Source organism: Pan paniscus, chromosome 8, assembly GCF_029289425.2.
Source record: "Pan paniscus chromosome 8, NHGRI_mPanPan1-v2.0_pri, whole genome shotgun sequence".
Taxonomy (NCBI): Eukaryota; Metazoa; Chordata; class Mammalia; order Primates; family Hominidae; genus Pan; species Pan paniscus.
This window is the reverse complement of record NC_073257.2, coordinates 57,545,477-57,617,565: the sequence shown is the minus strand read 5'-3', so window position 1 is coordinate 57,617,565 and position 72,089 is coordinate 57,545,477.

Below are 72,089 nucleotides of genomic sequence, written 5' to 3'. Positions count from 1 at the left end.
TCTTAGCACCCTTCCACTGCCCATTCTTTTCTGTGCCCGTTGTTTTCTGAGCTGCCCTTTGAATGACAGGACCTGCTTGTGTTGGGACAGAAGAGTGGCGAGAAAGACCTCCTCAGAGGCCTGGGGCATGTGTGATGCTCCAGTGAAAACAACAGAATCAGGGTGTGAGCAGGCATCTCCGTGGATTTGCCAGATGCAATTTACCAATCTTCTCAGCACAGACTCTTACAAAGACTGCATTCCTGACTATGTCACAGAGCCCAGGAGGGCAGGCAGAAAGCATAAACCACCCGTGTGAGCAGAGGAAGGTGGCGTGGAGAAGTTGTGTAAGGACCCTTTAATGGATATGTAAATGGCATCAGTGAGGGAGACTAAATGGCAGTGGAGTGTTGCTTAGAGGCGTTTTATGCATTTTATGATGTTTTGTGCATTTGAAAATACTGGTAACAGGAAGAGAGGGACCCTATCACAATTCTGGTCTCTCATTATTTGTACATAATAAGCATATCCATTATCGTTATTTAGACCACTTGCTAGTCTGAATTTTTCCAGAAATGATGTTTTCCCAGAATGTCTAGGACTTCCTCTCTCATACTGAGTTGCTGAGCTTGGAGTCTGCTGCAGGTTAGAGTCTGAAGCCAACTTTGTCACGAGGTGTCTCAGCCAGAATACTGAGCTGCTCAGGGTCACCTGCCCAGGAAAGCAGCCAGGGAATTCCTGGGCATTGAGACCACACGGGAACATGAGCATCTATTGCTAGAGAGCTGTGCAGTGTGGGACAGGCAGTCCGAAGATTTTTAAAAGAAGCAGCTGCACACATTGTCTGTTTCACCACTCATGGGCAGGTGGAAAGCTGATCCTGGAGAGGTAAAGTTGTTGGCTGGCCACAGGCAGGGGAGGGGGAACCCGCTCCCTTAGGCCTTTGTTGCTGTGCTGGGTGAAGGTTGTGGAGAAGCCTTGCCTCTAGAAAGAGAGGACAGGAAGAGAGCAGTGATGCCTTAGGAAAAGAAAAAACTGCAAGTTACTGAGCACTGACCACGGGCCAACACCTGTCAGTGCTTGATGTCAGCCACAGCCCTGAGGGACAAGGGCATGGAGCCTGGGTCCGTGAAGTGAGCTCTCTAATGTCGGAGGTGAAGCGAGGGGGGCATGTGCAGTGTGAACTGGAGGCTCTGACTTCAAGTGCTGTCCACCATTGGATCCAGGTGGCTGGGCATACTCTCACTGTCCAGACGATGACTGGATTCGGGGGTCTTTTCTGGTGCCAGTGTTCCAGTGTTTGTCAGCAGCTCTGGTTTTTGTTGGTCCCTTATCACCAAAGACCACTTCCCCTTTGCCCTTGTGGGGGATGTGAAGGGTGGCCCTGAATCACACACTTCCACTTCCTCTGGTCTTCGCTGGAGCTCTGAAAAGGGGTGAACACCAAACACTACTATTCTGGGCTGATGGCGTTCAATCTGGCCTTCTGTGCACCTGGAGCTTGGGCAGCTCATCTTGGTCTTGCTGATGGCACTGTTTTCCAGTGGCTGAAGGAGCAGGTGATGCTCTGTTTTGTTGCATGTTCTGTGCTTTCTGCAGACTCCCCTGGTCACACTTGGGCCTGGGAGCTGCATGGTCACCCAGACAGGGCATGTCTCAGCCTGCCAGCCTTGGAAGGAAACATCCCCAACTCATCAGTGAGTCCTTGCCGCATCCTATGACCTTCCGGGTCCCAGGGCCCAGAGCACACCTGCCCCTCATGAGACTTTCCTCAGCTGGGATTTAAGTCTGAATTTCTTAAGAGGAAAGGAGCAGGTCCACAAGGACTCAGAGGCTACAGCAAGTGTCCAGTGAAGCTGTCACATATGATTAAGAAGAGAAAGAAGCCTGTCCCATGTTCCGGGATGGACTGGTCTGGCTGCTTAAGGCAGCTACGCTGAATAAAATGATATGACAATGCCCCATGTCTTGAAACTTCAGCTTCCTCCTCTTCATCCAGGAGCCTTCACCCTGGTCTGAAGCTGTCCCTTCTATCCTAAGGCCTTCCTTGCCTTCAGAACCCATGGTCTGTCAGGCCTACCGGTTCCTCATTCCCCCAGATAGAGGTGTGAGGGAGGAGCTCTTCCCACCTTCTGCAGACAGGCAGACTGAGGCCTGAGCATCTGTGGCTTGCTTTTGAGGACACAAGGGAGGTGGGGGGCCTAGCTGGAGCCAGGTCTTTAGATCACGGCTCTGGGCTTTCCGCCCACCTCACCCTGACTCCTCGTCTAGCCTCATCCCCGATTTCCCCATTAGACACCTGCTGTCTACCAGGAGACCAAGCAGGAAGGTTTCCTTAGCACCCTTGGAAAATCTTCTGTTCTTGGGGTACATTTGGAGTGATTTCCAGAACGACACCATCCCCCACCTCCTGATGTCCTCACCCAGGTGTCCCACAGGCATGTCTGTCCTTCCTTGCCCAAAAGGGACCCCACCATCTCCCCCATCAACAGCTCTTCCCTTTATTAGACCCCCACCTCTAACCCAACACCCTGATCAGAGCCTGCTGCTGAGCTTATCCACACACCTGCCTTCCAGTGGCCTCTCCTTCCTCCCAGCTCTCATCCCTCCCTTCTCTTCACTTTTGCCACGCCTCAGGCACTGATCGTTTCTTACCATGACCGTTGAAACTATCTCGGACGGGTCCCCCGCTGTGGCATCCCCGCTCCACGTGGCCCTGGGTGCCTTGCCCTCTCTCACTCACAGTCTTAGGAACCTATTCTGGTAACGTGAGCGATGGGAGTGCACCGGAGTGTGTGAGTTTGCCGGTGGATTTGCAGAGGGCTGGCGAGCCAGGCCTGGAGCTGGCAGGTGTGAGGGGCTCCCTGGAAAAGACGAACCCATCTCCCTCACTTCGCCGTGTCACACCAGGTGTCCACTAGAGTTGCCAACTGCGACAGTGTCCGGAGGTAAGGAGGTGGAGCCTGCCCCAGGGTATGACCTCCCAGGATCCAGGGCAAAGGATCTGAGAGGAGAACCAGGCAATGGACAGGGTCTTTGCTCGTAAGACACAATCAGAGCTAGGAAGGTCCTGCTCATGAGTGAGTGTTCAACTGGGAGAGGGAAGGCCGGGTTGGAGGGGAAGTAAGGTAAATAAAAAAGGAAAGAAGGAAAAGAGAGAGGGAGGGAGGAAAGAAAGAAGGGAGTAAAATGGAGAAAAGGGGAGACTTTAGATTTGAGGTCGTGGCTAGACCCCAGGAAACCCAGCAGGCATGAGAAAGTCTAAAGTGGAGGGTGGGAAGGGGTTCTGGGTGGGAGGTAGTCCTGGGGAAGTCCCTTGAGCTGAGGAAGCTTCCCCTGGGGAATTTGAGGGCTCGGGTGTGGACGGGAAAAGATTCTCTAAGGACGCCCCCTGGAGCAACCCTGGACATGAGGAGTGGGGGGAATGAGGCAGAACTGTCCCAGGTGCCCACAGGGCAGCAGCGTCCCCGGGACACCCTCAGACATAGGGAGTGACAGGGACGAGGGAGGATGCAAACAGCTGACACTGTGGAGAGCCGGCTCGTTTCCAGGCGGTGTTGCTGCCTTCGCCTTGCCAATGAGGACAGTCGGACACAGGGAAGAAGGGGCTCCACCAACAGCACCCAGCGAGCGCCCAGCATGCCTGGGATTCGAGTGCAGGCCTGTCTGATTCTGTAGGGAGGAGAAAATCTTTTTTCCTCTACCCCTCTAGGTTCTCTGGCTGGGGCTCTGAAAGAGACTGACAAAGGCAGATTAACGAGAGAAAAACAGACACGAGTTTATTACCACGTGCATCACGCACACCCATGGGAACGTCTGCAGTGAGTAACTCCAAGGGGCGGCCAGAGCTCGAGCTTTCATAGCACCTCACAAGAGAGTGCTTGTTTAGAGAAGAGACAAGACAGAGGAGAAGGGCTTGAGTTTCTGGGGAGGCGCAGGGCGGGAAGGCCACCCTACGGGGAGCTGAGGGAAGGGAAGGGCTTCAGTGGGACCAGGACGTGCTGTGCAGATTCCTCTGGTGCCCTCTCCAGGCTGAGGAGGGGCTCGGGTTGTGTCTGGTGATTAACTCCATCCTTCCCGGTAGAGAGGGTTGGGGGCACACCTTGACAAATTTATGTCCAGCTTTTTGGTAAATAGGTGAGGGCGGAGAGTTTCTCTTGTAGCTGCTTCTTCTCAATTGCCGGCAGCTCCACTTAATCCTTATGCCAAAGTGACAGATTTTAAGGTGGCATGTTCCGCTCCCCTTCACTTGCAAAGCACTTTGCTTTCTTCCAAACTGCGTATGCTGTCTGCCTGAATACCGATCTTCCTGCAGCTCAGCCAGGCTGAGGCAGGCAGATCCAACCCCAGCGCGGTGCTTCACGGACATGTGCACATGCGCACTAGCAGAGCACTGCTGCGGCACAGGGACTTTTCCTCTCTGGCTCTTCCAGCGCCTCATCTCTAACACTGGGTGGTGAGCGAGGAGGCCTCCCCTCCACCTCCAAGCTGCCTTTTCCCCTCCCCAGGCTGCCCCCTCCCAGGTTCCACGCCTTCCCAGCTGTTGACTGCAGGAATGGGTTCCTGACCTGGCTGAGAGGCATGGCCACAAGGGTTTGTTCTGTTTTCCAGCACTGCCCTTAACTCAAACCTTGCTGTGCAGCATCTAATTTTGGCTTTCTGACACCCTTCTTTAAAAAAAAAAATTTAAATTAAGAAAATGGATACATGTTTGTACATATCTATGAGGTACACGTGAAATTTTGTTACATGCGTCTAACATGTAATGTTCAGGCCAGAGTATTGGGGTGTCCATCACCTGGAGCATTTATCATTTCTCTGTGTTAGGGAACATTAAAAGTCCTCTCTTAGCTATTTTGAAATATACAGGCCTGGCGTGGTGGTTCATGCCTATAATCCCAGCACTTTGGGAGGCTGAGGTTGGCGGATTGCCTGAGGTCAGGAGTTCGAGACCAGCCTGGCTAACATGGTGAAACCTCATCTCTACTAAAAAAATATATAAAAATGAGCCGGGCATGGTGGTGCACACCTGTGGTCCCAGCTACTGGGGAGGCTGAGGCAGGAGAATTGCTTCAGCCTGGGAGGTGGAGGTTGCAGTGAGCAGAGATTGCACCACTGCACTCCAGCCTGGGAGAAAGAGCGAGACTCCATCTCAAGAAAAAAAAAAAAAAAGAAATATACAATACATTGTCATTAACTATAGTCACTCAATGCCACTGTCTTTCCTTTCATCTCCTTTCCAGGCCTGACTCCATTTGTCCCACTTTCCAATATTCCATGTGGATAGCCTAGAACCATCTAAGAGATAAGGCACCCAGATCACAAACCACAGGACTCGGAATTCTCTGCTTGTCTCCTAATTAGAAGCCATTGAAGAGTCAGTGGACTGAATACAAATTAACCATTAGATCAACTGAAAATGTCAAGTTTAGATGAATCTGAGTTCTCATTTAGATATTTTCTGGCTGGTGGCCCAGCCCCAAAAATAAATACACATTTGAAAGTTATCCTGTTACTTTGATAAAAGAATTTGGTCTCTTACAAATGATAATTCAGCTCTCAATGTGGCTTAGGTGAACATAGTTTTGGATTTCTTCAAGTAAGATATATGAGCACAGTGTGTATTATCTTTACAACAGATATCCATAATAATTATAGTAACAAAGCCATCTTTCTATATTTCTTTAAAGTTTGTTTTTTCCTTTTAAGCTCCATCCCAGGAATTTGGGCTGTAATTCAGGGACTTGTAGAACCTCACAGTGAGAGAGGAGTGAAGTCCTGTCTGCTTGGATTTATTGCTGTTTTGATTAATGAGAATTGCTAGCTTTTCCTTACTTTTGGAAGGAGGCTGGGAAATGCAAACTTCCCACCTGCCCTTCAAGGAGAAAGGAATCTGGACTGGATACAAGGAAGCTGGTGAGGAGCATTTATCCTGCAGTCCCTGCTAGGTGCAGGGTGCTGGAGCCTGGAGACCGGAGACAGGGGCAGCACCCCGATGGTCGTATACCTGCCAGCCCTGCTGGAGGGGACGATTAGGGCAGAAGTCTTTCCACTGAGAAGCGGACTGTGCACTGTTGTGGACTGAGCTGATAGGTACTGAGCTTTTGGACACTGTGCTGCTGGAGCAGGGTGGGGGATACAGGGGGAGTGAAAGGAACCAGCCCCCTCAGCAGGCCTGGAAAGACGAAGTGGGTGCCCAGACCCAGTAGGTTGTTGCTCTGCTGGCCCATACTGTAGCAGTGACTTGGCTTGGTAGACCTGGGAGGCCATTGTGTTTTTATACTTACCACAATTCATGCATGGTCTGCCCAATGTGTGGGGTTAGTTCTGCCCGTTGATTCTCTTCCTCTTGTTTCATGGTACCCTTACTGTAAGGGGAGTGACCACAACTGGCCACACAGTGGGCATCTTCTAGGCACTGTCCTGGCCAGGAGGACAAGGCCGCCTTTTGCACTGGTTCCCCTGTCAGGTCAGGCCTTGGCCCACCACCTGTGCCTTCCATGTCCTCCTTCCTGTACCCTCACGCACCCCTCCCCTGGTAACCATGTTGCCTTTACATCCATGAGCCCTGCTGTGGTGCCCTTGCCAGGCACAGTGAGAAACACAAGGGTGACCTGTAGACGAACTGGGCTGACATGGGTGGATCAAGGCCCAGAGCTGATGTACAGACGCGTCAGAAATACATGCGTATGAGAAGGGAGAGTAATGAGAAGAACCTCATTCAGTGGCGAGTGGGGAGGAAGGTGCTGGCAAGAGCCTGGTATGGAGCTCAGACTAGAGGTGGACCAGCCTTGTCTTTAGAGCTGTATGAAAGCTCGAAAGCTGCCCCCACACCAACTCATTCACCCAGTCACAAAGATAGGTGACCTGTCATCAGATGGCTTCTGTTTCCCGCTAACAGTCTAGGAACACAGATGGGCCCATTCTCCTTAGCACCATTCTCTCCACCGCCAACACTTACTGGTCACCCCTGGATACTGGAAGAGGTGAACTGGAAAGACAAGACCACTCTCTGCCCTCAAGTTGGGGCTGTGTCTAGCTAAGTGAGATGTGTGTGTGTGTGTGTGTGTGTGTGTATACACATATATGTATAAAGACAACCATATTTATTTGTCTATATGGGACTACATCTCTGCATAAACACTGCCATATGCAGGCTCTGAGGTCAAAGTTCATCCTTACCTCAGCTTGACAGGAGGATCCAGCATTTTCTAATTAATAAAATACCTCACAGCTTTCCTTATCCTGCTGTAATTGGACATGGAATTCTTTTGGTTACTCTGCTTAGGAAAAGTAGCCTCTGCATTAAATGCCAAGCTCTGTAGGGGAGCAAAACCTATGCTTTGCTTAACACATAGAATGGAATTGCATTAATGTGAGAAAGCATTTCGAAAATGATGGAGTCTGTAGAGATGCTAGGAATCGTTTTCATTATCATTACCTGAAGCTTCATCCTAAAATGTGCTGACTCTTAATTTAAGTATATGCAACCCAAAGTTATCTAGGCCTGTCAGCCTCAGCCTTAAGCTCTAGTCTTAGCACTGTGATGCATGAAGGGAAATATAATTTCTACTCCAAAAGTGTTTTAAGATAACATAAGATTGGCCGAGCGCAGTGGCTCATGCCTGTAATCCCAGCACTTTGGGAGGCAGAGGCAGGAGGATAACGAGGTCAGGAGATCGAGACCATCCTGGCTAACATGATGAAACTCTGTCTCTACTAAAAATACAAAAAAAAAAAAAAAAAAAATAGCCGGGCATAGTGGCAGGCACCTGTAGTCCCAGCTACTCAGGAGGCTGAGGCAGGAGAATGGCGTGAACTTGGGAGGCGGAACTTGCAGTGAGCTGAGATCGCACCACTGCATTCCAGCCTGGGTGACAGAGTGAGACTCTGTCTCAAAAAAAAAAAAGAAAAAAAAAAGATAACATAAGACTTTAATTAAGTGTTTGGAGGGCTGGCATATCAGGGATGCGACACACAGCAAAAGATTTCCAAAAATCCTCACACATGTGCACCACTGTCCTTGTCAGCATGGCCTTCTCCTCACCCTTTCACGGGCCACAGTCCCTCTTCTGGCCTCCCCTAAACGCTCTGGCAGGCCCTCTTTCATGACCACTTCCCACCTACCTCTTCTTATAGCTCTCCTGGTGCCCTGAAGTGACACCTTAGCACAGGGTGAGCCTCCTTGGCGTCCTTGAACACCACAAACAATTCAGGACCAGGCTTCCACTGACAGGTGGGGAAAGGTGCTGAGTACTTTATGCCATATTGTTGCCTTTGTGACATACTCTATAAAAGCCACTCAAGTTGTGTCTAAAGTCTTCTTTGATTTGCATGAACTGTAGGTATTAACAGTGGGGGAAGCTGCACCTTAATAACTCTTGGTGAGGGGTCCCCTGTGGAGTCCACCAGGCATGGGAATTTAGCCTCACTTACTGATGAGGAACTGAAGAGTCAGAGGGGCGATTTGACTTGCCCAGATCATAGAGCTCTTAAGGGGGCACAGCCTGGTGTTAAACTCAGTTCTTCTGGCTTCGAGTTGAAGGTCATGTCCACAAACTCCCAGAGCAGGAACTGAGTCTCAACTCTGACCTTTGGATTGTGCGTGCTACACCAGGAATCACAGCTTCACGGGGAATAAATGTAGATTTGTTTCATTGCACAAACTGGTGGCATTTCTACCAGTCATAGTGACTGAGAGATGAGCAGTGCTTTGGCACTCTAACTGGGTGACCCTCATCTCCCTTGTGCCACCTGAGCCCACCCAGGGGAACACTCCCATCCAGCTATCCTGGTCAGGGCTGCATTGAAACCATTGGTTCCTCCAGGACCCAAAGCCGCTTTTCTGGATGGAATGTAAATCATTCCTGCCTAGGGCCCTGCCAAGCCTTGGCAGGATTCAATGTGACATTCAGTTCCAGATTAATCCAAGTTGGAACAGTTTTGCCGAAGGTTTAGAGACCTTCAATTTATTTATCTTCTGAAACCCTGAAACAGCTTTAATAACATAGCTTTGGATTTCTGCAAGTAAGATGTATGGGCTCAATGAGTATTATTTTTACAACAGATATCCATAATCATTATAGTAACAAAGGCACCTTCCTATATTTCTTTAAAGTTTGTTTCTTTCTTTTAAGCTTTGTCCCAGGTATGGGGTCTGTAATTCAGGGACCTGTAGAAGTTCACAGTGTGAGAGGAATGAAGTGTCCAATCTGCAATCTGAATCTTCCCTATGAAATTTCCACCCGGTGCCCTCCAGCGCAGATTCTCGCACCCACAGTCCTGCCTTACAGGGCAGACCATTTCCTCTCTGACAGTACTACCTGTCTGAATGGTCTGCTTCAAACTGAGTCAAGATATGTGAACCCTGGGTAGAAGAATTATCAGGTCTGGAGGGAGCACAAGCAAACTATCCCATTTTATGGACGTGGAAACCGAGGCCTGAGGGAGAGACGCACCAGGAATCAGGAGATCTGGCTCTGATCAGCTGTACAAATTTAGAATTGTGACCTGACCTTGTCCAACCCAGGTGGCCCAACTCCTAATTCTGTGAGTGACATGTCTCTGTTACTTTGGAATATTGATTGAAGGTATGTGATTACAACTTTTTATTATAATATTCTGAGACAATTTTTTATTATAATCTTATGAGAAGCTAAGGACTGGGTGGATATTTTCCTGGGTTAAAAGTAAAGTTTTTCTTGTTGAAAACTTAGGCATTCAGAAAATTTTCAAATTGTTTTTATTATATAGAAACTGTAGATTAGAAACATATTGTATGATGATTGTTCATGATGCTTCAGTGTAATCACTTCAGCAATGTAGCAATGACGCCATTCAGGGGCGTTTTCAAAGTGTGGTCCTGGGCCAGCACCATCGGCATCTCAGGAAACTCTCACAGGGACAGCCCTGCTCTACTGGATCAGAAGCCCTGGGGCTGGGACCCAGCAATCCATGCTTTAACAAGCCCGTCAGGGGCTTCCTATTCATGCTGAAGTCTGAGACCCACTGTTACGGAATATTGTCTTCCTGATCTTGATAGTGTGATGGTAAATTTTATGTGTCAATGTGGCTAGGATATGCTGCCCAGTTGATTGGTCAAACACTAGTCTAGAAGTTGCTGTGAAGGTATTTTTTAAACATTTAAATCAGTAGACTTTGAGAGAAGCAGATTACCCTTCATCATTTGGGTAGGCCTCATCTAATCAGCTGAAGGCATTAAGAGAAATGACCGAGGTCCCATGGGGAGGAAGGAATTCTGCCTCCAGACTGTCCTGGAACTCAAGACTGCAACATCAATTCCTGCCAGCTTTTCCAGCCTGCCAGCTTACTTTGAAAATTGCCAGCCCCCATGATTGTGTCAGCCAATTCCTAATCTCTTCTCATATATATATATATGTATATATATACCGTATGGCTCTGTTTTTCTGGAGAACTCTGATAAATACAAACAGCATTAGAATCCAATCTCAGCAATTTCTCATTTAGCCCAAGCTCAGCTGCACAATCCTTCTCAGTGCAAGACTCCAGACAACTGCTTTCAATAGGCAGGAGCCAGCATAGTCATGCCACTTAATAGCTGTCCAGGACTTAAGATGGTAACTGGGGACCGAAAAATTTGTAGGTATACCTGTTTTGGCAGAAACCATTTGATTTTAGGCTATTCTTTAGAAAATTCTTTATTGAAAAAAATCTAGATTTCAGTGGGAAGTTAAAAAATGGATGGATCCGAATTTGAATCCCTGCTCTAACTTACTCTCTAAGTGGCCTCAGGCAAGTCACTTAACCCATGTGATCAATATTTTCTTCATCAATGAAGCAAGCCGGGAGTGGTAGCTCATGCCTGCAACCCCAATGCTTTGGGAGGTTGAGGTGGAAAGATGGCTTGAGGCCAGGAGTTCAAGACCAGCCTGGGCAAGATGGTGAAACCCCTATCTCTACAAAAAATACAAAAAAATGTTGGGCATGGTGGCATACACCTGTGGTCCCAGCTACCCAGGAGGCTGAGGTGGGAGGATCGCTTTAGCCCAGGAGGTTGAGGCTGCAGGGAGCTATGACTGCACCACTGCACTCCAGCCTGGGCAACAGAATGAGACCCTGTCTTTAAAAGAAAAAGAAATGAACCAAAGGTACTAAGGCTTTCCTTCTGTGGTTTTAATAAAGCTTCTAGGTAGCACATCTCAGGTGCCAATTTATGTCAGGCTTATTGTAGGCGCTCGGTGAATAATAGTTATTATGGTTTCAGCTTGCCATTCCCCAAACTGGAGGTATGCCAGAAAGATAATACTGTTAACTGGGAGTCCTAGGTAACTGTTCTCTCTGGTGAATCTGTGATTTACTGTAACACAGTAGAGATAACATGTTTAATTGTAATCAATATAGCAACATTATTATTTGAGCAATGCACTAGGCACTGACTGGGGAGGGATGCATCCCAAGAATGTGGGAGCCATAGCATCAGCCCTTGGTGATGAGCAATACTAAGGCTATGATGAAGGCTGTCAAGGATGCACCCACATTTCATCATAGAAAGAAGCCAGGCAAGCCATGGGCTCTGGGAATTTCTATTAAAACAATATAGACTTTTAAGGGGGGATGTGGGGTACACAATCTATTGGAAATGTTATTTGTCCTACATAATTCTAGGGACATGAATGATGTAGGGAAACAATGTTATCAAACAACACGATTTTCTGTTTCAACTGACAGGAAGCGTGGCCTATTCAAATAAGCCCAGATTAATGTGTGAACATAGCTAAAAGGATCAGCATTTTCCTGTTACTTGAACACTCACAGTGTTATATTTTAATGAACTTGAAAAACTGAATTCAATAGAAACAGTTTTGGAAGACTAAGAGGCAAAGCTTAATGATGAAGATATTAGAAAAGTTATACAAACTAATAACTACTAAGAAAAGTAAGGTGGTATTCAAAGATTTCCCCTCCTCAAAGCCCCAAGCCCGGATGGGTTATAGATGAATCTTACTAAATTTTCAGGAACAGTTAATTGATAATCTTTATAAGTGGTTCCGTAAGATGGGAAGAGAAAGTTGTGTAGCTCATTTTATGAGTCTAATGTAATTCATAACTCAAGTATCAGATAAGAACAATAAATACAAAGAGAAGAAGACTTCAATTGATTAGTATATCAACATTGAAGGAAAAACTAAATCTTGGCTAAGTGAATCAAATCTTTTGTTAAGAATATATTATAATTAAGTAGGATGCCACCTAGGAATACAAGAGTGACTCATCATTGGAAAAATTGTCATAAAATCTTTTGTTAAAAATATTGCCATATTAAAAGACTACTGAAGAAAAATTACATGGCAATTAAAATTAATACAGAAATAGTACTTTATGAAATTCAACAGCTTTTATGATTAAAAAAGCATAGAAAACTAGGAACAGGAGGAAATTTCCCTAACTTGGCAAAAGTTATATTCAAAAAAACCTACCACAAACCTAATATTTAATGGAGAAACATAAGACCCATTTCCTTTGAAATTACAAATAAAATAAGGATGTCCAATGCTATGGTCTGAATGTCTGAGGCCTCCCCAAATTCATATATTGAAAATTTCAAGATAATGGTATTAAAAGGTGCGGCCTTTGGAAGATGATTAGGTCATGGGGGCAGAATCCTCAGGAATGGGGTTAGGGCCCGAGACCCCCTCATCCCTTCTACTGTATGAGGACACAGTGAGACTGTGTGCAGAAAGCATGCCCTCACTAGACACCAAATATTTTAGTGTCTTGATGTTGGAATTCCCAGCCTCCAGAACTGTGAACAATAAATTTCTGTTGTTTATAAGCCACCCAGTTTAGGGTATTTTTTATAGCAGCCCAAATGGACTAAGACACCCATTCTAACTGTTTCCGTTTGGCACAGTGTTTGAGGTTCTGGCCAATGTTGTAAAAAGAAGAAAAAAAAAGCTGGAAGAGTTGGTGTGTGAGAGAGATTCTAGCTGCTCTATTGAGGGCCAGTGACGGGCAGGGGTGAAGGCGGCGGGGATCGGACCAGACACTAAATCACTCCGCTTGAGCTGGGTCTGTAGCTATATAGGTGGTGAGAAGTGGTTGGATTTTGGGTAAATTTTGAATATGTGTTTGACAAATTTGTCAAAGGATTTGAAAGTGGGGAACGAGAAAAAGAGATGGGCCAAGGGTAATTCTGTGTTTTTTTGGTTTTGTTGTGTGTGTGCTATTTTTAACTCGAGCAGTGGAAATTACTAAGATGGAGAGACAGTGGGAAGCATAGTTTGTGGGAATTTTGAAAATGCCAAGTTTGAGATCTCTACTAGATATTTAAGTGACGATGCCAAGAGGTAGAGAGGACTCTAGGGTTCAGGGAGGAGGTCTGAGCTACAGGGAGACATTTGAGGGTGGTCAGTGTAGAGATGAGATTCAGAGCTATGAAATCCAGTGAACTCACCAAAGGAGGCGAGTTAGAGAAAAGAAGACTGAGTTTTAGGGCACTGCCAGTTGAGAGGTTGGGGCAATGTTGGGGGAAGGAGAAAGACCATCCAGGAAAGTATGAGGAAAACTACAGGCACACGGTGTCCCAAAGGACAGGTGGAGAAAGCTTCTGTAGAGAAAACGCTCAGTGATATTTTCTGAGAGTCTGAACACGTGACAAAAGGGAGTGAATCCTTTTCTCCTTCCCTTCCTCCCTTTCTACCTCCTTCCTTCCTTCCACAAGGGTGTAAATTCCTCTGTCCCTCCCTTTCCTTCCTCCCTGCCTCTCCTTCTCCCCTCCCTCCCTCCCTTCCTCCCTCCCTCCCTCCCTTCCTTCCTTCTTTCCCTCCTTCCTTCCTGTCTTCCTTCTTTATGAATGTTCACAGCTTTATTTAGGTATAAACAACACAGAATAAATTGCACATGTTTAAAGTGGACGATCTAAGTTCCGACATATGTCTACATCTATGAAATCACCACCACAATCACTATAGTGGCCCTATCCGTCACCCCACACATTGCCTCCTGTCCCTTGTAGTCCTCCATTCTGCCCTCCCCATTGCGTCTCTGCACATGGGGAGCCTCTCCACAAAATATCTGCTTTCCATCAGTATAGCTTAGTCTGCTCGAATTTTATATAAATAGCATCTAACAAAAACTCTTTTTTTGTCTGTCTGCTTTCAGTCAGCATAATGATTATGACTTTTTTCCATGTTGTTGCTTGTATCGATGGTTCATTCCTCTTTACTGCTGAGTAATTCCACTGAATGAATCACCACATTAGCTTATCACAAATAGTTCCTCCTATATATGCTTATAGAAGATTCATTGTTTTGTTTTGAGTGAATTTTGGTAGGTGCTGCAAAATATGAATTTAATTCATTTTGATTCATATGGATATCAAATTGTTTCCATTTGATAGACTGGAATAGACTATCTTTCCCACGTTGGATTACCTTTGCACCTTTGTCAAATCTCAGTTGTTCTTATGTGTCCGGGCCATGTGTAGCTTTTCTTATTTAGGGACATTTGTCTTTCAGAATAACTTTGTCAGTTTCTACAAACCCCCCTACTCCCTGCTTTGGGGGCTTATATGGGGACTGATCATTTCTTTTTACTGCTGAGTGGCATTTCATTGAATGAATTGCCTCAGTAAGCTTCTCACAAATAGTTCTCTCTATATTTTCTTCTAGAAGTTTCATTTTTTTTTTTGCATTTTGGGGGGAAATTGACATATTAGTGGTATTAGATATTCAAGTGGAGATGCCAGGAGGTAGAGAGGAATCTAGGGTACAGGGAGGGGGTCTTTTGATCTTTATATCAATTTGAGGGCAAATTGACATCTTAGTGGTATTATATTTTCTGATCCATGAATGCAACGTATCTTCCATTTTTTGAGCTCTTTAAAATTTTTTTCTGAGCAATGTTTTATGGTTTTTGGTGTACAGTTCATTCATATCATTTGTTAAATGTATCCCTAAGTATTTCATATTTTTGATGCTATTTTAAATGATACTAGATTTAAATTTTAATTTCTGATTGTCATTGCTAGTGAAAATATAAAACAATTGGTTTTTGTATATTGATCCTCTATCCTGCAACCTTATTAAACTCACTTGTTAATTCTAGTATCTTTTTGTGTAGGCCACATTGAATTTTCAATATAGAAAATCATGTCATCTATGAATAAAGACAGTTTTACTTCTCCCTTCTAATCTCAATGCCTTTTATTTCTTTCTCTTGCTGTATTGTATTTGCTAGAAAATGTTGAAAAATGTTGAAAAGAAGTTGTAAGAGTACATAGTTTTGTCTTGTTCTTCATCTTAGGGGAAAAGCATTCAGTATTTTAGTATTAATCGTAATGTGAACAGAAGGTTTTGTAGAGGCCGTGTACCAGGTTGAGAAAGCTCCTTCTACTCCTAGTTTGTTGAGAGAGTTTATGTCCAGAATGGATGTTAGATTTTTGAAAATGCTTTTACTATGTCTATTGTGACACTTCTGTGGTTTCTCTTTTTAAATTTCAAAATATGCTGAATCACATTAATTGATTTTCAAATTATAAATCAACCTTGCATTTCTGGCATGTAACTCATTTGGTTATGATCTTTCATACTGTTGGATTTGATTTCATTTGCCGAAATTTTGTTTAAAGTGTATTTTGGTATAAAGTGTATATATAGAGGCCAGGTGCGGTGGCTCACACCTGTAATCCTAGCACTTTGGGAGGCCAAGGTGGGCAGATCACTTGAGGTCAGGAGTTTGAGACCAGCCTGGCAACATGGTGAAATCCTGTCTCTACTAAAAATACAAAAATTATCTGGGTGTGGTGGTGTGCCTGTAATCCCAGCTACTCGGGAGGCTGAGGCAAGTGAATCGCTTGAACCTGGGAGGCAGAGGTTGCAGTGAGCTGAGATCATGCCATTGCATTCCAGCCTGGGGGACAAGAGCAAAACTCTGTCTCAAATAAAACAAAATAAAATAAAATACAGTGTATATACACACACATATATATATGTGTGTGTATATACACACACACAAAATTTGCATTCATGTTCATAGAGATATTAGTCCATAGTTTTCGTTCTTTGTAATGTCTTTGGTCATGGTACCAGAGTAAAACAATTTGAGAAGTGTTCTGTCTTTTACAGTTTTCCAGGAGTGTGTATGGAATTGATGTTCATTCTTCCTAAGTTGGATAATAAAGTTATCTGGGCCTGGAGGTTTCTGTGTGGGAAGGTTTTAAAGTACAAGTTTAATGTAAAAAATAGACATAAGGCTAATTCAGATTATCTGTTTACTCTTAAGTGCCGATAGTGTCTTTCAAGGAATTTGTCTATTATATTTAATTTGTCATATATATTGGTCTTAAGTTTATCATAATATGCTCTTAATTTTCTTTTTAACATCTGTAGAATCTATAGTGATAGATATCACAATTCCGATTCCTGATGTTAGTAATTTGAGTCTTTTCTCTTTTTTGGGGGGATCAACCTGACCAGGAGTTTATCAATTTTATTGATCTTCTAAAAACAAACAAAAAACTCCAGCTTTTAATTTCATTGATTTGTCCCTTTTGTTTTTCTCCCTTCTATTCCACTGATTTATGATATGATCTTTCTCTCTCTTTCCCTTCCTTTCCTGCTGTAATCTTTCTTTCTCTCTCTTTCTCTTCCTTTCGTGCTCTGATCTTTCTTTCTCTCGTTCTCTCTCCTTTTCCCTTTCCCTTTCCTTTCTTCTTTCTTGAGACAGAGTCTCTGTCACCCAGGCTGGAGTGCAGTGGTGCGATCTCTGCTCACTGCAACTTCCACGTCTTGGGCTTAAGCTACTCTCCTGCCTCAGCCTCCCGAGTAGCTGGGATTATAGGTGCATGCCCCCACGCCCAGCTAAATTTTGTATTTTTAGTAGAGACGGGGTTTCACCATGTTGGCCAGGGTGGTCTCAAACTTCTGACCTCGAATAGTCTGCCCATCTCGGCCTCCCAAAGTGCTGGGATTACAGGCTTCAGCCACTGCACCTGGCCTATGCTCTGAATTTTCTTGTTTCCTTTCTTCTTACTTTGGGTTTAATTCGCTCTCAAGGCAGAAGCTGAGATTTGAGATTCCTCTTCCTTTCTAACCTAGTGTAGTGCTATCATTTTCCCTCTAAGTATTGCTTTAGCCAAATCCCACCCATTTTGACAGGTTGTGTCCTGGCACTTCGTCCGCTGATTGCATTTTCTCTTCATTATGGGTAATTTTTTTCTCCCTCACTTCATGCATGGTCATTTTTTACTGGTTGGTAGACATTGCCACTTTTTTCTTGTTGTGTGCTGGATATCTTTGTTTTCCTGTGTGTATTTTCGGGCTTTGTTCCGGGGTACGGTTAAGTTACTTTGTAACAGTCTGATGCTTTCCGGTCCCGCCTTTGACGTTTCTCAGATGGGGATAGAGCTGCGTTTAGTAATAACTGCTCCCACCCCTGAAGCAGGGCTGTCCCGTGCCTCCTGAGTGGTGAGCCTGCAGTCTGGCTGATGGAGGAGGCGCTGTTCCCGCCCTGTGCAAACACAGGCTGATCTTCCCTCCAGCCCCACGGGGATCTTTCTGGGCCTCTGGCAGCTTCCTCGCCTGCACGTGCTGAGCCGCCCTGCTGCACCCTGGCCGCAGCCTTTGCGGATCGCTGGAGTTGTGTCTGTGCAGCCCCCTCTTCCTCCAGGGACGCCGTGCCTGCCCTGAGGACTCGGCTTAGTCCCTCAACTCGTGAGGTTGAGCTCATGGGGTCAAGCCCTGTCCGGGTCCCTACACCTCCTGTGCTGTGGCCCGGAAACCGTCTGGGTAGTAGGATCACTGTCCTCTGCATCTGGTGTGCGGGGTTTTGAAAACGGTTGTTTCTATAGTTTTGTCGGTTTCCTCCTGCTTCTTTCAGGTGGGAGGATAACTCTGGTCCCGGTTATCCATTTTGGCCATTCAACCTCATGGCAATCTAACAGGTAGGGACTGTTCTTCCCCCCACGTGACACAGGAGAAATCTTCCGCAGGCTGTTTTCAGTGACTTCCCAGGGCAGCCCTCTGGGAGGCGGCGGTGTCGGATGGAGTCGGCTTCGCTCAGAGCGCTCCGGTTCTGGGCTCCCGCGCGGCGTCCGCCAGGGGGCAGCAGAGGCCCGGGATCGTTTGCACAACGCCCGGCTTTGCACTCGTGGCTTCGTTCTCGGGATCCGTGTTTTCGCTCCCATCTTTTCACTGCTTTTGTCTCCACTCCTGGTGACTGCTTAGCTCTAGGCTTGGTTGCCGCACAACTTTGCGTCTTGGACGCAGGGCCGAGACGCGTCTGGATGCTTTGTGACGAGTCAGCCGAGAGCAGCAGTCACGGGGCTCCTGAGATCCGGTATGTTTGCTCCGGACTCGCCTCCTACGTCTTGGCTCCGCCCGCCCCTTAGTTTGGCTTTGTTCTCAAGCTGGTGTCCCTCGTGGTTCCAGCCTCACACATCACACCCTCCGTAACGAGAGAGAGACTCTTTCCAAAGTCATCAAGGAGAAATACCGGCTTCGCTGGGTGGACCCACCTTGGGACACACGCCGTATCCTCCCCCCAAACCAAAGAGCGGCTGATTGCTGCAGCAAGGCTTGGCTTGGGCTGGGATCCCTGATCATTCTTGAATCAATGTTGTTTGCGCTAAGGAGATGAGATTCTGCTAATTAGCCCAAACTAGTGTGACTTTCCCCTGCAGCTGGGGTGGGGGCCAAACCCCTCACATCACACCCACTCCACATTAGGGAAGGAGTGGAATGCTAGTGAGCCTTCCCACAGTGTTCAGGACGTTGTCAAAGACAGAAGCGCCCAGAGGCCAGCGAGTGTCAGGGCAGAACGCTCAGGCCATGCGCGCTGACAAGCACTCGGTGTGCGACCAGGTGGCCAAACGCTCACTGCACAGGCTCCGCCCTTTGAAGCAGAGGCAGCCCGTGCGTGCGCAGGCTTGGCCAGCTCTGCTTTGCGAAGGAAGGATGGCGGGAGCTGGATCCGACACATTTGTAGACAGCCTAGCTCATCTGCTCTCTTAAAATGAATTAATCATCCACCAGGCGTTATGTGAGGACTGCATATGTGCCGGCAGGACTTCAAAGAATGTCCTGTTTACTAGGGAGAGAAACAAGAAAACCAATAAATGCAATATAGCATCAGACATTCTGAGAGAAAGAAATGTATATGGAACTGAGGTTGCTGAAAGGGAGACCACACTTTCCCTAGCCCGGGGAGGCTAAGAAATGCAGTCAAGAGGAGGATGTTCCCAGAACGTGAGGCACAGGGAGGAGAATGAAGTAGGTGTGGGAAAGGGGCGTTCCCGCGTCCTGGGGAAATAGGTGCAAAGACACAGGCAAGTTAGAAAGCCTGTCACTTTGGGGGCAGCCTTTCTTTCTTTTTTAAGCAACTCAGGATTTTTACGTTGGTTGAAGTTACTTGATGATTTCAAATCAGTGCTGACGTTATGCTTAAAAGAAACAAAAGGTCAAAGAAAGAGTATGGTAGGAGTAATTCAGGTGGTTACTTTGAACAGTTTCTATAGACAAGAACTCCGCAGCCACTTTGACGCACACCGCAAGCCTCAGCTACGCTCAGGTGCAGGCAGCGCAGAGTCCTCCGCCAGGGGAGCCACCTGGTGGGGGCCAACCGCAAACCGTGTGTGGTGTGGAAAAGCTCCAATTCCTTTGCTCTCCAGCCTAACTCATACTCACCGGATAGGGTATAAAAAGGTCTGTAAAAGACCTTCACAAACTAAAATCTGGTTATAGCTGCAATCTGGCTTGGCAATTCATGGATCGCTGGCTCCCCGTCCCTCTGCACTCACAATGACTGCAGGGTGGGACAGTTTCTCTGCTTTTTGAAAAAGGAAATCTGCTTTCCTAGATCTTGATGGAATATACAAAAATGGTTTAGTGCCATAAGCTCCTTCTCTAAGCAGGCAGCTCAGGGAGCTGATGCCAATTGGTTACTCTTGTAGAAATTTCGTGAACTACAGTAAACCATTCGCTAAGCCTTTCTGACATCTGGAGCAGCCTCCTTCCTGCCACTGCCTTTTCTCTTGGCAGGAACACAGACCCTAGAGGGACAAAGGGTGGCAGAAATCACCAGAAGCTGTAACATACTGCGGCTGCACGGAGACCTGTGCCTGTTCATACTCCTCAACTCTCGGCTCCTGGTGGGCTTGTCTTTGTACCCCATGGAGCCCACCCAGCTTTGAGCCAGTGCCAATGTGCATTTTAAATCAAACTTTAATGGATTTAAGATGCATATATTCTCTTTCTCTATACTCATGGCATCAGGATCTCAAAGACTTCTCAATAATTTTTCATTTACTCATTCATTTATGCAAAAAGTATTTTTAGACCCTGTGCTGGGTACAATAGTGTACAAAGCCAGATAGAATTGCTGTGTTCATAGGGCTTGGCATCAAGCAGGAAGATCAATACACAGGGTGCAAGGGACATGAAGCCCGGTCACAAAAGCCTTCCTGGAGAAATGGGCGCTCAACTTGAAGGCAGGAAGGCAGGGCCTTGGCCAGAGGCAGGGGGAGTCTGGAGTGAGTAGAGATCTGCAGGGGTTGTGTGTGGAGGAGCCAGGCCAGCCTTGAGAGCCTGTGGTGCTCTTGAGCCTGTCAGCTGTAGCTGGGGCTGGGAGGCTTTGGTCAGGGTTCGTGGGAAAGCAGAAGCGCTCCAGCTATTTCAAGTAGAGAGAGATTTAATATGGAGAGCCAGGGCCTTCTCAACCATGGGAGGGAGTTGGGGAGCAGAGATCAGGAAGACTGCCTCACGACATCGAGAACAGAAATGGAAAGGAAGTCGTCACCGGCAACCCCAGCAGCCTGCAGTGCCCAAGCAGGTTGCTCTCAGGGGAACACGTGGAACTCCGAGAGCTGTGTGTTCCTGGAGGCCAGCCACCTGCAGTGCCCGTGGGGGCTTCTCAGAGGAAGCCCTGGGAGGCCAGAGAGAGAGTGCTGCTGATGGCTGTGGCTGCAGGACGGAGAAAGACACTCCATCTGACACCCTAGAATGTGGGCTACGCACGGGCTGAATCTAACCTGGCCTCTGGTGGGACAGTGATTCTGTGGCTTCAGACATGTCCCTGAGAAGCAGAGGATGGTGTAGCAGGCACCAGAAAATGCTGATGATGATGATGATCCAGCAAAATAGTTGGTGGAGAAGGAGCTGGGCTCCTGTCTTGCCTCTGCCACTTACTGGCTGCGTGCCTGTTTCTAGGCCTCAGTTTCCTCCTCTGTAAAGTGGGGATGACAGTACTACCTGCTTCATGCAGATTATAAAACATTAGACAAGATAATGAGTAAAGTTTTTAGCATATTACTTTGCATGTAGGTTTTGGTGGTTTCTGGTTATTATTCATAGTGATTTTTTCGGTAATTATATATTGAAAAGAAAGCTGAAAACCATTAAAGAATGTTAAAAACACCATGGAAATGTGCTTATCTTTTAAAAAAGTTGCAGTAGCTTTGGGAAGTCACCAGGAATGGCAGCCACGTGGCTCCAAACTGACTGCTGTGTGGCAGGGACCGCCAGGGTGGGGCTGGGTCCAGCTCAGAGTCATCCTGCTGAGCTTTCAGCCCCCAGATCCTTATCAAGTCATTGTGAATCTCAGCGCATTCCAATGGGCCATGTTCATGATGCCTGTGGAGGGGTGGGGTGGTTCCCTCCACTTTGGCCCAAGGAGAGTTTGCCTTTCCCAGGACTCTGGCGAGTAGAGTTCAAGTGGTATAATTTTCTTCATCTCTTAACTGTTTCCAGGAGTTTGCAGAGCCTTCTCCTTCCTGGCTTCCTTCTCTGCCTTGGGGGTGCCTGTGGCCACAGGAGCCCTGAGCAGGGTTTGCACTCCCAGTCTGGGGATGGACAGGAGGACCTGTCTGATGGGAGCAGCTGCCAAAGAAGGGTGGGGATGGGAGAGAACCCCCAAACAGAGCAGGTGTGGCGTCCGGGTGGGCCAGATGAACAGGGGTCCAAGGTCAGAGTTCACAGGCTCAACAAGAAACTTTCTCTTGGAAACCTAAAAAAGGAATCAGGACCGAGGGACATAACCACAGAGACACCAAAGGCCCAGACAACAGGCTCAGGCGGGAGCGTGGCTACTTGTGGTCATAAAGCTCTGAATGCTGCTTTAGTCTCCAGGCCCCAGAGCCTGAGCCTTCAGGACCAAGATCTGGAGCTCCTGCCCTGCTATACCAAAGGTGCTGCTGTAAACACTGTTCTGGTTTTAACTGTTTAATCCCACACCAACTCTAGGAGGCAGGTGCTATTTAATATCATCTCCAGTTACCAAGGTAGAAACTGAGATTCAGAAAGAGAGAGGCACCTGCCCAAGGTCGCACAGCTTGTGAGCTACAAGGCTGGGACCTGGGCAGCCTGGCTCTGGAAGAAGCGTCAGGCACCAGGGTCCCTGCAGGGGCCTCTGTGCACTTTCTCATTCACATGGCCTGAAGCTCATCCTGAGGTCAGCTGGGAGACTGTGCAGCCCTCTTCAAAGGCCCATCTACAGCATTTGCGAGTCTTTGAACCATTTATTGATTGTAGAAGACAATCAGCCCAGAGAGACGTGAGATGGTTCTATAGGAAACACTATGATAGGACAGTCAGCAGGAGCCTAGTACAGCACTGAGTGTGTGTGTGTGTGTTTGTGTGTACACTGAGAAAAAAGCAAGTTCCTACTGTGGCAAAGAATAGAGGGTAAAAATGCAAACATGCGAGTACCCCTCTGACAAAATGAGTTCTTTCTATTATTCATTTTTTTCTTTACCATTTTAATGGAGGCAACATTGCCCCAAGGGAATAAACGGACATTAAATCTCTGTGTTTTGGGATTTTCCTGGCATTTTTAAATCAGGAAAGTACTATTTACAGCTACATGCTCACACACACACACACCCTACACACACACACACATACACACACACACACACGGGGAGGGTCAGAGACAGCAGACAATGGCACCTGGCCCAGCGGGGTCCCCTGGATGGGAAGGCAAGTGCAGTGTGTCAATCACTTAGAGGGGCAAAGGCGGGCTAGAGGGAAAGCCCCCAATTCCTGAAGATGGTGGGGCTGGACAGGAGAGACCTTCATCCCTGTCACTTTCCTCTAAGCTCCATACCAAGTGGAAGTCACGAAGGTTAGGGTCTTGTTGCTCACCCATAAAACGAAGTATGGTGATGACAGTGATGGGACTAAGTCACACTCATGTTAAGTTGTCCAGTACCTGCGACACAGACACTGCAAGAACAGTCCCTCTAGGTGTTAGAGACAGCAGCCTCTGTCCCAAGGCATCTGTGAGAGTTGGAAGTGGTGCTTGGTAGATGGCATTGTGTGGATGGGTACTGGGGGGAATCACATCTGCGGGTTGGTCCCTGTGCAGCACACAGAGAACGATGTCTGCGTGGACCTCACTTGATGGCTGTGACAGCCTCAGCTCACTTGGCTTCCCACACAGGAGACATGCAAGGCCACTCACAAAAAGCGATTGATTTAGTGGCTCAGGGCGCTGGGATGGAAGGGCCTGGGGAGTCCTTCAGTGACAACCCTTCTCTCTGCGTGGCCCCAGGCCCCAGCCTCCCCACTTCTCCCAGTTCTAGCAACTGACACTCATCTCTTCTCCCCAACCCTCTTTTCTCTTTCTAATCTGTGAAAGAAAAAGTAGTCCCCACTTCCCTGGGGCTTTACCTTTAGAATTCAAATTGTTTTACCACAACTTGGCTCTGGTAAATTCCAAGTTTTGACTTTTCTCTCTATTGTTTAATATTTGAATTTCAAGACCCAGCTTGGAAGTTGAAGAACTGAATACTGAGGATTTTATTCCCTTGTGTTCCTGCTACATAACTCCTGATTCTCCTTCTTGCAGAACAGGCTAGAGGGTGAGTCACTGTCTCAGTCAGCTTGAGTTGCTGTAACAAATACACCTTAGGCTGGGAAGCTTAAACAGCAGACATTTACTTCTCAGAGTTCTGGAGCTGGGAAGTCCAGGATCAAGGCACTGGGAGATGTGGTATGTAGGGGGCCCTTTTCAGGTTTGGGATGGCACCTTGCTGTGGTCTCACATAAGGGAGAGCAGGGAGGTAGGGAGCAAGCTAGCTCAGGTCTCTCTCTCTCTTTTTTTTTTTTTTTTTTTGAGGCAAGAATCTTGCTCTGTCACCCTGGCTGGAATCCAGTGGTGTGATTGATCTTGGCTCACTGCAACCTCTGCCTCCTGGGTTCAAGTGATTCTTCTGCTTCAGCCTCCCGACTAGCTGGGACTACAGGCGTGTGCCACCACACCTGGCTAATTTTTGTATATTTAGTAGAGATGTGGTTTCACCATGTTAGCCAGGATGGTCTTGATCTCCTGACCTCCTGATCCACCTGCCTTGGCCCCACAAAGTGCTGGGATTACAGGCGTGAGCCACCACACCTGGCCCTCAGGTCTCTTATAAGAGCACTAATCCCATCATGAGAGCTCCAGGCACATGACCTCATCACCTCCTGGAGTCCTCACCTCCAAATACCATCACATCGTGGTTAGGCTTCAACATGTCTACTCCAGGAGGATGCAAACATTCAGCCCATAGCAGTCATGTACCTGAGGTTGTGATGAAATAAATACACAAAATAACATTTCTATCTATCACCATCCTCCTCCTTTCTGACTGTTATCTGGGCTGGCCAGCACCTCGAGGATGGTGGGTTTGCTGGCATCTCCCGGCAGACAATGGGGGCCCTGATGATGGGCTAAGAGACCCAGTGGCCCTCACTGAAGCTCAGTGCAGTTATCAGGACCCCATGACTCATTTGCTCCCCAATTCTTCCTAAGGATGTTTACAGACCAACTTACACCAGCAATAGCTTTTAAAAACTCTCATGAAGAATTCCCACAGTCTACCCATAACCTCTGCCACAGAGTTCATAATGTCCCAGACCCCCGTCCTCAGCCATGCAATCACTAGCATCTTTATATGTAAAGAGAAGATAGTAAAACCTTGCCCTGCTGAATTCATGGGATTCTTTTAAGAGCCCAGCAGTAGTAGATGGGAAGTTCTTTGTAAACGGAACCATGCTGGGACCACTTGCCCTTTTATTCAGGGTCCTGACTTCCTTCCTGGCCCTGCGGTCCCCCTGCAGTGCACTCTCCTGACCCTAGGTGGCAGCAGCACCTCGGCTCCCCTCAAGGGAGGCCTGCTGCGGATGCAGGCTAAGGTCAGGATGCAGCCTAATTAGCTGAACAGTTTGCAGCCCTGCTCAGCAAAGAAACCCTTGGGGTGCGGGAAGAGTGTGACTCACATTCTTGTTTCCTTGATAAAGGAGAATGTTTTGAGAGTCATTCTAGCGTTGCAGCCTGGGGTCACACCATCCAGACACTTGGCTTCTCTTCCTTCCCCAGCATCCCTCAAGACCTTTTTTTTTTTTTTAAATCCTCACTCCCCCCAACCCCCCTCAAATGCACCAATAGGCTCAGTCAGAACAAGGGCTCAAGAGTCTGCCCGAATAAAGACTCTTCTGTGTCCACAGGCTCAATGTGAGCATCCCTGTCCACACCCGGGCCTGGCCAGACCCAAGGGCTTTCTTACAGATGCGTGAAACATCAGCGTTGAAAGGGCTGGGCAGAGCATCTAGTCTAATGGGAATTTGACAGGGGTAAACTGTGCCTGAGAACCCAAAAGAGGCAGGGAGGGAATGAGCATTTCCTGATCACCTGCAGCGTGCAAGCCCTGTGTGAGGTGTCGGTATACCTGCTCACTCTTCTACAACAGCCATAGGATGGGGTAGGTGAGGGAGGTGGGTTTCAAATGGAAAAAATGGCTGCACAAGAGAACACAGGTAGCTTCAAAATGAGAGTAGCTCAGCTCATTCATGGATTTATTTTTCCTGCAAATGTTCACCCTGGTGTGTTTCAGTGCCCAGGCCTGGGGACATCCCAGCTGACCCCTGCAGCCGGGGGCTCTAGTCAGGCCCACTGTCATGGCTCTGGTGGCTCAAGGGTGCACCTGGTCCCGTAATGCCTCCCAGGTCGGCCACACCTCTCAGAAGATACCATTCCTCACCTTCCTCGTGTGCTGGTTCCTCTCCTTCTGACTTTGGTTCTTCAGCCTCAGCTTATCTCTTCCTTCCCAGAGCTGGTGCTGACTTGAGCCCCCATGGCCTTGCCTTGGAAAATATGACAATGGCTGTAAATGTTTGGCCACAGAACTGTTCTTTCATGGGGCCACAAAAGAACGTGTGGCCTCCTGATAATGCCCACGGCTGGTGCAGGCTTGGGGAAGGAGGCCTCTTGCAGAACCAACCCTATAGATACTGTAGCACCACTGACCCCTTGCACATACATATGCTGCTGACTGTCTCTTGGCCTGAGAAACTTCATTCATTGACATCTTTCCCAGGGTACCTGTGTCCCCTTGGAATCTGGTTTATCTCCAGACAGAAAAACACATGATTCCTGTTTTCCTCAGGCAGCTCCTGGTTCCATACTGGTCACTGCATGGAAGGTTGAACAGGAGGATTGCCTAATTCTGTACATCTGAATGAGAGCACAGGCCCATCCAGGAGGTCTGCCGCAAATGCAAAGTGCTTGTCACATTACAGGCAATCAGTGAAAGGAAGCTGCCTCATGGTGTCAGCATGGGTTGCATGTCTTATAAATATACATTGGATCTCTTGCAACAAAGGCTCTGTAGAGTTCGAAGGGACCTGGGAGGGATCTAGTTTTGGCTTCTGATGGTGGAACATCGGGCATCAACCTGACAAGGCACTTTGGGCAAGGGGACTTGTTCTCTTCATCTCTGTGAGAGATAATTGCCATCTTTGGTGTTCATCATTCACTTGTCCACTTAATTCTGCTGGCTGAGCCTGGAATGACACCACACGCTGGAGACAGCTTGATGAACAGAACAAGACATGGCTCCCAACCTTGCACTTTGTTGTCTGATGGAGAGCAGGGAAGCAAAGAAGGGAATAGGAGGCTGAGAGGTGAGGCTGGGCCATGTAAGGCTTTCTGGGCCATGTGAAGGATTTGCATCTTTAGCTCAAAAGCAATGTGAAGTGTTTGAAGGGATTTTAGGAGGCGAGTAATACAATCAGGTTTGCATTTCACTATTAAGTAGATGAATTGGATGGGGGCCTCCAGATCTGGAGGCCTGGAGAATATTGGTCCAGGCAAGGATGGTGGCACACAGGAATAAGGCAGTGAGGGTGGAGATGGAAAGAGTGAACAGATTTGAGAGATGTTTAAGAAGCTAAAAGTGTAACCTGCTCCCGCCAGAGTATCTGTTCAACCAATGGCAAAGTCAACTCAATGGATTACATACCGGTCCTGGGATCCTGTGTTTCAACCTCCTTGTTGTACAAGAGATAGTTTGTAGGTCTGAGGGCAAAGGAACTTCTGGGGGCCCACAGCAAGTGAGATGCAGAGCCAGGGCCGAGACTGGTGTAAACGCATGGGAACCACACTGGGGACTCACAACAAAGCCCAGTGCTGGATGAGGTCCTCTCTAGGCCTCTCCCTAGGGATACCTGGGTCCTCTCCTTTCCTCTCCCTGGAGCAAGCCCCATTACCCCATCAGGGAGAGGAAAGGATAGGATCCAGGTCTCCAGCCTCCAGAGGCATCTGCTTACCAGGGGACCCGGGGAGTGAGGAAGAGTATAGGAGCAAGCAGGGAGTGGGGCCTCTGCTCAGGCACTGTCCCTTCTTTCATGGCGCCTACAGCACATCTTTCAGCAAAGGATGCGACAGGCAGCAGGGTGGGGAATCTGAGAACAACCAGGCATTTGATGCCTCTGGGGGCAGGGCAGATAATGAGATGCAGGCATGAGCCCAGGGGGCTGTTTGCGGTCTGGTCTGCCCTCCTTCTTGGCACTGAGGCCAGACTTAAAGGTCAGGAGGACGTCAGACCCTCTCATCTGGGGCTCTCCTGGCAGCCCTTCCCCTCTGCACTCCTCTTCCAGCCCCTGCACGCTTCTGCCGCACCAGCTTCAATGCCTCTATTGTGGTGGCAGCTGCAGCGCTGGGGGCTCTGGCCCTCTCTCCCTCTTCTCCCCTCCTGCAGGCCCCCATGGGTGGGGAGCTGAGCAGCTCCTTCCTGTTTTCTGTACCCTCAGGCCCAGAACTCCTGGTTTCTGGTCACCCTCCTCATTCTGGGCAGGTGGCTGCTGGTGACCGGGCTCCAGCTCCCTCTCCCGCCTTTTCTGGGTGGATGCCCTGAGTGACACAGGAAAGTTTCCCAAAGCAGGTGGACTCCTGGGGCCACCGGGACCTGCTCTCTCCCTCCACAGGAGATTCCTGTCTATAGATCTTGGCTTTCCTGCAGGATCCACACTGGAGGGAGGGAAGGGGTAGACTGGGGAAGAGTTCTGTGCTTTCAGCTGTAGCATTTAGATTCAAGGAGAGAAATGGAGAGAGAAAGAGAGAGAGAGAGATTGCACATTAGCATTTTAAAAGAAACCACCTTTATTCTCTTACTCTCCAGGTGGGTACACCAAGCCTGATAAAATCCAACTTTGGAGTCATATGATTTAAATGGAGAAGTCTCTCACTTTGGTATGAGACTTAAACAAGTGGTCTCTCTTTTCTGACTTTGACTTCCTTATCTGTTAGCAGGGTCTCATGCCTCTCCCAGCTCTGTGGGTTGCTGTGAGTCCCAGGACACCTAGAAGCAAACTCAGGAATGAATGACTTGAGCCACGTCGGTGCTCTGTCCAGGCTGCCCCTCCCCACCCCTGCCTGCTATCACAGTGCCATTAAGTTTAAGTGACAAAGCAAGGATTTAAATTAAAAAGGCAAAAATTTCACGGAAAGTTGGGCACTTGAGCTGGGCAGAGAGCTTACCTGAAGTGCTGCAGCCCTGGAAGCACAGCCAGCTGGCTGCCCAGATGTACTGAGCCAGTGCAAAGCTTGACACAATGGAAAGACGGTTGCTCTCTGTCCCCTGGTCTGAGCTGACAGCAAACCCCAGAGAGGCAGTGGGCATGCAGAGGAGATGGGAGTCCTGATGTTAGGGACCTGAGCAGCAGGCAGCAGTGCACAGCAGAGCAAAACTGTATTCCTTCACGGGGTTTCCGCTGGCCCTGGGGAAGAGCTAGTCCAAAGACCCAGAGTGGGCAGCAAGCCTTAAATTGGCCAAGTCCAGCCCTAGGACACCCTGTCCCACCACCCCCATGAGGCCAGCCCTCAACACTTGGTGACTGTGGACTTTCTTAGGGTGCCATGGGAAGCTGCCACCTTAACTTGATGTCAGCTCCTGGGGAGAGCCGGGCGGTGCCCTCACTGCCTTTGGAGGGGAGAGTCTAGTGCTCAGGGGCACACTGATGCCAAGGGCCCTCCTGGAGCCATGAGGAGAGGAGTCAGAGAGCAGGTCCAATGCTATGAATCAGAAACCCCAGCTGAGGAAGGGGCTGGGGAAGGCATTAGACAGCCTCTTGCCAGCCCATCCTCTCCTCCCGCTGGAGTCTTCAGCAACCCTTTGTGCTGCCAGAGGAGGCATCTCCAGGGAACCCCCCACTCCTCTTCACTCTTTACAAGCTGCTGTGAAAAGATCAGGTGGCAGAGGCCATGCATGGAGTGTGGGAATGGCTGGGGCAGGCTGTCCAGCTCCCTGGGCCCCTCCGGTCCCCACCTAACCCCACCCCCTGGCTCTGGGTGAGGTGCTGACATAAGGTACAAAGCTGGGAAATGGGGCTAGATGTGTGCTTGGTACACTGTGTGTGGACACTAGAGGCACCATGAGCTGATGTGCCAGGCTTTGGCAACTGCTGTGCAGGAGAGGGCACCATGTGCACAGGGAGTGAAGGCGGGGACAGAGAAGGTCTGTGAGCCTAGGCTGAATGGGCCTGGCAAGGAAGCAGAGGCTGCCAAGGAAATGCATAGTGCTAGTTCAGGATCACTAGGAAGGCCTGAAGACCACAAAAAATTCACCTCCAGGTCCACAGATGTTGAGAATTTCAGCAGAGCAGTTGCTTTTCTTTGGCTTAAGGTACTACCTCTATGGTAGATCCTGCCCAAGGCCATTCCCTCCCCCATCTTGTTAGCTGATATATATATATATATATGCTGGGCCCCTCCAAGGCTGAAGGCTTAAGGGCTAACCCCAGCCTAATAATCATGGTCATTCAGTTTTTGTGGCTAGTGATTGCTTTACTAAGGGGCAGGTACATTAACTTGGTTATTGAGGCTTAATGGGATGTTTACCTGGAATGTTCTCAAAAGGGTGTGGGTGAGAACTCCCATTTCTGCTTTGGCTGAATCTCTTCATGTCTGCCTGTGATGCCTGGGACTGTGGCAACTGTTTTATAATCATGAAGCAACAACTTTGAGGATGAAGTCAATAGGCTGGGAGGATTAATGCAAAGAGGTGGAATGAACTTGAATTGTTCAAGACATCTTTGGGCCAACCTCATAGCCACCATAGCTCGGATTTCTTGTTCTGTAAAATAATCAATGTCCATGTGGTGTAAGCCACTGTGGTTGCGTTTTCGCTTTATGCTGCTGAAAGCACCCAAGCAGGTATAGCCTCTCTTTAAGTGTGTCCCAGATCATCTCGGTGCTTGGCTGAGATCCCCTCAGATCTCTTCTTATTGTTTCCCTCCCACTCTCACTTGAGGGCAGTGCTGGCACTGGGGCCTGGGCTGGTCCTTGCAGGATTCCTGGGTTATAGGAGCTGCTTTACCTGCAAGGAGCAGAAGTGCCTGGGGGATTTTGCACCCCCTTCCCTGTCTGTGCCTGTGGGAGACAGGGCCCTTGGTCCAAGGCCACAACCCAGCTGTCTTCCTCCTCTCCTCACCCAGGCCCCTACTTGTCTTCGGGAAGCACATCTTTAGTGATTCAGTTGTGTGTGGGTCCTCATCTCAGAGTCTGCTTCTGGGGAACCCAACTAGAGACAAGGTGCAGCTCTCCTGGGCGGAGTCAGCCTCCCCCACGCTGGCTGTCACGGCAGGAGTGGGATGGGAGGCTGGGCCCAGGACATGCTTCCTAGCTCTTCCCTGTACTCCGGCCCTGCTGGTGTGCCTGGGGCTCAGGGCTGCTCAGAGGCACTGCCTCACCCTCCTGTGCCTGCTTTTCATGTGTGCCATCCTGGGCCCATCCTGGGCCCGGCTGCATTCTCCCTGCCCTGGGTGACCCCTTCTCCAGGCCCCTACCATCCACCTTGGCCCACTGTGTGGGGGCATCATGACAGCATTGGTGTGGGGGGCATTGTGTGCCCCCCAAATTCCTATGTTGAAGCCTTAATCCCTAACACCTCAGAATGTGGCTGTATTTGGAGATGAGATCTTTAAGAGGTTAATTAAGCTAAAATGAGGCCATTAGGGTGGGCCTTAATTCAACAAGACTCATGGCCTTATAAGAAGAGGAGATAAGGACACAGACATGCACACAGGAAAACCATTGAAGACACAGGGAGAAGATGGCATCTGCAAGCCAAGGAGCGAGGCCTCGGGAGAAGCCAGCCCTGCCGACACCCTGATCTCAGACTTCCAGCCTACAGACTGGGAGCAGATGCAATTCTGTTGCTTAGGCCGCCCAGTCCGTGGTACTTTGTTATGGCAGCCCCAGCCCACTGCCGCAGACAAGAATCCTCTCTTCCCGTCCGGGGGCAGTGTGCTCTTCCCTGATTGAATTATGTCATTCGGTCTCTCACTACCTTATCTTGCTTAGAACTGATTTGCCTAGATTAGCAACCTCCTCTCCTCCCCACTTCTTGTTTTTCAACCCTTCCAATCTTCTAGATTCTGCAGGGAATGTGCCCCATGCCCCTTCCTCCAGAAAGTCTTCCTGAAGCCTCCTAAGACGTGTTCTCTCCCTCTGTTGGGCTCAACAGCATTTGTGTGTGGCCTTCACTTACAGCCTGATTATGTTGATAGAGCCCTGCACGGAAAAGGACTGTGGGTCTGTCTTACTTTATCAAACGGGAGCTTCCCGTGGGTCTCTGAGCCTCCAGTCACCCAGAGATTATGAAGAACTTATTCTGTGCTAGACCTGAAATCCCACCACAGAGTGGGAGACAGATTCAGAAGTTTCATGAAGTAAGGGTGATGGGGAGGTGCACTTAGGGTGAGAAGGAGCTGGGGTGGGTGGTGGGTGCTCGCAGGGGTGTCCAGAAGAGGGTGCCTGTGCCTGGCTCTAAGTTGTTCTGACCTGGAGGTGCATGGATGGTGCAGCAGGGCAGAGAGGGTGGGTGCTGGAAAGGTGGTGGGATCAGATCTGGGGGTCGTCTTTTCAGGGGAAGAGCATCGGGCCTGTGGGAGAACAGTGGGTCCAGACCAGGGCTAACTGAGGAAGCTCAACAACTTCTCACTGAGCTCCTGAGGCTCCACCTTCGGGCCTGCCTCTCCTCCCACCTCTGTGCCTTCCTGTCATTTTCCTGCCCCACCTGGGTAGCATCCCCTCAGCTCCCATTGCACAATGTGTTCAGATTTTTTTTCCTTTGGTAGGAACTGCAGGGGAAGGGTCTCATTTCCTCGAGGCATTCCAGAGTCACCTGGGCTCCCGGTAATTGCTGAGCACGTTTTTACTGACTGATTGGATCTTGTTGGATGCCAGGGCTGCCATCCAAGATGCACAATGAAGCACATGCGTTAAAGAATGGGAGTCATCACAGGGCCTGGGGCCTTTCTCCTGGCTCTTAGTGACCCTGCCTCTGGGCTTTGTGAGGCTGCTGCCTGCAGACTCTACTCCATCCATCCCAGCAGTGAGCTCCCCGGAGCCCAGCAAGGAGTCCGGCACTTCTTTCTTCTGATGACAAGTTCTCTGTAAGATGGCCTGTGCTTTATTTGTGGGGAACTGGATGGCACATTTATGATTGGAAGAGAGCCTGTGAAAGAGGCTGCTCTCATGTTTCTCCTGTTAACTCCAGGATCTGGGCTACCCAGACTTCAGACAAGGCCCTTGGTGGGTCCAGGCAGCTACGCCAGGGCTGGGAACAGCTTTGCTCTCCCCACCTCTGTGTGGGGCTGCAGCCTCAGTGTGTAGAGCCCTGCAAAAGGCATTGTAGTTGTCCCCCCAACCCCTGCCTGGTGTCCAGGCTCTTTCATACAAACAGGAACAGGTGACATGCAAGACGTACCATTCCCAGGATCCTGGGTGTGGGGAGCAGCCCAGCCCAGGGACTGACATCTGCATGAGAAGATAAAGATTGTTTTGGTGCGGGGGGACCCAGTGGGATGGGGCTGCTTCCTTTTCCCCTCTCTGCTGGGAGTACTCAGGTGGCAAACACAGTCCATGTGTCCACCTGTGGGACAGAGGGAGGGGCACAGGCTGGTGTTTTAGTCAGGATTCTTCAGAGATAGGACTGATATATATATATATATATATATGTATTTATATATGTATTTTTATATATATGTATTTATATATACATATATAATCTATATGCAATAGAGAGAGAAAGAGAGAGAGATATGAAGAGTTCATTAGGGGAATTGGCTCACATGATTATAAAGGCTAAGTCACATGGCAGGTTGTCTACAAGCTGGAGGCCCAGGGAACCTGGCAGCTTGGCTCAGTCCAAGTCTCAAAGCCTCAAAACCTGAGGAGTTGATGGCTCAGCTTCAGGCCAGAGGCTTGAGAACACAGAGTCAGGGTGTAGGGGCAGTTAGGGTGAGTCCCGGATTCCAAAGCCTGGAGAAACTGGAGTTAAGATGTCCAAGGCAGGAGAAAAAGGGTGTCCCAACTTCAGCAGAGAGTGAACGAGCAAGGAATTCCCTTTCCTCCACCTTTTGTTCCATCTGGGCCCCCAGCTGATTTGATGGTGCCCACCCACATTGAGGGTGGTTCTTTCCCACTGGGTCCACTGACTCACACACCAATCTCCTCTAGAAATAAACTCACAGACACACCTGGGGCAACCCATTACTTTCATCAAATGTTAAACTGCCTACTGAAGCATTGAGAATAATTAATGCAGCAACTGAAAATAAATAATGCTTTACCAGCTATCTGGGCATCCCTTAATCCAGTCCAGTTAACACTCAAAATCAACCACTAGGTTGGCCAAAAGGGAGGCCAAAAGCTGGAGTCTAAGCAGCAGCTCGACCTCACCTCAGAGCAGCCTTGACTGTGTGTTGTTCTTCCTGAGCTCTGAGATCTCAGTTTCCAAATACCAAGAAAAAGCTTGAGCAAGAAGCTTTCTAGTAAGGTCATTGACTAATATGTAATAAAACATTCCCCCAAAACATGGTAGCTGAGATCAATAACAACATTTAATTTGCTTGGGAATCTGCAATGCAGGCAGAGGCGGCTCATCTCTGTCCCACTTGGCACCATCTGGGGCAGCTCCCAGTCACGGGCTGGGGCTGCAGTCATCTGAAGTCTCCCTCATGCCTATGTGTGGCTGTGTGGCTTTTTCAAGGGGTGATCTGGCTTCCTCACAAGATGGTGGCTGGGTTCCCAGTGCCAGCATCCCCATAGAGAGGGAGAGATCTTGATGGAGAGAGTGAGAGGGAGAGGGAGGGGAGGCGGGAGAGCATCATATGGAAAGTGCATCATCTATCACCTTTTATGATCTAGTCTTGCAAACTACTTGTGATGCATTCTATTAGTTAGGAGCAAGTCACTAAGACTGGCCCATAGTTGAGAGGGGGAGTAGACTCCACTTTTGGACAGAAGAAGTGTCAAATAATCCTTGTGTACAAGCTTTGATACTACCGCCTTCCAAGCCCCTTCCACCTCTAAGGAGGCCACAGGCCCGGGCCATGGTGTGTGGCAGTGCTGTGAGGCCCTGGCTTTGTGGAGCCCTGCTCTGCCAGTCCTGCTCCCTAAAGTTCACTCACCTCCCAGTTGAACCTGCACACTAGGTTAGAACAGGAAATTGTAACCATCTAAGAAGAGGCAGGATAGTCTAACTTCTCCTTCTCTCTCTCTCTCTCTCTGTCTTTTTTGTTGTTGTTTTGAGTAACTTTAGCGTAAAACTAGTCCAGTACATAAAAATCTGAATTGGGGAGTATCTGAAAGTCCCATTTCCAGAAATCTCCAGTCGGCTGGCTCTCCCACTTTTTACTTTTCTTTGAAGACTCCTCCGAGTGGCTCTAGCCCAAACACAAGCCAGTTGTCACAAAGTTCCCTTCTCCAGCCAGTTGGGAGTCACCCTTGGCTGGAAAGCTCTTGCCTGCCTGGGCTCTGGGCCTGGCCCCCTCCATGCTGTCCATGGGTCTCTCCTTTTTCTTAGCTTCTCCATCAAGAAGGCTTTCATTACTTTCCAATGCTCTGAGCTTCTCAAGTTCCCCCTTCCTAGGAAAAGTGCGTTTTTAAAGACAGTTCTTCAGCCCACCACTGCACCCTCAGGATGCATGCCACCTGGGGCTGGAGGCTGGTGTCCAGGGCAAGGGGAGTTAAAGGACCTCCTTGGCGTCTGCTGCTCCAGTGACAAGAGCACATTTTCTGCCCTCCACTTATGTCCTGGGACATCTCCTTCAAATGCTTGTCTTTTGGCTTCTTGATGGCATGGCAGAGAATTGGAGGTGGGAGAATTTGGGAGGTGGTTGATAGAAGAAGAAGGGAAACAGAGTCATCTCTGATTCCTCTCCCTGCCTAGCTCATTTCTGTGGCAGAAGAAGGCACTATGCTTTTCCCTGACACTGGGTCCTTTCATCCCCGAAGATGGGAACGCCTGGTACAATTTCCTGCCATTTCTTCACACCATTGTTAACTCCCAATGTGTTGGGCATGGACACTGCAGAGAAGCCGATGCCCAGGTAGCTGGTGAAGCTGTGAGCCTCTGGCCAGTGTCGGCTGCCCTTTGTTGGGGGCAGTGCAGCATAGCCTCAGGGCTTGGCATCACACAACTCTGAGGGGCACCTGGGGAGCCAACCTCATAGAACACAAGCTGAATACTGCCCCTTGCAGTTCTACAAAGCAGCTGCTGACCCTCCAGCGCAGGATTAGCCATCAGGAGACCTGGATGCAGATTTCAACTCCACCCCTTTCTGGATGCATGACAAGTGACAGGTTATTTCTCATTTCTGGTCTTAAATTTCGCCATATGCAAAAGAACAATTTTGAACAAAGTTGTTAAATCTTCAGTTCAAATGTTCTATCATCCTAATATTGATGAAAGATTATGAATCCTAAATTAGCTGCAAAGTAAATGAGATGCTCTTATGGTTGTGGTTCTAGGGTATTTCCTGAGCAAGAGACAGAGGGTCAGAGTGGGCCATGCAAACATGTTGCCAGGTATCATGGGCTGCTTGCAAATAGAAGGTAGGAAGCAGCAGTGTGCCAAACCTAAGAGCATTGTGGAGGTGGATCCAGAGGCAGATCCGTTGGTGGGGGGCCCTCTGTTGAGCTTTCCCTTCAGTCTCCCCCACCCCCACACACGTCATCTCACTTGGATCTCCCTCTATGCCCCTTCCTTACCAGATTCTCTCTAACTCATGCTTCAAGACTCAGTCTTCCCATCAGCTTCTCCATGCAGATTTCATAGGAGTCCACATCTGGGTCTGGTGCCCTCCACCATATTTCTTCTATACCCTGTGCTTATCACTGTAGAGTGGTTTTAAATCTTCACGGCCAGGCATGGTGGCTCACACCTGTAATCCCAGCACTTTGGGAGGCTGAGGCAAGTGGATCACCTGAGGTCAGGAGTTCGAGACCTGCCTGGCCAACATGGTGAAACCCCATCTCTACTAAAAATACAAAAATTAGCCGGGTGTGGTGGTGCATGCCTGTAGTCCCAGCTACTCGGGAGGCTGAGGCAGGATAATTGCTTGAACCCAGGAGGCAGAGGTGGGAAAATCTGGGAGGTGAGCCAAGATCGTGCCAACTCACTCCAGCCTGGGCAACAGAGCGAAACTGTCTCAAAAAAAAAAAAATCTTCACACACACACACACACACACACATACACACACACACACACACACACGCAAAATAGTCATAGAGCTTTATTTTTATGCAATCGATTATAATCAGTTCTCTGCCCCACTTCTGCCAGGGCTGGCAGAAATCTCCCTCATCTCTACAACTGGGGTTTGTTCCACTCATCCCAAAAGTCTATGAAGGGGGACTTAGTTTGAGGAGGGCATCTGGGAGGGCTCTATTCATGGCCGAGCTTGCCACCTTTGGTCCACTCCTTGTCCAGTGCTCCACACCTTGGTTCCCCTTTGTCTGGCCTGGCTCCTGGTAAGCAGACAGTGCCAGGATCCCATCCCAGGCTTGCGTGTGGGGCTCTTTGCTGGGACCTGCGGGCAGTCTCCCTGCAGCCAACCCCCAGGGAGCTCCCTCGGAGGTCCTGCCACCCCCCGGGGCAGTGCAGGTGCCTGCTGCTCACACAACCCCACCTAATGTGTCCTTTTTAGTGCTGGGGACTCTCTTTCTCCCTCTTTTGGCTTGCCCAGTCCTTTCTCCCCTGCTTTCCCTTTGTCCTCCTCTGTGGGACCCATACACTACTCTTGATGAAACAAAAATTCATATTTTATGAAACCCTCCAGCCACATTATGTGCTATATTAAATTAAGGAGTTATGTTTATATGTATGTTTTCCCAATTAGCAACACACTTGGGGCAGGCAAGAGCTGTGTTGTATTAATCTCTACTATTCCAAAAGCTGAAAAAATGCCAGACACACACTTGAGATGTTTTTGTTGAGTTGAATTGAATTAAATATCCCTGTTGTCCAGGGTTATCCAAGATGAGTCTAATTCAAGATTCTTTTTTCTCTTTCTGCCTTTTTTTTGTGGGTCTGGTTGTTTGAAGAAAAATCACAAGAGTTTCTATCTTATGGCCTCTTTGAATCTTTGAGAATTGGCAAAACCCAAAGTCAGGTGAGTGATAACATCTTGTCAGTAGCTGGGAGATAAAGGAATTAGGTTTCAGCCCTTGGAGAAAAAGAGGCGGGGACAGGCCAGAAGAATAGGGTTACAGCCTATTCTATTTCTATTCTAGTTAACTAGAATAGAAAATTAGAGACAGAGCAGAAACCCAGTCTTAGCGACTGTATCTATTTGGTGGTGATGACCAGGAGCAAGGTGCTGGCTTGGTTGGGCACTGGGGCATGGGGGCCTAACATTATCACCACAGGACAGCACCCTTCCATCTGGTAGGGGCATGCTAACACCTGCCATGCCTAGTTCTCAGTGACTCCGGACACAGTGGGGGCAGCCTACCCATTAAGGCCTTCATCGTCTTTGGTCTAATTTCCTGTTATGGAAATCACAAAGCTCGATGGAGTCATCTCCAAATGGAGAGCTGTCCTACTCTGCATGGAAGCAGGTCTCCAGGCAGATGAAAGATGGCTCCTGAGGAAAGAACACTGACGTTAACTCCAGGGGCTGCTCAAGTCCTAGGGTGGTGATCAAGGCTTTAGATCCACAGAATGTAGAAGCTCTGATATCTGGAGTTTGAAGCTTTGGTTGCATCCACTGGCTAGCTGAGTAGAATTTTGGATTTTTGTCTCTGGCTGAGACTGACAGGTTATGGGGACTCCAAATGTTCCCTGAGTAATGTCATGGAGTCCATGGATTCACTGAATAGAATGTTGTGGAAAGTCTGACTAGAGCAGTAGGGCCACACCAGCTAAATTAGTGTTCACTCTTCTTTCTGAGTATGGTGAGCCCACAAGGCTGGCTGCCTCTGAAGGTCCCTCCTGGTTCTCAATAGTAAACCTCATCATCAGCAGAGAGTATGGTGGGGCTCCTCTTCCTGTGTGCTGCGGCTCATGAGCACACACATACAGTTTGTCTAAGACCTGGATCAGATATTTAGATGTAAGCGAAAGAGAAGGGGTTATTACTGAGTTCAGGTTTGGAAACTGAGTTGTTTGGAAACTGTTTCTTCCCACTTCCCTCTGGGTAATATTGTGATAAAGGTTTTCAACAAACACTGTCAAACAATGTCTTGTTTCCAGTTACATTTTCATGGAATGTAATTAGATTATTTTAGTGACCAATAGTGAAATGATTATGTTGTAAGCCAGGCTGCTTCAGGCCATAAGCTGATGTAGAGTTTTGGAGATGACACACTGATTGATCCTTGGCGTAGGCAGAGGTGAAATGTGCAGTTTATTGGGATGGTGATAACTCTACCTTGACTCCACATTCAGGATAAGTAGTAGATCTTTTAGTTAGAATTACAATTCTCCATTCAGAAAAACTCTGAAGAGTTTATGAAAGACCGTTTGTAGTGAAAAGAATTAACATAGTATTTATTTATTTTCTGTTTCCATATGCCTTTAGGATTAAAAATATTTGGATTAAAAACATTTTTTTCTTTTTAAAATCAAAGTTTTATTTTGAGATCACTGTAGATTCTCATGCAGTTGCTAGAAATATTACACAGAGACCCCATGTGCTCTTTACCCAGTTGCTTTCAGTGGTTAAACAAATCCTGGTATATCCATGGTACCATGAATTACAGTACAATATCACCACCAGGATATTGACATCAGAACAGCCAAGCTACAGGGCATTCCACCGCTGCAAGGATTCCTCATGTGGTCTATTTATAGTCATACCCACTTTCTCTCCTATCTCCACCCCTCCTTAGACCCTGGATACCACTACTCTGTGCCCCACATCTATAATTCTGTCATTTTTGAGAATATTATGTAAATTGAATCAGATAGTGTGTATCTGATAGTGTGTAAGCCAGTCTTTTGGAACTGGCTTTTTCTCACTAGCATCATTCTCTGGAGATTCATCTGTTTGATGTATTTATCTATAGTTTCTTCTTACTGCTGAGTAGTATTCCATAGTATGGATATATATTAATAGTACCCAATTGTTTAACCATCTACCTGCTGAAGGACATCTAGTTGTTTTCAGTTTTTAACTGTTGTAAATAAATTGCTATAAATATTTGTGAACAAGTTTTTGTGTGAATGTAAGCCTTCATTGCTCTAGGACAAATGTCCAAGAGTATAATCACTGGGTCATATGTTATTTGCATGTTTATTTTTTTAAAAAATTGCCAAACTGTTTTCCAATGTGGCTGAATGATTCTACATTCCTACCTGCAATGTACAAGTGATCCAATTTCTCTCCATCCATGCATTGGGTGTTGCACCCAACATTGGGTGTTGTTACTATTTTTTATTTTAGCTATTAATGTAGGTATATTAGTGGTATCTCATTGTGTTTTTAATTTGCATTTCCCTAAAGGCTAATGATGTAAAATATTTCATGGGCTTATTTTCCATCTGTATATCCACTTTGTCTTTGTGTCTTTTGTGCATTTTCTAATTCGATTTTTTTAATTGTTAGTTTTGAAGCTTCTTTATATATTCTAGATATTAGTGCTTTGTTGGATATATGATCTGCAAATATTTTCTTACACTCTGTAACTCATCTTATCATTCTTTCAACAAAAGTTTTTAGGCCAGGCACAGTGGCTTACACCTGTAATCCCAGCACTTCAGCAGGCTGAGGTGGTGGATTGCTTGAGCTCAGGAGTTTGAGAACAGCCTGGGCAACATGGCAAGACTCTGTCTCTTTAAAGTAATAACACAAAAGTTTTAAACTTTGATAAAGCATTCCCTCCCCTTCTATTTCCTGGAAAAGATGTACAGAATTGGTGTTAATTCTTCTTTAGATTTGGTAGGAATCTCCAGCGGAATCCTGGAGATAAATATTTCCATCTGGGCATAAATATTTCTTTTAGGGGGTTTTAAAATTACAAATTAAATTTCCCTAATAGTTATTGGCTATTCAAACTAGTTATTTATATTGGATGAGCTGTGGTAATTTGTCCTTTTCAAGGACTTGGTCCATTAAATCTAAGTTTTTGTAGTTATGTGTGCTAAGTTGTTTATGGCTTTCCCTCATCATCCTTTTGCTGTCTGAAGGGTCTGTATTGGTTTTCCTTGTTTTATTTCTGATATTAGTAATTTGTATCTTCTCTCTTTTCCCTTTGCCAATCTTATTAGAGGTTTGTCAGTTTCATTGATAACCTATTGTTTTTCTCTTTTGAATTTCACTGATTTATCTTTGTTATTTCTGGAAGCTTGCTTTGGATTTATTTTTGTCTTCTCTTTCTAGGTTCTTGATAGAGGTACATAAATAAATGATTTAAAACTTTTGTTTTCTATTGTGTACATTCAGTGCTATAAATTTCCCTCTTAGCACTGCTTTTAACTGTGTCCCACAAATTTTAATGTTATGCTTTTAATTTTTATTTAGCTCGATGCATTTACAAATTTTCCTTGAGATAGCCTCTTTGACTCAGACTATTTAGAAATGTGCTTGTGAGTTTACAAGTGCTTGAAATTTTTCCTGTCATCTTTCTCTTACTGATTTCTAGTTGATTTTATTGTGATTAGAGAACATACGCTCTCTGATTTCAATTCTTTTACATTTGCTGAGGCTAGATTTATAGCCTAAGATAGTGTCTGTCTTTGTTTTCTGTTGCTTATAACAGAATACTCAAAACTGGGCGATTGATAAAGAAAAGGATTTTTTTTTTTTTTATGGTTATAGAGGCTGGGAAGCCCAAGGTTGAGGGCTGCATCTTGTCAGGGCTGCTTCTTGCTGGGGCGGGCTTACTGCAGAGTCCTGAGATGGTGCAGGGCATCACATAGAAAGGGGGCTTAACATGCTCATGTCCTAGTTTAGATCTCTCTTCCTTTTCTTGTAAAGCCACCAGTCCCACCTCTATGACAACTTATTAACCAATTAATCCATGAATGAACTAGTCCATTCATGATGACAGAGCCTTTATGACCCAATCACCTCTTAAAGGTCCCACCTCTCAATACTGCCGCATTGGGGATTAAATTTTACAATGAGTTTTGAAGGGGACAAACACTCAAGTCATAGCACTGCCTATCTTGGCATAGGTTTGGTGGGCACTTGAAAAGAATGTTCATTCTGCTGTTGAGTGGAGTGTTCTATAAATGTCAATGAGCTCTTGTTGTTTGATGGTATCCTTGATTATTTTTTGTCTAGTTTTTCTTACCAATGGTTGAGAGGGGGTGTTAAAGTTTCCAGTGATAACTGTTGACTTGTCTATTTCTCCTTTTAGTTCTATCTGTTTTCACGTCACATATTTTGTCGCTCTGTTGTTTGGTGCATACACATTTAGCATTTCTATGCCTTCTAAATGGATTGACTCTTTTATCATTAAATAACGTCTCTGGTAATTGTTTTTGCTCCGAAGTCTACTTTATCTGACATGAACATTGTTACTCATTTTTTTGATTAGTGTTTGCATTATATATATATATATTTTTTTTTCTCTCCATTTACTTTCTACTTGCCTATATTGTTATACTTGAAGTGAGTTTCTTATAAACAGCATATATTTTGGGCCATTTAAAGAGTGTTCTCTGCCAACCTCTACCTTTTATTTGGCCTCTTTAGTGCATTCATGGAGTACTTAATTCTATTCCAAATTAAAGTCTTGTGAATGCTATCTGATAGACAGAAAATAAATCATCCAGTATCCTGAGTGCATGAGAGGTTAAGAAAGCTCATTTGATGTAATCCCAGCACTTTGGAAGGCCAAGGTGGGCGGATCACGAGGTCAGGAGTTTGAGACCAGCCTGGCCAACACAGTGAAACCCTGTCTCTACTAAAAATACAAAAATTAGCTAGGTATGGTGGTGCATGCCTGTAGTACCAGCTACTCAGGAGGCTGAGACACAAGAATTGCTTGAACCCCAGAGGCAGAGGTTGCAGTAAGCCACAATCATGCCACTGCACTCCAGCCTGGGTGAAGGAGCTAGACTCCATCTCAAAAAAGAAAAAAAAAAGAAAAGAAAAGAAAGCAAGCTCATTTCAGGTGGGGTGTGGTGGCTCATGCCTATAATCCCAGCACTTTGGGTGGCTGAGGCAGGTGGGTCTCCTGAGCTCAGGAGTTCAAGACCACCCTGGGCAACATTGTGAAACCCCGTCTCTACTGAAATGCAAAAAATTAGCTGGGCATGGTGGTGCATGCCTGTAGTACCAGCTACTCAGGAGGCTGAGGAACGAGAATCGCTTGAGCCCCAGAGGCAGAGGTTGCAGTGAGCCGAGACCATGCCATTGCACTCCAGCTTGGGCTACAGAGTGAGACTCTGTCTCAAAAAAAAAAAAAAAAAAAAAGCTCATCTCAACTTTCCAAACTGCTTTTCAGTCAAGCACATGAGAAATTAAAACAGCAGCTGCATGAGGTGTTTACGCATCTCTTAGAAATGATCTACTTCCTGCTGAGGGACTCCTCGCTCACCTCAATTCCTGGCACTGTTGTTCTCATTCTTATGTACTAGTCACAACTCCGTCCTCCTGGGAGTTTGTGGAGTGTGGTGAATCCAGGATGAGCTTCCTTATTTTGAGGTGGCTTTCACTGCAGTGGTCTCTTTATTTGGACTTGCTATTGGTTAAACCATCGGAGCTATTCTGTGTAACTGTCCATAGACATGGGTTGTAGGGGACTGATATTTTAGCTGTGTTTAAATTCTCATATGGCTAAGGGCAGCTTATTTTTTTCTCAGGCAAAGGAAAAGAAACACGGGAAACATCCATCAGGTCATATTTAATGCTGAAAAGTTCTGACGCAGTTTGACTTCATGGTGCTAATGACAGATTTAAATGAAACTGATGCACATGAATCTGAAATTCGAATTTTCTCTGTTTCTGGAAAATTAACATGCGTCTTTAGAGGCATGATCTGTCCTCACACCCAGGAAGACATGAATGAGATATCTAAAGCAGCACTCAATAGGATAACCAGGAAAGCCACAGGAGGGCTAGAGAATCGGCTAGTGGAGTTGAAAGCCACATCAAATGGTTAGAACTTAGTTACTAGTGTGTAATCTCTTGGATAAGAGATGTCTAAATCCAGAAGAACCAATGCCAGAGGTGAAGCCCGTCCATCCATCCATCCATCCACCCATCCATCCATCCATCCATCCAGGTAAACCTGATGGGGTCCATAGAAAAACAAGAGGCAGCAACATGTTTTCCTGCACAGGGAAGCTGGGTTCAAGACTTATGCCAGTCAAGCAGCCTGGAGGTCTGAAGTGTCAACCTGGGGAAAGAAGGAAAGTGTGGAAAAGACAAGGGAAGGCCGGGCGCAGTGCTGTAATCCCAGCACTTTGGGAGGCCGAGGCTGGTGGATCACCTGAGGTCAGGAGTTCGAAACCGGCCTGACCAACATGGTGAAACCCCGTCTCTACTAATAATACTAACTTAGCCAGGCATGGTGGCGCATGCCTGTAATCCCAGCTACTAGGGAGTCTGAGGCAGGAGAATCATTGGAATCTGGGAGGCAGTAGTTGCAGTGAGCCGAGATTGCACCATTGGACTCCAGCCTGGGCAACAAGAGGGAAACTCCGTCTCAAAAAAAAAAAAAAAAAAAAAAGCAAGGGAAAAACTTGAGGGCCCGCAGCTTATGGTGGAGGGAAATGAAAAGGGGAGAGGGAGTGTGTGCTGAAAGCCTTCTTAGCCCTGGCCATCCTGGAATGTCCCCTTATCTGGCATGAGGATAACTCCTTGCTCTGAATCAGATCCCAGCGTCTCTGCACTAGGACCCCAGCTGGTCCGGGAGCACACGAACAGCCATCATCTCCTTTGCTTCCCACCTCCACATTTTCTTATATGCCATGTGTTCTTTAAACAATTCTTTCTACAAGATTTTCTGTGTCTTCAGAGAATGCTGCTTGAATGTTGCTAGAGTTTTTATTCATTTCTTATTTAATGTGATATATTAACAGAATGTCTTATAGGAGGGCAATGAAGGACTAGGGAACAAAGGAGTGACACAGAAATGAGAAAAGTTTGAAAGGGAATTTGAAAAAAAACCTCCCAAAGTCAATGAAAAATCTATGTCCTTATAAATGAAGCAATTACACTAATTGAAGGATACAGATCTGAATAAATGAATAGACCAAGCATGTTCCTGAATGGGAAGACTCAATAGTGAAGACACTGGTTCTCCCAAATCAGTGGATGTTATTTTGTCTCAGTGCTAATCCAGTGCTGCTTCTCCTGGTTTCTTCTTATAGGTCATTATTTATATGAAAACTTACTCAAGTACTGTATCTTTATATATTTATTAGCCATCAGTACCTTTTACTATGAATCTAATGTTCATACATTTTGCATATATGTTTATATTGTTTGTCTTATTTATTTTTTTTGGTAGGATTTCCATATATATTCTGGGAATTATTACTGTTCATTCTTGTTGTAAACATTTTCCCTGCCTGTAACTCTGCCACTTATCTTTATACTTTGCTCATGGTGTCTTCTGTCATACAGAACTCTTAAGTTTTATCTGGGTTCAAGTGATTCTCATGCCTCAGCCTCCCGGGTAGCTGGGATTACAGGCATGCGCCACCATGCCTGGCTAATTTTTGTGTTTTTAGTAGAAATGGGGTTTTGCCATGTTGGCCAGGCTGGTCTTGAACTCCTGATCTCAAGTAATCTACCTGCCTTGGCCTCCCAAAGTGCTGGGACTATAGGCATGGGCCACCACACCCGGCCATTTCCTTCTTTTTATTTATAATTCATCAACAACGTGCCTTGTTCAGCAAGGATTCTTCCACCTTTATAAGTTTGTATTTAAAAAATTCCTATATGTACTTTTATTCCACTGGAAGGTTTATATTTATCCTTTTATTCTAGCTAGAATTCATATTTGCATATCGGTCAAAGAGGGAACTGACTTTATTTTCTCTTCTAATTGTATTGCTGGCTTACAGCAGTTTATTTATTTATTAATCATAACTCACCCTTTCCCCACAGTTTTGATATACCGTTTTGATATACCATTTTAAAAACACACTATATATGGACTCATTTCTACTCCTTTTCTGCTTCGTTGGTTACTTAACAATTCCTCCATCAGTATTGTTTCAAAATATATTCTGATATCTGAAACAGCAAGCCTCTTTTCATAATTCTTCTTTCTCAAAATTTTATTGGTTATACTTATGTGTTTCCTAGAAGAACTTTAGAATCACCTTGTCACATTTTATAAATCATCCTTTGAGAATCTTGATTTGAGTGTAATAAATCTCCTAACTGATTTGGTAGAACTGATAATTTTACAGTATGGGGGATTCTCAGCCAGAAACATGATTTGTTTCTCGTTGATTCAGGTATTTTACAGTTTTTCAAGAATGTATGATTTATTTATATATGCCATAAACATTTCTTATTAGTTTTTAGGAGTCTTATGGGCTTATGAAATTTGTAAAGGAGGACTTTTTTTCTATTTATTTTTTACTACAAAATATTAATTTCTGTATGGCATTCTTATTAATCACCCATCTCCCTGAATTCTATTACAGTTTTATTTAGTAAGTTATTTGTCTTGGTATTCTAGGTATGTAATCCTTTCAGTTGAAAACATAGAATTTTCTCTTTTGTTTTCAAAATCATAGCTTTGCTTTATTTTTCTTAACTTACTCTATTATATGAAACCTCTGTGCAATGCCACACAGTAGCAGTGATTACAGAATTATCTTATGCCTGACTTTGTCATATTTTCTAACCCCTACAAACTGAACCAATATTCAAGAATCTTAGTTCTAGTTCTATCTCAGTTGCCGCTCTTTGTTAGTTTCAGTGTATTTATAAAATAAGGAAATTGAATTCATTGAGCTCTTATTTTCCTTCCAGTTCATGTATTATGTGATTTAACAGATAGACATGACAACAAAGATTAGCTTTTAAATGTGAAAATGGGAACAAAATAGGGCCTAATTTATTTATAATAAAATGGAATCTATTTGATAACCAGGTTACAATTTACCTACAAGATTTGAAAAGTTAAGAAAACCCGCCAGTTGGAGATGTAAATCCCAAGAGAGGTCTTCACCCTTCTTGAAAGCTCATATGCCAGAGAAACTAATGATTTGATCAAGAGAGTTTTTTCCCCCCCAGTATTCAGTTGTGCTAAATTGGCTAAAAATGGTGCATAATTGCACGCCACAAGTATCCATACCCAACCTGCCTTACTTTCTTTGACTTTTCCCTTGTAAAATCTTATAATGGACAGAGAAGAGAAATTGGAGAGAATTTGAAGGTTGTGCTAGCAAAACATAAGATATTGCAGTTCAAGTTTAACCTTCATTCCCTTTCTTCTGAAAGTCAGCCATAATTCTCTAGCCAAATTGTCTGAAAAAGGATCCTAAGGGGTGTCAGAGAAAATGAAGCAGATCAGAGAGTTATGGGGCCTCCATCCACTCAGGAGAAAGCTAAGGGGCCCTGCATGAGACAGTGATGGATTCAAGCCATAGGAAAAAGCATACATCAAGGGCCTCTACCTCATCCCTATCTTTGGAGGATGTGTATAATTTATAGAGTGTTTAAATTAGACAAATGGCCCAATCGATTTAGAATAAGGGACAGGAAACACATGTTTATTTTGCATTAAACTGAACTTCACCAGGGTAGAAATGCTTATGATCTCCTGAGTTATGGTGCTTGGGTTCTCCATGAAAGTGTGCCTAATTACTGGGATTGCTTCTTTGCACAAAGGCGATCCATTATGGAACATGCTGTCTCCATAAAGAACAGGGAATAAGCTAAGCAGCTCAGGCTAAGTGGTAATTTATATCATTGTTTATAGAAAGAAAGAGCAAGAGCAGGCAGGAGGGCAAGACGACAGCAAGAGAACAAGAAAGAAACCTGAAGAAAAGAAGTTTTAGTGAAGATGGAAAGGCTTAAAACATACCATGGAGAATGACCTCAGCCTTCTGTGTGGAGGATTTGCGCTTGGAGATAAGGAAAGAGAGGGACTTCGGAGAGTTAAGCAGTTCAGTTTCCTTTGCATTTCTTACATCTGAGCAGGTGACCGGAGTGAACACTCTGGAAGCCACAGTGGAGTCCTCTGCTTAGGGCCTTTTTCTGGAAACCAGATCAATTCACTGAAAAACAATTTGCGAATGACTAGTTCATTGAGAAGCAAGTGACCAAAACTCCAAGTCACCGAACGACCTGCTCATTGATTTATTGAAGATTTTATTCCAAGATCGACTTCCCTCTGCATTTGTGGCTGCCATTTCATATGTGAATGGGTGGGCAGTTTGCTGTCGTGCCCTTTTTGTGCATCTCTATCCTGACCCTGTGTGTGGTGCTGCCTTTTCCCAGGCCCCCTGCGCCTGCCCTGGCCTCTGTCTGCAAAGCAGTTGCAGCAACCTCCCACTTGCTGTTGAAGATACTCATCTGATGTCTATTGTGAATTGGCTGGAGCCCTTCTACAGGTTTGTTAGCGTCCCTCTGCATCCAGGCCGATGGTGCCTGCCATGCTTCTACATACTGTTCTCTGCCACCCACCTGAGCCCAGCTAGAGTCAGTGGGGAAGTGGAGGAGCCACATCAAAACAGTGTGGCCACCCCAGTCACCCTCCACTGTGCATTGATGACCAGGCAGCCATTAGACCCAAATGTAGCCCCACAGCATAGAGGCAAATGGAAAGGCCACACATCCTCTTTTCATTCTCCTTCCGTGTGAGGCCCTGCAGAGCCTGGCATCTGTCTTCATCATCGTGGCACCCTCAGACTCTTTCTTCTTCCTGGAGCGAGCTGTGCTCTCTGAAGCCACTGCCTGTGTGGGAAGTACCCCAGCATTTCTTCGCTGTTGCCAGGCATCCCTTCCTGTCCTACCACTTCAAATGCATCTTTTCATGTGTCCTTCCTGAGCACCTCTAGCAGCTGCATGTTCCTGTTTCAGCCTCTGCCTTTCCACAGCTCCTCCAAGGTTCCTCTATTGCAGAGCACAGCACCACCTTGCAGGAAACCTCCCAGAGGACTGTGAAGACCATGAAGCAAGGGGCTGCATCTTATTCTCCTTGGTGTCTGTCTGGCCCAGCAGTGGGCCCAGGCCAGGTAAGTCTTCTATGTGTGTGCTGAGTGATCAATGGACAAGAAAACCAAGCAGTGATGGGCCTGAGAGATGAGCACCCTGGCGTGCTGGGGGTGTCTTGATATACTGAGTTTCAACAAGCTGAGTGACAAAAAAAATGCCAGGGAACTTGAGAGAAGATGGGAAGGAGGTGGAGGGTCTCTATGAGGTGTGAGTTTCTTCCAACCTGGCGTATCCAGAGTGGGGAATGAATCTTCAAATGCCTAGAGCCTGCTGTCTGTACCATCCAGTTATACTCCAGGAGCAACCCACAACTGGTAATTCCCTTGGTGAATTCAAGCAAGGATCTCCAATTTATTTTTAGATGTTAGATGTAGTGGTTAATTGAATATGCCCCACACCAGCACAGTCCAACCAAACTTCCTGCAATAATGGAAGCATCCTATATTCACTCTCCAACATAGCTTCCTCTGGCCACACTGGGCACTTGAATTGTGAATAGTACAAACTGAGAAACTGAATGTCTTATTTTTAAAAATTTTTAATGGATTTTGGCCACTGTCTTGGATAGTGCAGTGAGAAGCAAACCATATGGATTCAAAACCTGTCTCTAGCAAATGTATACTGGCTGTTTGCCTCATGTCCCATTTCCTCATTTATTAAAGGTAATAGTATATGTACTCTTGTTTTTTGTGATGATTAAATTATTAATGTGCTTTGGTTATCTATTGCTACATGACAAATCACTTCAAATGTTGTGGCTTTAAAACACCAGGAGCAATTGATGACATTTCATGGTTGCTGTGGGTCAGGGATTTGGGCAAGGCTGGGCTCTGCAGTTCTTGCTTGGTGTCTCTGTGGTTGCAGCCATGTGGCCTTCTCTTCCACAGTGGCTCAGTCACATGGCTGGCAGGTGGTCCAGTGCCCCCTACATGGGCTGCATGAGTGTCCTCCCAGCACAGCAGTTGGCTTCCGCAAGAGCGAGCCACCGTGAGAGTGGGGAAAGCTGCAATGGCTGTGATTCTGTAGCCTCAGAAGCCACTCACTCTCACACTGAATGAGCACCCTTGGGGGCCATCTCAGAGGCAGCTGCCATAGTTAACACTGAGGCCAAGCCTGAAGAAGCCCTGAACAGATAAAGCTTGTTAAGCCTCCTAAGTGACTTTAACCTCACTTGCTTTGCAAACATTACAGAGACTTAACTTGAGCTATTTCTTGTAAATATCTATCTTAAAGAAAAGCAGAACGTAATCTCAACCAATCAGAAGCAGCCAACTCACTTATAATTGAAAGCATACCGTTTTATTGCACGTCACTTTATTGAACTTGACAGATATTGTGCTTTTTTAAAAATTGAAGGTTTGTGGCAACTCTGTGTTGTGCAAGTCCATCGGCACCATTTTTCCAACAGCATATGCTCACTTTGTTGTCACATTTTGGTAATTCCCACAATATTTCATTATTATTATATATAGTGATCTGTCATCAGTGATCTTTGATGTTGCTGTTTTAATTTTTTGCAGGGGGTACAAACTATACCCATATAAGATGGCAAACTTAGTAGATAAAGGTTGTGTGTGTTCTGACCGCTCTACTGAAAAGAGAGACTGTTTCCCTCTCTTTCCCTCTCCGCAGGCCTCCCTTTCCCTGAGACATACCAATGTTGAGATTAGGACAATTAATAGTTCTTCAATGACTTCTAAGTGTTCAAGTGTAAGGAAGGATCCACATCTCCCACTTTCAATCAACAGCTAGAAACAATTAAGCTTAGTGAGGAAGGCATGTCAAAAGTGGAGACAGGCTGAGAGCTAAGTCTTGTGCACCAAAGAGTTAGCCAAGTTGTGAATGCAAAGGAAACATTCTTGAGAAAGTTAATTTCTTAGAGAAAATCATCATTCATGTATTCAATGAACACATGAACGATAAGAAAGTGAAATAGCCTTATTGTTGATACAGAGAAAGTTTAAGTGGTCCAAGTAGAAGATCAAAACAGCCACAGTGTTCCTTAAGCCAAAGCCTAATCCACAGCAAGGCCCTAACTCTTCAGTTCTATAGAGGATGAGAGAGGTGAGAAAGTTGCAGAAGAAAAGTTGGAAGCTAGCAGAGGTTGGTTCATGAGGTTAAAGGAGAGATGCTGTCTCCATAACATAAAAGTACAAGGTAAAGCAGCAAGAGCTGATGGAGGAGCTGCAGTAAGTTCTCCAGAAGATCTAGCTAAGATCATTGATGAAGGTGGTTACACTAAACAACAGATTTTCAGTGTAGATAAAACAGTCCTCTGTCGAAAGAAGATACCATCTAGGACTTTCGTAGGTAGAGAGAAGTCAATGCCTAGCTTTAAATCTTCAAAGCTTCAAATGACAGGCTTGTTAGGGGCTAATGCAGCTGGTGACTTGAAGTTGAAACCAATGCTCGTTTATTATTCCAAAAAAACTTAGAGTCCTTAAGAATTATGTTAAATTTCCTCTTTCTGAAAAAACAAAGCCTTGATGATGGCACATCTGTTTACAGCATGGTTTACTGAATATTTTAAACACATAAGTGAAACCTAGTGCTCAGAAAAAAAGATTATTTTCAAAACATTACTGCTCATTGCCAATGCACCTGGTCACCCAAGATGGACATATACAAAGAGATTAATGTTTCATGCCTGCTAACACAACATCCATTCTGCAGCCCATGAATCAAGGAGTAATTTTGACTTTCAAGTCTTATTATTTAAGGAACAAATTTTGTAAGACTATTGTTCCTATAGATAGTGATTCCTCTGATGGATCTGGGTAAAGTAAATTAAAAATCTTCTGGAAATAATTTACCATTCTAGATGCCATTAAGAACATTCATGATTCATGAGAGGAGATCAAAATATCAACATAAACAGGAGTTTGAAAGAAGTTGATTTCAACCCTTGTGGATGACTATGAGAGATTCAAGGCTTCAGTGGAGAATGCACCTACAGATATGGTGGAAACAGCAAAAGAACTAGAATCAGAAGTGGAGCCTGAAGATTAAACTGAATTGCTGCAATCTCATGATAAAACTTGAACCGATGAGGAGTTGCTTCTTACAGGTGAGTAAAGAAAGTGGTTTCTTGAGATGGGATCTATTTCAGGTGAAAGTGCTGTGAACATTGTGAAATGACAACAAAGGATGAATAATTTTATATAAATGTAGATTACAATAAAGTAGTGGGAGAGCTTGAGGGGATTGACTCCAATTTTGAAAGAAGTTCTAATGTGGGTAAAATACTATCAAACAGCATCACATGCTACAGGGAAATCTTTCATGAAAGAGTCAATGGATGTAGCAAACCTCATTGTTGTCTTATTTTATGAAATTGCCATGGCCACCCCAACCTTCAGCAACCAGTGCCCTGATTAATCAGCAGCTGTCAACATGTCAACATCAAGGCTAGACCCTCCACCAGAAAAAGATTACAAGTCTCCGAAGGCTCGGATAATCATTAGTATTTCTCAGCAATGAAGTATTTTTGAATTAGGGTATGTACATTGCTTTTTTAGACATAATGCTATTGTACACTTCATAGACTATAGTATACTATAAACATAACTGGTATTCAGTGGGAAACAAAAAACATGTGACGCACTTGATTGTGATATTTGCAGTATTTGCAGACAGTAGTTTGTCACTGAACCCGCAATGTCTCCAAGGTATGCTTGTATGTAACTAGAGGTTTTTTCAATGGGATAGACTCAATAAGGCAATTGCATATCCATAATCAATTAAATATTTTCTTTTGTTTGACTTCCCTGTTTGTATTATAGAAATCTCCTTCTTAACATTCCTTTGCTGGAACTCACAAACCACTTCCTCTTTGGAGCTGCCTAATTCATGAATCCCTGTTTGCTCAAACTCTTTAAAAATTTTACTGTGCTTTGGTTTACCTTTTTAACCCTGCAATGTGTATCAAAGTGTGCTTAGCACATAGTGAATGGAGATATTAGTAGTTCTTCTCTGATGCTTTCCAAGTTCGGGAAACCTTGAGGCTCTCCACTCACATTTGCAAATGCTAAACGCTCCTGTGGTGGAGAGAGCAGGGGGGCTGGTGTGTGGACACCCTCTGAGGTGTTCTCACTGGCCACTGGTTTCTTTTGTTGTCTCCCTTTCAATTCAGTACCAGAACATCCCTTCATCGGCAACTTTCGAGTGGGCCTGCTGAAACAATCAAGGCAGTGTCTCCACTTAACTTTGAGAAGGTAGTGTGTGAGAGATTTAGAATAAGCAGCTCTGGAACTACTCCCAGTTTACTCTTATAATTACATACAAAAAAAAAAAATCAAAACCTCAGTTTATTTGTCCAAAAATGGGGATAGTATTCTTGTCCTACATGATGAGTGTGCTAATCCTTCCAGCCAGCATTCACCTGGGGCTCTGTGCTCCAGGCAGGGTGAGGGTTAGGACTGCATGTAGGTGCTGCCTTCACACCCGGAGCAGGCTGGAGGGAGTGGTGTGAAGCCTCCCAACCCCACGGCTGGGGGCAAAGGCTGTGCTGAGGCACCCGGACATGGAGCTGGCCTGGCCTGAGGACTCAGAGTGGAAAGACAGGAAAGACACTGGCTGCGCTGAAGCGCTGGGACCCGGGAAGGGGCGTCTAGGCAAGAGCGCCTGTGAACAGGATTTGTAAGCTGCTCTTGGTGACTTTTGGACAGACACTCTTACTTGCTTTACTGCTCCCTTTTGTCTTCTGCCCCCTTTCCCTAAAAGTATTTCCAAATGTGTGATGCCTACCAGGTTCCTGGGCAGTGCAGCGGGATGTCTGCTTGGTTTCTGCTGCTCCTCACAGAGCCTGGTGGCTTCTTCCTCCCAGGTCTGTGGATCCACACTGTCTCCCTGGCCTCTACCCAGCGCGCAGGTCCCCTTAGCAGAGCAGGAGAACTCAGGTTGGAACTCATTATTGCATGGTGCTTGTCTTGCCACCTGTCCCCATAATGCCTTAAGTGACAATGACAGAGGCATCTGACAATGTATGTGGCCATCACTTTTTATCATTTTAAGATATATGGGCCTTCTTTTTCCAACTCCTTTCCCCCGCCAGACAGCCAGGAGCCCAGAGAAGGGTTGTGTTGTGTCCTTTACTGAGCCCCACAGGCCTGTGTGAGCCAGGGGCTTGGCATGCCTGGGAATAAGAGCTCCAGCCTTTGGCCTTCCCGCAGCCTCTCCTTGGGGCCTTTAGGGTCCCCACAGGCCCTCCCCTCCCCTCTGCATTTTCCGGGATCCAGCCAGCTGCCGGCACACTTTCGTCCTCCTCCGCACACGAGGATCCCCAGGCCCAGCGGTGTTAGCCCAGAGAGGAGTGGGGTTTGGGATGTGATCCACAGCTGATCCCTCGTGGCCCCTCCTCCCCCGAATCCTGAAACATGAGGAGGCCCTTCAGCTGCTGGCTCGGAGTCCGACTATGGGAACTTTCTCCAGTCTATGGGGGCAGCAAGGGTCTCGCCTCAGGGACTTGGTTTATTTATCTAGCTGGACTCCATCCCTTAATATCCTACTTACAGAGGAAGAGGCTTTAGCAGCTAAATGCAGCCCCATCCCCTCCTGTGGAGACTGTGAGCAGAAAAAGAACAGATATTTACAGAGGCCCGAGCCCCCCTTGTTGTTTTCTGCAAGGCTGTCGAGCTGGTGGAGCTTCAGGATCCTGGTCAGGAACCCCGAACCCAGCGCTGGAGGCCCTGAAGGTCAGGGCACCCGACCCTCTTCCCAGCCACCAAAGGCCTGTGTTGGTCTGATTGTGGATTCCAAGCTCTAATTTCCATCCATCCTCCCAATCCGAATTCCCTTTGCAGACATAAACACCATCAGCAATGTAGAGAATGTGTTTCCTCATCTTTGAATATTAACACTCATCTGTTTAATTGAGCTACTTTTTACATACATGTAAGATGTGCTGCAATTGCAAAAGAAACATGTGCTTCGTGTTGTATAAGCCATATCTTCCGCAAGACCTGCCATCAAATGATTGCTCAAACATTTGTTGAATGGGATGAGCAATGGAGGTTCAGACAGGTGCCCTGACCTACCCAGGCTGGAGGGTAGGGAGCTAGAAATTCATACAACCATGCCTTGTTCTACTTGTTTTGTGAAAGAATCATGTGACCAGTGACAAAGAGGCTGGGCAGCTGGGTCAGGCAGCAGGGACAGCGACTGAGCTGGGGGGACTACAGTGCTGTGCTCCTCTGCACCCGTGCTGGGATGTCTGAGGCCAAGCTGACACTGGCCCCCCACAATCCCTTGGGGCTGCTCCTCCTCAGGGAGTGGCTCTCTGGGTTTCCTGCTTGACTCCTGCTGCTCTTGTGTTGAAGGGCCGTCTCTGGGCAGCTCCCCCTGGCCCCTGGCCAGAGAGCCAGGCCCTGTCAGGCACGCACATGGAGGATGAGGGAGGTGCAGTTGTTTTCACAGGTGCAGACTCTAGAGGGACCCCACGTGGACTCTGTGGCTTCTGCCCCGACGCACTTGCGGGAGGACACAGCTCTGCCCGGAAGGGAGAGTGCTGAGCTGGGTCCCTGCTGCTCATCTCTGTGGCATCACCCTGTCAGTCCTTCCCTGTCACACATATGTTCCGCAAGACTTGCCGTCAAATATTTGCTCAGTCAAACATTTGTTGAATGGGATGAGCCATGGAGGTTCAGACAGATGCTGTGACCTGAAGTGTCAAATGAAGGGATGCGTGTGTGATGGCCTTCACCATTTATATTGTTTTAAACTTGCTAAGCACTAGTTAAAATAAAAAAGCCAACACTTTTCTTTACATTTTTACTCTCTCTCTTTCTAACATATAGTATGTAAAAAGAAAAATCTTGGCTATTCCAATAGAGGAAGTGGCTGTGTTTTGTTTTGCTATTTATTTATTTATTAATTTATTTTTTCTCCTCACTGTATTAGTCTGCTTGGGCTGCCATAGCAAAGTACCACGGACTGGGTGGCTTAAACAACAGAAACTCATTTTCTCACGGTCCTGAAGTCCAAGAACAAAGTGGCAGCAGGGTTGGTTTCTGGTGAGGACTCTTCCGAACTTGCAATGGCTGCCTTCTCACTGTGTCCTCATGTGGATTTTTCCTTGTGTGTATGTACTTCTCATGTGCTTTCCTTTTCCTATAGCATAGCAGTCCTGTTGGATCAGGGCCTCACCCTTATGACTGCATTTAACCTTATTTACTTCCTTAAAGGCCCTGCCTCTAAATCCTGTCATACTGGGGATTATGGCTTCAACACTTAGATTTTGGGGGAGACACAGCTCAGTCCATAGCACTGCCCAATGGGCAAAGCTTGGCCAGCCTCCATGTCTGTGGGGCTTCTCTTTCCTGCGAGGGCCTGGTCTCCTAGAGAAGCCCCAGTCTTCCCTGTTCCTGGTTGTCCCCATCCTTCCTCCTCTCAGGGGAGGAGGCCAGACCTTCTCCTTGGACTCAGTGCTTGACCAGCTACTCCCTCCACAAGGTGCAGGCAGGAGGAGTTGAGTGTTAGTAGCTCAGCCCAAGATGTCTCCTGGGGTTGGCTCTCACTGATCCATGCCAGGAGAGCCGATCAAGCACCTGGAAGTCTCTAAGGGCAGCATTCTCCTCTGGCCCTGCTCTCCTCTTTTGTCTCCCAGCAGTGGGTGCAGTCTGAGGGCCCTGGTGGTGCATTTGCACCAAGGAGAGAGAGGCCACTTCTGCCTGACACATACATCTTCTCTCCTCCCTTGTCTAGGGTTAGGAACTGTCAGAGTGTGGCTCAACTGAGAAACAACTTTCTGAGTAGAGGTGGGGAAAGATGGGCTAAGAGGCTTCTGAGGTCATGTGTTCACCATCACTGAGGCACTGTGATGTGTTAGGTGGGTCTGAACCCTCTGGCTTCAGAGAGAGTGCCTGTGGGGCACCAGGTAATCCGAGACTGCAGTTCAGAGATTACTCCAGCAAAGGGTCAGGTAGGTGTGAGCCCTCCATTCAGAGAGAACTCTCGGCATTTTTTACCTTCTTTTATTTCATTCTTATTTAATAATCATTCTTATTTCATTAACTTGTATTTTAACTAAATGTATTTTTTCCTCTGTTAAAATTGTTTTTTGTTTACTTTGGAGTTCTTCTTAAATTGAATGTTACTTCAGTACAATATGTTAATTTATTTTCAGTATATTTTAAAGCCAATGCTTTTGAGGCTATAAATGCTCCTTAGAGTACTTTTTGGCCATATCTTATAGGTTTCGATAAATAATGTTCTGAATTACATTTCCTTTTAAAGAACCTTTTTACCTTTGATTTCTTTTTAAATCTAAATATTATTTTGAAGTTTTTTATATTTTTAAATGTTAACCTTATTTTGGGGAGAGAGGCTATTCCTTTCTTCTTCGTTTCTGGGTTATTCTACATATGGAGTTGTTATAATTTTTCCTCTTTCAAAATTAAAATTTTATTGGGAGCAAAGTAGTCCTCACTCATATGCAGTGTGGCTGCATATTATAGGTTTCGATAAATAATGTTCTGAATTACATTTCCTTTTTACCTTTGATTTCTTTTTAAATCTAAATATTATTTTGAAGTTTTTTATATTTTTAAATGTTAACCTTATTTTGGGGAGAGAGGCTATTCCTTTCTTCTTCGTTTCTGGGTTATTCTACATATGGAGTTGTTATAATTTTTCCTCTTTCAAAATTAAAATTTTATTGGGAGCAAAGTAGTCCTCACTCATATGCAGTGTGGCTTTGCATAGTTTTAGTTACCCCAGTGAACAGGTGTTCAAAAATATTAAATGGAAACTCCCAGAAATAAAGCGTTCATAAGTTTTAAATTGCATGCGTTCTGAGTAATACGATGATATCTGGTGCCATCTTGCTGTGTCTCACTGGGGAGGTGAATCATCTCTTTGTGCAGGTATCCACACTGCCTCTGCTACCTGCCCGTTGGTCACTCACTCATTGTTCTGATAATAAGATAGACAGATCACAAGAAGGGTGAGTACAGTACAGTAAGATATTTTGAGAGACCACATTCACATAACTTTCATGAGTATATTGTTATAATTATTCTGCTTTACTATTATTGTTAATCTCTTACTGTGCCAAATTTGTACATTAAATTTTATCATAGGTGTGTATGTACAGGAAAAAGCAGTATATAGGGTTTGGTGCTATCCAAGGTTTCAGGCATCTGCTGGGGGTCTTGGAACAAATCTCCTGGGGATAAGGAGGGGGTACTGTACACTGTAGAATTCTATAAAATTTTTATTTATTATTTGTTGTTTTTGGTAGAAACAATGTCTCCATATCTTTGTCTGTTTTCTATTTCTAGCTATACAATCAAGTTTGTTAGTTTTATTATTTACACCCTCGGTCTTTTGTGCTCTTGCTTCTTTCAATTTCTGACATGTTTGTTAAAATCCCATCCAGTTTTTGGAGGGAGATAAATACTTGCACATCTCTTTTGGGTTCTTAGTCCACTGGGAGCACAGCTGGATGAGTCCTAAGAACAGAGGTGGCTTTATTATGGAAAAGTAGTCTTGTGCTTAAGGGAAAAATGGAATTTCCTTTTTCTTTTCCTTCTTCCCCAAATTGGAGATTCTTGGTCCTGCAGACTGGATGACTAAGGTACTCAACCAGCCAAAGCCTGGGAGTGAGGAGCATGAGAAGAGCACCAGCTTGGCCTCCCAGAGGCAGCAATGTGCCCAGCCCTGCAATGACAAAGCACAGGCAGGTCCTGGAAGCTGCAGGAGAAAGTAGAACATGCCCTCCCTGCTCACCTTTTAATGTGGGGAACTCAGTAACGTGGTCACGAGAATTCAATAGAAGTCACCTTCCCTGTGTTTTCCGGGTCAGAGAATTCCCTTCTGGATAGAGACCTGCACGTGAGGGAGTCTCCAGCCAATGGCTGGAGTGGTGTGCTTACCTCTCTAGAAATGTGAGAAGCAGGCGATTAGCAGGCCTCTGTGACAACTCTGATACTGTTGTCTATCTTAATTTCAATCCTGTATGTGTTTGTGTGTAAGATTTTTGTATTAACAATACATTTAAGTTGACATAATTTGCCTTTTGAAGGGAAAACTTAGCCCAGTAATAGTTATTATAATCAGTGATATATTTGGAATTATTTATACAATCGCTCTAATTTTTTGACTTCTATTTAATAGACTTTATATCAAGAAAGAAGCAGTATAATAGTTAAGGGTGGGGGTTTTGCATTCAAATTCTAGTTCTTAAAGTTACTAGAAAGGCCATCATAAGAAAACCACTTAACCTTTCTGCATCTAAGGTTTTTTGTCTTTAAGATGCACAACTCATAGGATAGTGAAAGAATTCTTTGATATTTATAAAGTGTTCAGAATACTGCATGGCACCAAGTAAATGCACCATCAGCTATTACTGTTTACTTTCTTCCCAAATTTTTCCATTTATTAAATTTCTGTTGGTTCTTTTTTCTGATTGGTTTGATTTGAAATTTATACCTCTACTAAGGCTGTCCTCAGAGTTTTAATTAATATATATTTGTTTTATATTAAATGAGTTTTTTGTTTAATTAAAAATAATTTCAAGGCACTGAGATTTATGGTTAAAGTTGCTTTGAATACTACTGAAAACATAAACCAAAACTAGTAGAGAATGGAGAGGGAGAAAATGAACATCTTAAATGAAACAACAGTTTGCCACAACTTCAAAGCAGAAATGATGTAAAATGTTCACTAAATACCATGTCTTTGGACCAACATGAAATGAATGAGTATCATCCATGCCCAGAGACCACATACACCTCCTGGGACCACAGTAAGTACCCCAAACCTCCCAATTGTTGCTGTGACCACCCAGAAGTTGCTTTCAATGAACCCTAGACTAGACATGGTCTAATCCTTGGATGGTTTAATGATGGAACCACTTGGCCACAGGTGACCCCACTCATCTGTACAGACACTTTAACATCTGTGGAATCCTGCATGAGGTCAAGGCTACTTTGTGTCCGTTGATGCATTTGCTAGTACAATCCTAATGCTCCACTTTAGTGACTTCCTTTATGTGATGAAAGAAAAACCACCACATTGCCTCCCTTTCTGACAGTTCACTGAGGCAGAAATAGCCCCAGTTGAGATGTGTTTGTAAGGAATAAATTTAATGCATTGTCTTGGCAGGAAGCATTTTCTTGGTGCCACTTTCCTAGGTGGGGTTTCTTCTTGCAGACTGTGGCTTGAAGTTCCAGAGCAGAGATGTACATTACTGTCTACCGCTGAAGTGAACTGCTGCCCCTCTGGAGTCTGGATATCATCAGAATGAAAAAGGTTCAGCACTTTTTTTCAGGAGCAGTAAATCACACCCTTTGTGAGGTGTACATTCAGTCTGCTTGCCTCTCTTTCTTCTAGAAGTGATGAAGCAGAGTGATGCCTTTGTCTTAACTCCTGTCAGTGTGGGGAGGGGTGTCTGGGCTGCCAGGACCCTCCCTCCAGGCCCATAGGCCTGCTGGTTCCTGACTGGATTCCAAATGCGCACATGTTCAGAGGTGCACCTTGCCTCCAGCATCCCTCGCATCCCCTCACACCCTCTCTAGAGCACACAGTCCCTTCACAATGCCTCACATCCATGGTTCAAAGCATTGGAGTCTTCTCTGCTTGGCTTCCCCAGGAGTAAGGGAGCATTATCAGATGGGCAGGGCCCCGCAGAGCTTTGTCTTTTTGCACACTCTCCCATCCCAGGTGACATGCTTGGAGCCACCATGCACGTCATTAGGAGGGACTTCCCATGCTCTTGGGAGGCCCAGGAATAGTTATGAAATTGTGTTAACTATAGAGACAAAACTAACAGATATAAAATTAGCAGTGATTAACATATAACATTTATTTGGTATTCAAAAGTTAATTGTGCAAATATGAGAGAGTGAATGTTTTGGAGTTTGTGGCTGTCTTGCAGCTTCAGTGGGAGCAATGACGTCACACATTGCTAACAAGGCCGTGATGGGATGCATTAATGCAAAAATGGGGTGTCGATCAGAGGAGGCGATGGTCCTATTGTCCTCTGTGCTGGCTAGTTTGTCTGGAACTTTGTAGTCTCATTGTCCATTGCATTATAGAAAGAACCTTAAAAGTGAGTATATGAGACAGTGATAACATCTTGAGGGATCTAGAAACCATGCTGTTTGAAGACGAGTGGAAGAACTGTCTAATCCCACAGCGCTGTCTAAAAAAAGACTGGAGGAAAACAGTTACTGTCTCCAGATGTTTAAAGGACTGCAACAAGGCAGAGAAAACAAACCGATTCTGTGTAATCACCATAGGGTAGGACTTTGATCTGTAGGTGGATGTTGCTGGGGGCAGATTTTACTTCATTCCAAAGAGTAGCTTTTGAACAGCCCTGGGGCAGCCCTGTGGGAAAGTGCTTACCATGTTGCCCCAGATGCCCAAGCCAAGGCTGGCTGCCCTTCTTCTGGAGCTTGGGTGGATAAATGTGGGGTGTCCTGCCTCTGAGTGCAGGGGCTCTGCAGCTGTAGGAGGAGACAGTGGCATGGCTCCCACGTCTGCAAGTCTTGGATGGGAAGGGAGGCCTGGACCAGCTGTACTCCTGGAGGGCGCAGGCCTGCCAGCTGCCACAGGGGATGTTTGTCCAGCTTTGGGGCTCAAGCTGATGAAGTAGGCCTGGAGTTTCACCTGCAACCTCTCCTGCACTCCTGACATCTGAAGGGAAGGCCCCAACCCTGAGACTCAGACAGTCTGTCCACACCCTGAGGACGAGGCGGAGGACAAGCCGTCTTGGCTTGAGGATGAAAGACGGGGTGGAGCTAGGGGTTGGGCTAGGCGATCTCCTTCCTGGGGTTTTTTTCTGTTTGTGAAGCCCATTCCCATGAACGGGTGCTGTCCTCAGCATGGTAGGAAGCAGCTCTAGTGTTTAGAGTCCAGTTGAGTCATTTGCCCAGCCAGTCCAGCAGGAGGCGCTTGGGCCGGTGCATTGGGCCGGTGTGTTGGGCTGGCCGGGTCCACCTTGACCACTGGGGGCTCTGCAATCACCTGCTAGGCTGGTTGGTGGCACCCAGCAGGGTTCAGGGGCCTACTCATCACACACGTGCCTGTCATGTAAGCTTTCAGCAGTGAGTCCCTCCCACGCCCTGTCATACAGATACTGCTTTTTATAGGAAAAGGAGAAACAGAAGGAAAAGAAAACTGGTGATAAATTTACTAATGAAAAAATCAAGTTCCGAGGGAATCCTGAAGTTAGTTTTCATTCTTTTCAATTAATATACACCTTTATTTTGTCTGCATTTTTAACTTTCGATTTTATATAATTTTATACTTTACGAAAAAGGTGAAAAAAAGCATAAAGAATTCCCATATACTTTTCGGTTCAGATTTCCTAGATGTCAATTTCTCAGGCCATCTGAGTACAGGGAACAACATCAGGAAATTAACATTGATAGAACATTTGTCTAATCCATAGACTTCATGCAGATTTTACCAATTGTCCCATGAATGGCCCTTTCCTGATCCAGGATCCAACCCAGGTTTACATGATGAATTTAGTGGTCATGCTCCTTAGCCTTTAATCTGGGAGAGTCTTACCTACACCTTTGGCAAGTTCATTTCTACAGAAGGAGAACTTATCCATTCAAGAAATGCCGAGTGTTTACTAAACCCTGCCTGTAGCCTGCTAGGAATGAACATCACATTGAAAAGTACTGACACCATCCCTGCCATTGGAGGGCACTCCATCTAGTGTTGAACACAGACAAGCAAACTAGCAGTATTTACAAAGAATGACAATTACTCTATGGGGGTGAGAAGGGAGCATATAGGTTGAGCAGGTGGACATCTAATCCATATAGGCTGGGAGGGCAAACACCTAATCCAATTTGGAAAGAGGCAAGAATGGATACTTAGAAGAGGCAATATTGGAGTTGAGGTCTTTGGGATGAGTAAGAGTTATTCAGGCTGGGAGAAAGATTTTGCTGGCATGAAATCATGCAGGTGGTGGCAATGACATTAGTGAAAGCCCAGTGGCATGGGACCTCTTCTCTGGTCACTAAACTAACGTGCATTCTAGAGACTAAACATGAGATATAAGACAGAGGAAGCAGAAGCCACAGGTTTTGGAGATTGGTAGGAGGGAGAGGGTGAAGCATAGGGCGATGGAGAGGGTGATGATGGAGAGGGTAGTAGAGAGGATGATGGAGATGGTTGCGGAGGGATGGTGGAGAGGGTGATGGAGAGGGTGTTGGAGAGGATGATGGAGAGGGTGGTGGAGAGGGTGATAGAGAAGGGTGGTGGAGTGGGGAGGGTGGGTGAGGGGCACAGTGAGAAGTGAAGCCCAGGCTTTGGCACTGAGTGGAAGCTGGTGTCATTCTCTAAGGCAGAAGACACATGGGAGGAATAGTTTTGAGGATGCGTTTGCACTGAAGTGTTTGGGTAATTTGAGTAAAGTTAGAATATGAAGCTGAGGTTCTCTTGGTCCCCATCCCACAGCTTATGCCATGTTCTCAACTCTTTTCAACCCAGCAAGTCTTCATGGAGAAACTGCTAGGTGTAAAATGCAGACAGGTACTCCTGAGATGCAGGCTGAGTGCCATGGTCCCTGCCCTGGGAGCAGCCAGGGCCACCCACTATGGGCAGACCACATAATAAAGGTTGTCCAAGGAGACCCAAGCCTAATCAGTGATGGCTCAGGAGGGCACCATAGATGGGGAACTGTCCCACCATGCAGAGCAGTGTGCTGACAGCGATGGAGCAGATGGCCAAGCCAGAACCGGCACTTGGCTGGGATTCCAAATGCCAGGGAGTGGTGGATGCACATCCATTCCTCTGACCTGTTAGAGAAGGGCTGGGAGGAGCTCCTTCTAAATGGAAGCCACTGTGATAGCTTCCATTCTCCCATTTCTCTATGGGGGAAGTGGGGGCTCTGAGAGGGTAAGCGACTTGCTAGAAGCCACACAGGTAGTAAGTGCAGAGCCAGGACTTTGACAGAGATCTAAAACTAAAGCGCCTGTTTCTTCCCCTGTTCTATGCCCCTGATATCAAATGAAAACTCAAGTCTAGTCTGAGCAACTGTTGAAATCCATGGATGAGGTGAGAAAATGTCTGGATGGAAGTTGCAACCCTGGAGTTGTCACTGGCACCAGAAAAAGCCCTGTCCATCGTCAGGAAAAGCCCTTCCCTACAAGCCCCCCAAGAAGAAATAGGAAGATGAGGCCTAATTCCAGGGAATGGGATTAAAGCCTGGCAGGGAGGGCAGTTACGCCAGCCCTGGCCTGGTGGCAGGACTGACCTTGGGCGAACAGAATGCAGCCAGGACAGTCAATGGCACCAAGAAACGTCAGGCCAGATCTGGCGCGAGGCTTGGCCCTGATGCATCTTCCTTTTCCCCAATTCTGGATCTTTTTCTTGATTGACTGGGAGGCTGCTGGCGAGGCTCCAGCTGGGGCCTAGTTCTAGGGCATGGTGTTGATGTTTATAGAGGCTGTCTCTTCCCTTCTGACCCCTGCTCACCCTGTTTGCAGACCTGCTTTACTCAGACTGGCTGGGTTGGAAGCACTTAAGAAGAGGGGCTCTCAGCTGGATTCTTCCTCAGAGAGTCAGAAGTCTGCTCCGCCCCTCAGTCCACCAGCCTCTCAGCAGCTCAGCTGGTGGCGGAAGTCCAGGCAGCCAAGGGCAGTGTGGCTTTCCTGACTCCTCCAGGATGGGGCGGTAAGAGCAGAGGAGAGAGCGCAGGACTTGGAATGTGAGACCTGGGGCAAGTGACGGGCCCTGTTGCTCATCTGCTAGGATTAGAACTGAGGAGTTGGCTGCAATCAGTGAGTGTTAATTGATCTTGAAGGTCATCTGCCCAACCTATCAGCACTCTGTCTCTTCTCCACTCCTCTGGAGGCCCCAGAGGTCCCAGCTGAGCAAACCCACAGTCCACAGATTGGTACGAAATCTGCACTCATAGCCTGATTTGAGACCTGAGAGGTGGGAATGATGGCCAGTCTATAGAGGGACATAATCCAGGCTGGGTCAGGGTGTGTGCACTCCTGCTGTCGGAGAGCCTGGGAATCCAGCCCCAGCAAGCTTGCAGCCACAGAGAAGGAACACAGACAAGAAGCAAACCACTTCCCAGACATCCATGGACCACCACAGTCCATTCCAAACGGCTGGGCAGCACCTCTGAAGAATGAGTCTGAGGTCCCACACTTATGACCCAAGGGCGGAAGTGAGCCAAGTGAAGATTCTTTGTGCTAAAATTTGCTTTGTGCCTTGGGAAAAGAACCTTGGGCTTCCCGGATCCCATTGTATCATGTGGCCTTGGCAGCTCTGGGAGATATTTTCTCTATTAAGCACACCAACAGCTGCTGATTTTGGCTAAGGTTTTCTTGCTCACTTCTTGGGAGAAAAGATGCTCAGCTGTCTACAAGAGCTACCAGTGGAAATCAAAAGCAAAAACACAGAACAGATGGGCCCGCAGGATGAAACCCTGAGGGGGGACATGGGTTCCCATCCTCAGGGAAAGCTGCAAACCTCTGGCGGTTACAGTGTTCTCTTCTCCTCATGCCCAGGCTTGGCCTAGTGTGCTCACCTCCGTGCTGCAGGGCTGTGTGGATGTGTCTCAGGGCCTCTCCCACTCGACGTTTCAGGACATGAGACATAGGGGGACCGAGGATTTCTATGAGGGGACAGTGAGCGACGAAACAAGGACAGGGACATTTCTTGGATCAAAGTATTTCACCCAACATCACATTACCAATTCTACTAAATGATTCCTTCCTTTCCGTGTCAATTTCTCCATTAATAGGTTCTGATTGGAGACAACCAAAATAACAGTTAACACTTGTGTTATTGTTTGCTAGTGCCAGGCACTAGTGTACAGATTTGCAAGAGCACACTTAATCCTCCCATTACTCTTGAGCTATATTCACTTTGCTAAGGAAGTTGAGGCTCAGAGAATAATAATTTATCCAAAGTCGTAGAGTTAGTAATTGGCATTACTGGTTTGTCTACCACCAAAAATTACTTAAATTCCAGGATAGACTGCCTTTCTGGGCAGACTGATGCCATAGGTTATAACTAACCTGTGAAGACAGAGACTTGTTTTTCATTAATTTAATACATATAAATATTAGTAGAAGCATGTATGTATACACACACACACACACACACACACACAGAGCAAACCTTACTCAGCAGAAATATATGTTCAATTCCCCTCTCAGTCAAAGAAACAAAAGCAAAGATGGCCATACAATCAAGAATCTCCAAACACTGGCAAGAAATCAACATCATTAAAAGGACATGTTGAATACATTAAAGTTTCAAATTACATGAAGAAGATATCGCAATAGTAAAGGAAGTTTAGAAAATCAAGAAATTATTAAGAATAAGCGTAGTTAATATTAACATGTATAACATCACAGAAATGGATTGGAGTATTTTATATATAAATTAAAGCAAAAACTTTGAGATCTGGAGGGAAAAAAGATAAATGAAATAAAAATAGTGGATTAAGGAACAGAATAAACATAGCTGAAAACAGAATTTGTAAACTGGGAAATGACAACAAAGAATTGTCGTAAAATGTATCCCCAAAGGACAAAGAAATAGAAAATATTAAAGAAACATTGTGAGACAAAGTGGATTTATCAGAGAGTTCCAAATTCCATCTAATAGGACTTGAAAAAGAAAAAGAAATGAGAATTGAAGGGAGAAAATAAATAAAAGAAGACTTTTTTCTTTTTTCGTAAATGAAGACATGAATCCTCAAATAGAAATAGCTCACTGGGTGTTAAATAGGATAACTGTAACAGAAAAACCATAAGCACACCGTGTGGTGACATTTCAGAAAACCAAGAACGAAAAAGAAGTTCTAAGAGCTAACGAGGCAAACAAAAAATACTACAGGTTGTCTATAAAGAAATGCATACCAGATTGGAATCAGCGTTCTTAAAAGCAAGAAATTTCTGAAAGCAATAGATCAGTATCTTTAAAATTTTGTAATGTGTTATTTTTAGCTAGAATTCTAATCCAAGCCCCCAAAATTACAAGGTTAAAAATAGTTGTTTTAAGCAACTTTGAGCCCTTTTTTTTTAAGGACCCGAAGTTTACTAATCGTAAGCCCTATTATCAGAAATTTCTGGCAAATCTATTCAAGCAGACTAAAACAAAAATATCAATAGTTAAACTGAGGAAGACTTGGGATGTTGGAAGTAGTGGTTAGCTAAATAAACAGTTAATTATTGATTCTAAAAAAGTATTGATTTTTAAGATAATTGTGATAAAACCTGGAATACATAATCCCCAATTATTTCATAATAGAATGGAGTCTCAAATATTGTTCTCCATGAGCACTGAATGTTTTTGATAACGAAAAACAATTAGTTTTAGTGACTCCTTTTTCTCAAGCTGTTTGTTCTGACAAAAAGACCAATTTTGTATTTGAAACTCAGAGCAGGCTTCTTCCCTTCAGTCACGATCTTGCCTTTTATCTCAACTGAGATGCTAAAAACAAATTCAATAAGAAAACAAGAAAGATCTCTCAGAAATTTAAAAAAAAAAAGATTTTGATTTAAAAACATTAGGCCAGGCGCGGCGACTCACGTCAGTAATCCCAGCACTTTGGGAGGCTGAGGCAGATGGATCACTTGAGGTCAGGAGCTTGAAACCAGTCTGGCCAATATGGTCAAACCCCATCTCTACTAAAAGTACAAAAACTAGCCAGGCTTGGTGGTGTGCACCTGTAATCCCAGCTACTTGGGAGGCTGAGGCAGGAGAATCTCTTGAACCAGGGAGGTGGAGGTTGCAGTGAGCTGAGATCATGCCACTGCACTCCAGCCTGGGCAACAGATCAAGACTAAATCTACAAAGAAGTGGTAGGTAAAGAGGTAAAAAACACAGAATGCAGACAAAAAGGCATAGTAGTGATTAATGGAAAATAGCTAGATGCAAAATTAGAGGCCAGGCATGGTGGCTCATACCTGTAATCCCAGCACTTTGGGAGGCTGAGGCGGGCAGATCATGAGGTCAGGAGTTTAAGACCAGTCTGACCAACATGGTGAAACCCCGTCTCTACTAAAAAATACATAAAATAGCTGGGTGTGGTGGCATGCTCCTGTAATCCCAGCTACTCAGGAGGTTGAGGCAGGAGAATCGCTTGAACCTGGGAGGCAGAGGTTGCAATGAGCCAAGATCTCACCACTGCACTCCAGCCTGGGTGACAGAGAGAGACTCCATCTAAAAAAAAAAAGAAAAAAGAAAAAAAATAATTAGAGATTCAATTCAGAAGAACAGTATCTAACTAAGAAGTGTTCCAGAGAACAGAGAAAACAATCAGAAGGAAATTATTGGAAAAATAATACTGGACAAACGCCCAGAACCAGTGGGCTTGAGATTTCAGATTGAAAAACCTTTGTGTATGCAGTATCATAAATTCACATAAATGAACAAAAAAAAATCTACCAGTGATACCATTGTGAAATTTCAGAAACAAAGACATGATACTAAAACTGAGAAAGGTGAGAGAGAAAGAGAGAAAATAAACACAGCTAACATGCACAGGATTAGGATGAGAGGTGCTGACTTGATAGCAATGTTGGAAGTTGGAGAGCAGTGGAAAACAATGCTTCTACAAGCTTGGGAAAATACAGATATTTTCAGACAAGCAAAGATTCAAACCACAATAAATTCCTGCATAACAGAGGGTAAATCCTTTCACCTTACAGGTCTTTTCTTTTATTCCTTTGCTAGGAAAGGATAACCATGCTGTCCCATCTACTTCACAGAGTTTTAGAATTAACTGGACCCATATCAAGTGTCAGTGTAGTACAGAATCTGTTTTGTGGGAACCTGGAGAAGTCATCAGTTTCAAGAGGTGGAAGGGAATGATGCCTGGGCCCTTGTTCAGTTAGAGAAAATCCACCTTGGAAACCATTTTCTGAGCACTTCCTTCGTGATTTTTGTTTATATATTGTGAGTTTCTTGTCCTTAAGTAACTCATTTTACTTTGGAAAACAGATACGTGTTTGGAATATGGCACATACTGTGTATGCCACCTACTTCCTCTCTTCAGCTGATGAAATTGTTCAGTGGGGACAAAACTCCTGTGCATGTAATTCTCATGTACCAAAGCAGCCAGAGGGTGTGTTCAAGCCATATAAAGTTAAGAGCCAAACAGAGTAGAAAACATAATTTTTCAACCCAGGAAAAGAGTTCCCAACAAGTTATTAAAACAAAGAGGAAGAGCAAAAAAGAAGACTAAAGGCATGAAACCAGGTGAAGAATAACTAGGAAGATGAGGAACCAGGGAGAGAAGAGGGATATCAAGTATAGGAGGAATGCAGGATGGTGTTCAGGATAAATGTTCAAGCCAGGGGCTCTTGCCAGGGGCACGTGTCTATGCAGTGCAATGCATGCATGATCTTTCTTATGTAAAGGCTGGAGCATATGAATACAGTCTGCTATCTTTGAGTAAGGCATTCATCTCCATGATATTTGAACAATTCGGTCACTTTATTCAATTAGAGAAGAGATCAGAAATATATTTATAAGAGACTAGTGTGCAGACCAGTGTGGAGCTGGCCCAGAAAGGCAGAATGGAAAGGTGAAACCAAAGCTCAGGAGAGCTGGCTGAGTGCAGAAAGGGTAAGAGTTATGAAAGATGGAGCCAGGACAACATATTCCAGCATGTGCAGCCTCTGTGTTCAGTGCAGGTGCATATCTGGCATGATCCAGGTGTACCCTTGTAGGAGAGGACACTTGCAAAGAGCCCCCATAAGGTAACGTGTTCACTGAGGAAAGAATATGAAGACCATAGGGTGGGCTTCAAAGATAATCACGGTAAGACTTGAAGGGATGGGAAACTTGATCAGGAAGAAAATGTAGAATCCTGGGATAGTTTAGCGTGGAGGAAAAGACTAAGGAAAAGTTTACTACAGACAATGAGATACAGGAATTTCACACAAGATGGCTGCTACCCTTCTATGAAGGGAAATGGATCTATGTTAATAGCAAAAAGCAATTCAATTATTTATTCTTAAAAGAAAAACTTTAGACAAAATAAATTTAACAGATTGTATTTGAGCAAAGAATGATTCATGAATTAGGCAGCATTCAGAACCAGAAGAGGTTCAGAGAGCTCCACTCTACATGAGCAGTGAGCATTTGCAGACAGAACCTGGAAGTAAAGCACAGAAATAATTTGATTAGTTAGCCATTGCCTTATTAGGGCATGGCCTTATCAGTTGGCTGCCTGTGATTGGCTGAAGCTTGACTGCTTGACTGCTTATGTTGGCTGATATCTGGCTGTTTGTTACAACAAGCTTAAAAATTATACTCCTAAATTAGGTTTCGGTTTGTTTATATGCTAAGTTGCAGTTTGTTATGTAGGAACGCAAAGTATGGAGATAGCCTTGGGTCAAATTTAACACTGTACATATAGAAAAATTATATATATAAAAAACGCATATGTTTTATATATATAAAATATATGATTTATATATAACACATATCACGCTATATATGTAATGTACTATGTAACATATATACTTATATATAAGATAGTAGAAGATTTTAAATCTATATCAAATATGAATGGGTATTGTGGTATAAAACATAAACTTGTAGTTTTCCAGCAAATAAAGTTGGATATGATTATGATGAGTGATATCAGATATATGAGCAGATAAGCACAGATTATTGTTTCTTTATTTTTTATTGAGGTGAAATTCACATAACATGAAATAGAAGCATTTTAAATTGAACAATTCAGTGGCATTTAGTGCATTCACAGTGTTGTGCAAACATCATTGCTATCTAGTTCCAAAAACATTTTCATTACTTCCAAAGGAGACCCTGTATTCATCAAGCAGTCACTCCCACTTCCTCTCCTGCCTTTTAACTTGAGAATTGTATTGATTTGCATTTAATATAATTCTTAATAGTATATGCATTATCTCAGGTCCTATTTGTTTGCTTTACAACACTTACAACAATGTGCAATTACTTTACTGTCATTGATTTCTTATATTGGCCATGCCTGTCTCCCCACTGGGCTGTAAGCTCCCTGAGGACAAGGGCCTTCCAAGTCTTGTTGACTGTTGCACCCCCAAAAACCTCACATGGTGCTTTCCTCAGGAAATTGATTTGAGTGAACTAATGTGAAAGGACTCAGTAAACTGTATATCAATGTGAACGAAATGAGAGGTATTTATTATGGAATGGATAGAGAGCAGATGCCAAGGAAGCTGGTGATTGTATGATGCTGATTTCAAGAAAGTGTGAATGACAAATATGCTACCTGGGTCCCTATTCCCACAGCGAGTGTCATGGGCAAGGCGAGGAGTCCAGCAGGATGGTCGCTGTGTGGTTTCTCAGCTGGAGCGCAGCAGGAGCAAGCGTGGAAACATCCTTCTTTTCTCTTCTCCCCTCCCCTCCCCAAGTGCAAATGGAACTTGTGAAATATGGCTTGATTTTGAGGCTTCTAGTTCTTCATTGCACTCCCAGACCCTTCTTTTATCTCTGGTGGCAGCCCTGAGAATAAATCTCTTGGTCACACTCTTCAATCAGGTTCTCCCAGAGAAAAGGTTAGGCTGCAAGGATGATAGGAACCAGACTTCAAATGGGTTTCCAGGAGCTGAGGGAAGGAAAGGTTTTTCCTACAGTTTCTCCAGCCAAGGGATTAAGAAAAGGATGGGGTCATAGAGCAACAGCAGTAGAAGGTGGCATTCCAAGACTTTCTCCAGGACTCCACCTAAGGTCAGTTTCTCGTCACTCATACCTGTTTGTCTTTTGCCTGGCCACCATCAATGTAGAGTTAAGAACCAGGAGGCAGGAACATGCTCCCCAAGTCACAGTCTGCCTCCCACATACTGCAGTTTGATTACAACATCCTGCCTCTCCACAGGAGGAAAGTGGTGTCATTCTCCAGAACCAGGTGTGGATTGTGATCAGACCTAGAATTGGCTACGTAAAAAGCTTAAGAGAGAGATTCCATGTCCTGCAACACTGTCCACAATTCAAATCTGTATTCAAGATAAAACTAAAAGCAGAGAAAATCCACAGCAGACCTACCACTCTCCAGGCAGATAGTGCCCTCTCCACACTCTGCAGCCATCACCTGCCCCTGCTGGACACTGCCCAGAGAGAGACCTGCTGCTGCAGGGCAGCTTGTGTCAGCCACTGCGGCCTTAGAGAGAGCTGCAGGAAATGGGACTTCTCACATGCTCTCCACAGTGGAACCACAGGTCAGTAGCTGAATGGAGCCTCTACCCTCTGGATGCCTTTCTTGTCACTTAGTATTCTTTTTTTTCTCATTCTGGTACTTTATCTGCTGGAAACTTTCAAATGTATTACTAATGTCCTTCCAAACAGACTCCACATGGGAATTTTCATGATATCTTGGCTATATTTACGCAAAGATTAGCCTGCAGGAAACACAAAATAAGTATGCATAAATAAATGAGTGGCTCAGCACACCAGAATTGTGTGTCCAGCTCCATCATTGACTGTTCCATCAAAGAGATTGCCCAAATTCCTCT